The sequence below is a fragment of the Zea mays genome, chromosome 2, assembly GCF_902167145.1.
Source record: "Zea mays cultivar B73 chromosome 2, Zm-B73-REFERENCE-NAM-5.0, whole genome shotgun sequence".
Lineage (NCBI taxonomy): Eukaryota > Viridiplantae > Streptophyta > Magnoliopsida > Poales > Poaceae > Zea > Zea mays.
Window position 1 is genome coordinate 228435662 of NC_050097.1, and position 72089 is coordinate 228507750.

At 44.9% G+C, this 72089-nt stretch overlaps 1 protein-coding gene and 2 long non-coding RNA genes across 3 annotated transcripts; 1 reads left to right on the plus strand and 2 right to left on the minus strand.

The window, feature by feature from the left end:
- Positions 1 to 31686: 31686 nt before the first annotated feature.
- LOC103648007 (uncharacterized) lies at positions 31687 to 33883 on the minus strand. Its single transcript, XM_023301797.2, has 5 exons — positions 33666 to 33883; positions 33459 to 33587; positions 33150 to 33386; positions 33023 to 33077; positions 31687 to 31934 (listed from the first exon to the last, which is right to left on the minus strand). Exons 1-5 carry the CDS (start codon positions 33819 to 33821, stop codon positions 31918 to 31920), a joined length of 594 nt encoding a protein of 197 aa, XP_023157565.1. The 5' UTR covers positions 33822 to 33883; the 3' UTR covers positions 31687 to 31917.
- An 882-nt stretch (positions 33884 to 34765) lies between these two features.
- Positions 34766 to 35941, minus strand: LOC111590897 (uncharacterized). The gene is made up of 3 exons (XR_002750037.1): positions 35884 to 35941; positions 34992 to 35046; positions 34766 to 34881 (listed from the first exon to the last, which is right to left on the minus strand). It is a non-coding gene; the product is annotated as an uncharacterized lncRNA (long non-coding RNA).
- Positions 35942 to 62959: 27018 nt separating this feature from the next.
- LOC103648008 (uncharacterized) lies at positions 62960 to 65336 on the plus strand. Its single transcript, XR_002267742.1, has 3 exons — positions 62960 to 63038; positions 64868 to 65207; positions 65310 to 65336. It is a non-coding gene; the product is annotated as an uncharacterized lncRNA (long non-coding RNA).
- Positions 65337 to 72089: the final 6753 nt, after the last annotated feature.

Consider the following 72089-nt stretch of genomic DNA (forward strand, 5'->3'; position numbering starts at 1 on the left):
AGGTCATGAAGGACATACCTTTATCATTTCAATATGTAAAGAAATAAACATGGACATATGAAACGTAGAAAGAACATGAATAATCATATTAAATCATTAGATTATTCATATTGTCATTATATAATCATGAACAAACATCAATGATATTTAAATTACATTTGTACCTTCGACTTGATAGAAGGTAAAAAAGTGAGAGTGACGTGCGAGTGATTACAAGTCAGTGTGAACAGTACGGGGGCACTGTTCATCTATTTATAGGCACGGGACACAGCCCGGACAAAATTACATTCGTGTCCTTGATAACTAATCATAACCATGACACAAATTATCAGGGACTATATGGTCTTTTCCTCTTTAAGTCGGTGCCACCCTTCGTCTCAAGCCATCATGCCGAAGCTCTTTCAATTGTAGCTTCGGCATATATCTTCATGTCGTGCCTGTTTGCATATCATCTTGCCGAAGGTGTTTTTTCTTAGAGGACCTTCGGCGGAGAAGAAGGCCCCCAACATGTGCGACCTCTGAAGAGGAATGAAACTGATATATCAGTCATGCTCACGGTTATGAGCGGCCTTGGGATCCTCTTTGATTAGAGATACAGATGATCTGAGATACAATGATTCTATTGATGGTTTTAGGTTCGATGATGATAATGATGTTCCTCGATGAGGAAAGGATTCACGGGTTGGTTATTGCTAAAACTAGGCTTCCAGTAATAATAAATACCAGACCAACTAAAAGCAACTGCTTTGATCTTAACTCCACATAAAGCTAGTCCACCTCAGCCAAACAGGACATTTGTTGAGTACGTTGATGTGTACTCACCCTTGCTTTCACAAAACACCAGGTTGCCTTTGGTGCAATCTATGCTCAGGTAAAGAAGAAGGCATCGAGGCGGATCTCCAGGAGTTCCAGAACTTCGACGAGTTCGAGGATTAGGCCAGCGACCTCCCCGAGTCGGCTGCCTATGGTGGGTTGTTTACGTTGGCTACGTTTCTATTCTGGGTACTTTGATTTATGTTATGTAAATGACTCTAGCCTTAAATATTATTAATTACTCTTTATTGTAATTTGAAGCATTATGCTATGATGTGTCGTTTATGTAATCGCTGTTTACATGAATTTCTGATCCTGGCACGTACATGGTTCGCATTCGGTTTACCTTCCAAAACCGGGTGTGACACTTTTATATCCAACCATCCTATTTATCAACCTACTATCATGAAGATCTGGCCACCCTAGTACCGAATATAACTTGGTACCTATCATCTGGAATCAAAGCTTTCGTTTCCACGGTAGGTCTTACTTTCATCCATATATTTATCCTAGTGTTCATCCATCTTATATTTTGTTTTGTCCTATAGTCCAAAGCTAGAAAAAAGCCTATAGCCCTTTGGCAGTACTGTTACCTTGTGTCGTTTGAGTTCCTCAAGTTGCTAGTTACCACCGTCGTATTCATATTATGTCTTTGCAATTGGTCTCTGCACCCCATTAGTGTTATAAAAAAGAGAGAAAGAAGTCAGAAAAAAGAGGTGAAAAAGGGGATTGTGTTGCAGTGTGTTGCTGAAAATTTCGGTGATAATCTTTCTAGCAACAATTTCATATCTTTTTAGCACATCAACACACTTGGTTGACAGTACCATAGCCACCTTGTTCAGCCTCCTATAGCTCCACTAGAAACCTGAACTGGGACGTTCGACTTGTGATCCTTTCGACCGCTCTACCACCTTCGTCGATGCTGTCACACTGGCACCATCATAGTCCTATAGATCAGGAAAGAGCTTGGGTAAGTAAGAGGTGAGATCGAGTGTTCTACAAATACTTTCATATTCTATGTTTTCTTGCTTCCCTCTAACATGGTAGGATCCAATTCGAGTGTTCACGGTTGAAACCATGGAAATGGAGAGCCCCCTGTATCTCGGGCTGAATTGCATCACATGTCCAACTCATTCGTGGAGGCCATGGAAAGGATGTTTAATGAACGTTTGCTCGTGACATGAGGTTGAAGGCTACATCATCGTGATCCAGAAGAATTTTACTGAGAAGAATCCGGAGACGAGAATTCTGGTTTCAGCCATGAATTCGATCCCTTTGGTAATGGCCGTGGAGATTATGGTGATGGTCGCCGCGCTGATTTGGAAATCCACGTGGAAGGCATCGTGCACACGGACGCCGAGTAAGATTTGAAGACGAGGAATTTGAAGACCATGATCGTGAGGATGGATCTGATGAGAATCCCTTTGCAAATGATGGAATGTTTGGTCGGCATCATCATCACCGACATGCTGACTTTGAAGATAGAGACCGTTATCATGGACGATGTCATAGAAATGACCGGGATAATATAGCCCAAGTCCAGTTGGATATTCCTAAATTTACTAGGAAAGAAAGTGCAGATGAATATCTTAACTGAGTTAAGCAGTGTGATCAAATTTTCAGAGTTCACAATTTTTGAGATCAACACCGAGTGAATTTGGCCTCAGTCGAGTTTTCTGGTTATGCTCTTACTTGGTGGAATCAAGTGCAAGAACATCAACTTAGATTGGGACTAAGACTTATTAATACATGGGAAGAAATGAAGCGAGTGATGAAGATGTGATTTGTTCTGTCCATCTATTAGCGTGACCTTCGAAACCGATTGCAATTGTTGAAGCAAGGGAAGAGATCAGTTGATGAATATTTTAAGGAGATAGAGCTGCTGTTAGTACGAACTAGAATCAGAGAAGATCCTGAGTCAACCATGATAAGATTGTTGAGTGGGCTCAATGAAGAGATTTCTGGATTTGTCCAGATATTCCCATACCATACCCTACAAGATCTAGTTGACCAAGCAATGCGTACAGAGAGGAAAATTTAGCAAGAATCACGTGGAAAGTCTTATGCAAGTCATTATAATGTTGTCCCATGGCGCAAACAACAATCCTGTGCTTCTTTTGGTGGAGGACGACCCTAAGAAAATGTAGCTATGTCTTCTCCATCCATTGGAACATCTAAGATGGCGGCTTCTATAGGGTCATTCCCTGTAAACAAGCAGCGACCTACTGCTAGTATAGCAGACCCGATTGAAGTTTCAATCGCTACTTCTTCTACCCGTACTAGGGAAATTGTGTGCCATAAGTACCATGGTCGTGGGCACATTGCTGCTCAATGTCCAAGTAGAAGAACAATGTTGTTGAATGAAAAAGGTGAATGAGAATCAGACAGTGATCCAGAAGACGATGGACCGAAGTTTGATGAAGAAATTCAATAGGAGGAGAATGAGATCCAGCCAGAAGGAGATTACAATTGTTTTATTTCTCTTCGAGTGCTAAGTGTGACTGCTGAAAGGTAAGTAAATGGACAACGCCACAATCTTTTCCATACCCAAGGTATGCTCAAAGATAAGCTATGTCACATCATTGTTGATAATGGTAGCTGCAACAACATTGCTAGTCAAGAATTGGTGGATAGATTAGAATTGAAATCAAGGCATCATCTTAGTCCATATAAGATGCAATGGCTTAATGATTGTGGAGCACTGCGTGTTAGCCATGGGGTGAATGTTCCTTTTTCTGTTGGGAAGTAAAATGATCATGTGGAATGTGACGTGGTCCCTTTGAAAGCATGTCAATTGCTGCTATGCCGACCTTGGTTATATGATCGTGATATCCTGATTTTTGGAAGAACCAACAAGTTGTATTTCTTGTACAAAAGAGAGCAAATCTCTTTACTTCCTTTGACACCAGAGGAAATTATGAAGGATGATCTAAAGAAGAAATAGCGAGATAGCGAGAACCACTTGAGAGTGATCCACAAAAATAGTAAGGAAGAGTTTCCAAAGCTAGATAAAACTCCACAGCCTCCAATGACCAAGACACCGAGAAAAGAGGGATTAGTCATGATGACTAGGAAGGGGGATCTAAAAGAATTGAGTGAGCCTAATGCCATGTTCTTTGTGCTCCTGTACAATGACACCCTTCTTTCTACTAACAACTTACCCTCTACTTTTCCAAGTATTGTCTTTGATGCATTACCGGAATACGAGGATGTGTTTCCTGATGAAGTGCCACCAGGGCTACCACCTAAGAGAGGGATTGAACATCAAATAGACCTTGTGTCTGGCGCTTCCCTCCCAAATCATGCTGCTTACCACACCAACCTAGAAGAAACAAAGGAGATTCAGCAACAAGTGGAAGAATTGATTAAAAAGGGTACGCACAAGAAATCTTTACCCTTGTGATGTCCCTGTCCTACTAGTTCCTAAGAAGGATGGATCTTGGAGAATGTATGTGGATTGTCGAGCTATCAATTACATCACCGTAAGGTATACACATCCAATTCCTAGATTAGATGATATGCTTGATGAACTTAGTGGTGCTTTTATTTTCACTTAAATTGACTTAGCAAGTGGCTTTCATCAGATTCATATGAAAGAGGGAGATGAATGGAAAACAATCTTTAAAACAAATTTTGGTTGTATGAATGGTTGGTGATGCCCTTCGGGTTAACAAATGCACCTAGTACATTTATGATATTAATGAATCATGTTCTTAGAACATTCATGGGCAAGTTTGTTATTGTCTATTTTGATGACATACTAATTTACAGTAAATCCCTTGATGAACATGTTGAACATATCCGATATGTACTTGTTGTCCTTTGAGAACAAAAATTGTATGCTAACTGTCGGAGAGGAAATTCTCCGGCCGGGTGGTGGAACGCACTCGCCCTAAATCTTAAGATGAGGAGGGGCCTAAGCGTTTTGCCTGCTAGATGGAGTCGGAAAGAACACAAGAACACACAAGAGTTTAGAGTGGTTCGGGCCACCGGAGCGTAATACCCTACTTCACTGTGTGATGTATTGAGCTTGAGAGCTTGTATGAACTTGTGAGTCTGAGAGTCTAAGTGAGCTTGAGCCTAAGTTGGGTCTGCCTTGTAACGTCACGTGCCCTCCTTTTTATAGCTCAAGGGGGGCACGTACAAGGGTGCTAAGCCCCGATATGTGGGCCCAGGGGCAAAACGGAGGGAATACATATAGAACTATCCAATGCCAGTGTCGCCCAGAAGATCTCCGAGCGCCATAATGTCTGTAGTGCATATAGTATTGATATCCTGCGCTGCTTCCTTGGTAACGCGCGGGTCATGATGAGCACAGTGTATACCGCAGCATGGGCGTACTGCCTGCCAACGGAATGGACAGGCACGTCGCCTGCAGGATGGCCTGGTCGCCGTTCGTCAGTGGAGTGGACATGGCACATTAAATGCTGAGGCGGCACATCACCCGCCAGTGGAGTGGTAGGGCACATTAAATGCTGAGGCGGCACATCACCCGCCAATGGAGTGGCAGGGCTCATTAAATGCTGAGGCGGCACGTCGCCTGCCAGTGAAATGGATAGGCGACGCGCCTTATCCGCAATAAATGCAGAGGACGCGCGGCCTAGAGGCCTTACGTCAGGCTCCACCCACTGACTTACGTCACGGGCAGACGGCCACATGGCAGCATCGGGTCTGCACCTGAGCGGGGAGCGGAAGCGTATGCGGTATGGTTCGGACACGTGTCGGCTCCGGACCCCCGCATGACCTTGATTAAGGCCTGGGTATTCTTTGTCCCGGAATCCTGGGATCTTGCTGTGAGTGGTCCGGACCCCACACGGAGAGGTCCGGGACCCGTCCCAGGGGTCCGAGAACGCCCGTGGAGGTCCTGGACCCTGCCTGGAGGTCTGGTCCGTATATGCAGGGGTCCGACACTTCCCCATGGGGTCCGGACCCACCGTTGATACCTTGGAGGATATTGTCTTCTCTGGCCACGTGGCGGCCTTGGAGCTGTCCACGTGGTGGGGTCGGGTGCTGTTCTCCACGCGGCTAGAGATAGCCGCGCGGGCACCACGTTTCCATACTGTAGTAAGGGGTACCCGTATTTCAGGGTACCGACAGTGGCCCCCGGGCCCACCTCAGGGGAGGATAGGAGCCTGCAGGTGGGGCCAAAGCTTGATTGGCGATCGGTGCGCTGCTTCCGTGCGCTTGCTGACGTAATCACTGCCAGTCCGCCTTCGGTCACGCCGACTGCCACGTCTGTCCTAGCGGCTGACTGACCCACGGCCCCCACATATGATGGTTTCGCTGGGCCACACGCGAGGTGCCTCGATACCGCTGCATTGGTTTTGAAAACTCACCTTCTATGTCTTCTGCGGCGGCCCTGAGGAGGCGCAATACTGGCGCGAGCGGCGGTTTGCCTTCTCCGCACCCAGGAGCCGGTGCCCAAGGAGTATGACTCGTGGGCCCGGGCCCCCATGCCAGAGACTGAGCCGTTTGTTTCTTGTGGCGGAGATGAAGAGGCACACTACCGCTGGCGACGGTTCGCTTTTCGGGCGCGCGTGACGGTTCGCCTTCTCCTCACCTAGGAACCGAGACCCAAGGAGTATGACTTGTGGGCCCGGGCCTCCGTGTCAGCGACTAGGCCGTTGTTTTTGGCGGAGATGAAGAGGCACACTACCGTGGGCGGCGGTTCGCTTTTCGGGCGCGCGCGGCGGTTCGCCTTCTCCGCACCCATGAACCGAGACCCAAGGAGTATGACTCGTGGGCCCGGGCCCCCGTGTTAGCGACTGGGCCGTTGTTTTTGGCGGAGATGAAGAGGCACACTCCCGCGGGCGGCGGTTCGCTTTTCGGGCGCGCGCGGCGGTTCGCCTTCTCCGCACCCAGGAAACGAGACCCAAGGAGTATGACTCGTGGGCCCGGGCCCCGTGTCAGCGACTGGGTCGTTTTTTGCGGAGATGAAGGGGCGCACTACCACGAGCGGCGGTTCGGCCCTCGTGGCGGTTCGCCTTCTCAGCACTCGGAGGCCCGCACACCATCTGTATGACTTGTGGGCCCGGGCCCCCGTGTCATAGGCTGGGCTGCTTCAGTGCGCGCCGGGCGAGATTTCCTACGGCGTCTCGGGGCGCGAGCCGGAGTGTCTTCCTTGAAAAGGGATTCACCCCGCATGCAGTAGTCACTCTTTCGCATTCTTTCCAACTACTGCGCCCTTTCGCCTTCGAGTTCTCCGCGCCCCATTGCATTTGCGCTCCTTTGCTTTTCACCGCCGTAGTTGCCATGGCTTTGCTAGTCCAACCCGGGCGCTTCTAGTCTGAGGTGGCACTCAACCTGGTGCGCAACCTGCTCGGATGGGGGGCGCCGGCGTTCGTCGGAAGGATCCGCGTCGGCGCTTCTCTCCTCGGTGGTCTCGCCGCCGGGGAGTTCGTGCTCTTCGTCTCCTGCCTCTCCTGTGGGTTGGTGTTGCCGATCTGGCCTTTCTTTCTGCTGCTGCTGGAGGAGCTCGGCCTCCAACATTAGCACCTTACGCCCCACTCCATCCTTCAGGCGGCCATTTTCGCCCCACCTCTGCGAGACGTTCATGGGGTCAACGCTTCTTCCACCAGCGCTCGAACGAAAGGGTGTTGTGCAGCGTTCTTCCGGAGATGGAAAGCGGGCTGAGCTATGGCTCCATCTTCCGCACGAACTTCATTGCCTCCTGCGGCAGCCTCGTTAGCTCCTCCCTGAGCTTCACCAGCACCTCGAGGTACGCCTCCATGAACTGGTCGAGCTCTGGCTCTGTCTCAGTGGCCAGGCCACTGAGCACCGTGTGCTACCGCGCCTCCATCTCTTTGGCTTTAATGGCCTTGACGTCGCCTCCAACGATGAGGGCTCCTTCGCCTTGACGCACACATCGAGGGGGCCGCCGCTATGTTTAGGTTGAGCGGCAGGTCTGCGCCCCGCGGTCGCGGCGGCAGCTGCGCCACGACGGCGCTGAGGGAGGATGCCCACGACCGGTGGTAGTGATTGCTGGTTCAGTTGCCGACACTGAAGACACCGCCCGGAAGGTCAAACAAGATGTCGTAGCGACGGCGGCCGCGTGCTTCCAGCGCAACCCTGCTGATGTCGAGTAGCTCATACCTGTAGAAAAGAGGCTAGGGCTCCGCTTGAAGGCAGATGTAATAACTTTTGTTTTTGTAAGATACTTTTGAGAACTATCAATAAAACAACTCTTATCTTGTATGGTATTTGTTCTTGCTGTGTGCGGCGTTACCAACTTCTCCCCCGGTACCGGTCCCCCCTGGGATGTAGGCTCGACGTGTCGAGACTAGATACCAGCATATCTAAGAAAGAGTTGGTGACCTGGCCTCCAGGAGGTAGCCTCTCCTGGTACCTGGACCTGTACACAGCTTCGGCTAGGAAGTGTTAGTAGCACACCCATAGGACCCATCGTCTGGTATCAGCCGTCCTTTGATTCACGCAACAAGACCTACAGGATTTAGCCTGGGAAGCCAAGCCATGTGTCCGGACCCCCTGAATCACAGCTCCAGGTACTAGGACACCCATCGCAGAGTAGTGGAGCATGCAGGCTTAGGGTACAGGACCAGGCTAAGCGGCTACACGGCTGCGGACCACCCCAGGAGACGTGCGTCCATTCTCTAGAACCGAACCCCAAGTTCTCGGACCCACAAGGCTACAGTTCCAAATACTAGGGTACCTGTCGCAGAGTGGTGGAGCGTGCAGGCTTAGGGTACAGAACCAAGCTAAGCGGCTACACAGCTCCGGACCACCCAGGAAACGAGTACCCATTCTCTAGAACTGGCCCCCAGGCTGCCGGACCCCCTGCTTTTATAGAGGGGTCCTAAACTACAAACTTGGCTACTCAATTCGGATGCCATCATACCAGCAAGGGTGGGAAACTGTATGGGTGGGTTAGATAAAAATAATATTCAGAATCTGTAGCAGAATAAAACCATCACAGGAGCTCATCTGAGGGGGTAAATCCTTTCTTCATAACTTGACATGCATGGGTGCAGACCAACATGCCGGGCTTATGAGGGCATACCTCACCGGACTGGCGTACACGTATGCACAACCTAGTTACAAGAAGAAAACTTAACCCCCCAGACTCGCTCCTCTGGGTAGGACTTATGGAGATGCTCTATGCTCCAGGGATTGGGAAGAGGCACTCCTTCAGTTGCGGCGAGGCGAACACACCAGGGTCGGCATGCTTCCGTCACCTTGAAGGGTCCTTCCCAACTGGCGGAGAGTTTGTGGAACCCTTCTCGGTCCAGTACTCACCGTAGGACTAGGTCCCTGACCCCGAGCTCCCTACTATGCATGAACAATTAGCGGTAGCGCCTGAGCGCCTGGTTGTATCGTGCATTTCGGGTCGTTGCTTGCCATCTGCACTCATTGATGAAATCCACGTCCTTACACCGCAGCTGTTCCTACATAAACTCATCAAAAAGACTAGGCCCGTGGGGAGCCCATAAGGGTTTCCGGGGGAAGGCAGGCTTCGGCCCCGCAGACCAGGAAGAGCGGGGTCTCCCTGGAAGCGCGATTAGCTATCATCACCGGAGTCGGAGTCTCCGGTGAAAACATCCTTTAGGACCGCCTCAGGCGACTGATACCCGAGGTCCCGTTCACCTGCGGCCACCTCGCCGCTGTCGACCCTTTCCTTGCCAGGCCAGCGACGGGGTGGGGAGCCATCCCTGGAGGTCTGCTCGCGCCGCTCGCTGATGCGCTTCGCGAGTTCGATGATCTTGCGACACTCTGTGGTGCTATGGCGACTATTGGGGTGTACAGGGCATGAGCCGCTGTTACCCCTCTGCGACCGTGGGCGCTTGTTGCGCTCGTTCCGGCCCCCAGTCGTAGCTACGACAACCTGAGAAGCAGACGACGACTTCTCGTGGCCGTGGTTCTTTTTCTTCTTCTTTTTGCTGTCCTGAGCGACGGCACCCGAGCCACCCGTCTAGGCAGCCCCGGTCTGTGGCGCTGTGTGCCATGCACGGCCCTTGGTGGCTCTGGCGCACTTGTCGACCAGAGCGAAGAGTGTGGTGATAGTCTCCACGTCATGCGTGGCTAACTTTTCCAACATCTTTTCATCGCATACTCTCTGGCGGAAAGCAGTGATGATGGAAGCATCAGAAATACGAGGTATGGTGCCTCGTACCTTGGTGAAGCGGGAGATGAACGTCAGGAGAGTTTCCCGGGGCTCCTGCCTCACTGCGTGGAGGTGGGCCTCCACGCCATGCTGCTGATAAGCGCCGGCGAAGTTTGCTATGAACCTCGCGCAGAGCTCTTCCCAGGAGTACATCGACCCCGGGGTAAGGTTCATGAGCCAAGTCCGGGCCGGCCCAGACAAGGCAACATGGAAGTATGTCGCCATTACGGTGGTGTCTCCACCGGCTGCCGTAATGGCGGTGACGTAAACCTGCAAGAATTCTGACGGATTTGTCGTACCATCGTACTTCTCCGGCAGGTGTGGCCAGAACATGGATGGCCAGGTCACCGCGCGGAGATGATCCGCCAGTGCGGCGCAGCCCACGCCGGCCAATGGGACACCCGCTTTGATCCGGGCGCCCGTTGGGGTCTGCAGTGCTACCGGAGCGAAGTCGTAGTCGAGGATGCGACCCTCGACGTTCTGTCGACGCTCACGCGTCCTCTCTAGAGAGACACGAGTATCCTCCCCACACGCCTGCGGTTGAGTCTGCCCGCAGGTCATTAGACCTTTCTAGAGAGACTGGAGCGTCTTCTACCGCACGTATGCGGTTGAGCTCCGCCCACAGGTCCTCAGTCGGCGCGACCCTCACCGAGGGGGAGCGCACTAACACCGACGCCTCATGTTGACGCCGGGACGACCGAGGCCTGGGCCTGGTTGAGCCAGAGTGCGCCATGCCGAGCAGATGGTCGACATCGTCGCGCCACTACTTCATGGCCCCCGGTGAGGCCGTGGAGCTAGGAGGGTGGTGCAACAACTCTCTGGCCACGGACAGTGCCCCAGGCACAGCCCTAGATGCCCTGGATGTCTGCGTGGGAGTGTGCTGCCGCGCAGAGTGCACAGCGGCGGCTGCACCAGGCGCCGGGAGGTTGGTGGCCCGCGGTGTGGAAGAGGCTGCCACCTCCTCCACCATAAAGTCCTCGGGCATGAAGTCATGGTGCTCGATGATGTGGACCATGGCGTTGAGCAGAAGAACAAGCAAAAACCTAAAGCCTAAGCCCCCTACCTGGTGCACCAAATGTCGGAGCGGAAATTCTCCGGCCGGGTGGTGGAACGCACCCGCCCTAAATCCTAAGATGAGGAGGGGCCTAAGCATTTTGCGTGCTAGATGGAGTCGGAAAGAACAGAAGGACACACAAGGGATTAGAGTGGTTCGGGCCGCCGGAGCATAATACCCTACTCCACTGTGTGATGTATTGAGCTTGAGAGCTTGTATGAACTTGTGAGTTTGAGAGTCTAAGTGAGCTTGAGCCTAAGTTGGGTCTGCCTTGTAATGTTGTGTGCCCTCCCTTTTATAGCTCAAGGGGGCATGTATAAGGGTGTTGAGCCCCGACATGTGGGCCCAGGGGCAAAACGGAGGGAATACATATAGAAGTATCCAATGCTAGTGTCGCCTAGAAGATCTCCAAGTGCCATAATGTCCGTAGTGCATATAGTATTGATATCCTGCGCTGCTTCCTTGGTAACGCACAAGTCATGATGAGCATAGTGTATACCGCAGCACGGGCGTACTGCCTGCCAACGGAATGGACAGGCACGCCGCCTGCAGGATGGCCTGGTCGCCGCTCGTCAGCAGAGTGGACAGGGCACATTAAATGCTGAGGCGGCACATCGCCCGCCAGTGGAGTGGCAGGGCACATTAAATGCTGAGGCGGCACATCGCCCGCCAGTGGAGTGGCAGGGCTCATTAAATGCAAGGCGGCACATCGCCTGCCAGTGGAATGGACAGGCGACGTGCCTTATCCGCAATAAATGCAGAGGACGCGCGGCCCAGAGGCCTTACGTCAGGCTCCGCCCGCTGGCTTACGTCACGGGCAGTCGACCACATGGCAGCATCGGGTCTCCGCCTGAGCTAGGAGCGGAAGCGTACGCGATATGGTCCGGACACGTGTCGGCTCCGAACCCCCACATGGCCTTGATTAAGGCCTGGGTATTCTTTGTCCCGGAATCCCAGGACCTTGCTGTGAGTGGCCTGGACCCCATACGGAGGGGTCCGGGACCCGTCCCAGGGGTCCGGGAACGCCCGTGGAGGTCCTGGACCCTGCCCGGAGGTCCGGTCCGTAGATGCAGGGGTCCGGCACTTCCCCATGGGGGTCCGGACCCACCGTTGATACCTTGGAGGATATTGTCTTCTCTAGCCACGTGGCGGCCTTGGAGCTGTCCACGTGGTGGGGTCGGGTGTTGTTCTCCACGCGACTAGAGATAGCCGCGCAGGCACCGCTTTTCCATACTGTAGTAAGGGGTACCCCTGTTTCAGGGTACCGACACTAACCTTTACAAGTGCACCTTTTGCACTGACAAGGTAGTGTTTCTTGGATTTATTGTGTTAGGACAAGGTGTGGAGGTAGATGAAGAAAAGATCAAAGTTGTACGCGACTGGATGCCTTCACATAATGTGAGGCAAGTGAGAAACTTCCTTGGACTCGCTCGGTTCTAACGACGGTTTGTAAAGGACTTCAGTACTGTTGCTGCTCCCATCAACGAATTGACCAAAAAAGAAGTACCTTTTAAATGGGGAGAAGCACAATAGAAGGCATTTGAAGAATTGAAGACAAAGTTAACAACAGCTCTAGTTCTTGCACTCTCAGACTTCGGTAAGATATTTGAAATTGAATGTGATGCCAGTGGAATTGGGATCAGATGCGTGCTCATGGAAGAACGAAGACCAATTGCCTACTTCAGTGAAAAGCTATGTGGTCCAACTCTAAATTATCCAATTTACGATAAAGAATTATATGCTCTTGTTCAGAGTTTGGAAACTTGGCAACACTATCTTTTTCCTAAGGAATTTGTGATACATTCAGACCATGAATCAATAAAATACCTTAAAGGACAACTAAAACTAAATAGAAGGCATGCAAAATGGTGTGAATTTATTGAACCATTTCCTTATATTGTCAAATACAAGAAAGGAAAAGATAATGTTGTAGCAAATGCTTTGTCTCGACGACACGCTTTGCTAACACAACTCGATGTTAAAACTCTTGGATTAGAAAGTATAAATGAATTATATCCAACTAACTCATACTTTGTTGAACCATATTCTAAGTGTTGTGATGGCAGAGGATGGGTAAAATTTCATGTTAATGTTGGTTTTTTGTTCTGAGCTAACAAACTTTGCATTCCAGAATGTTCTATTCGAATTTTACTTTTGCAGGAAGTTCATGCAGGAGGACTTGTGGATCATTTTGGCGCCAAGAAGATGGAGCAAGTGCTTGCCGATCATTTCTTTCGGCCTAAAATGAGAAGGGATGTGGAGCGACATGTCCTTTGATGTGAATTATGTCATAAAGCTAAGTCTCGTTTAAACCCTCATGGCTTATACACTCCACTACCTATTCCTAGTGTGCCTTGGGAAGACATATCCATGAATTTTGTTCTTGGTTTACCATGAACCAAGCAGGGAAGAGATTCAATTTTTGTTGTGGTTGATCAATTTAGCAAAATGGCACATATTATTCCATGTCACAAAAGTGATGATGCTTCAGATATTGCTAAATTGCTTTTCAAACAAGTTGTTCGTTTACATGGGATTCCACGAACCATTGTTTCTGACCGTGACACTAAATTTTTGAGTTACTTTTAGAAACCTTTGTGGGGAAAACTTGTGACATGACTACTGTTCTCTACAATGTGTCATCCAAAAACAGATGGACAGAATGAAGTTGTAAACCGAACATTATCAATGTTGCTGCGAGCTGTCCTCAAGAACAATTTAAAACTTTGGGAAGAAAGTCTACCACATGTCGAGTTTGCATACGACAGAGCCGTACACTCGACAACAAAATTTTGTCCATTTGAAATTGTATATGGTTTCAAACCCACTGCTTCCATAGATCGTTAGCAAGCGAGTCGAGTTAATCAAGAACCTTCATGAAAACGCTCGAGCAAACATTGAGAAGATTACCAAGAAATATGAAAAGTGTGCCAACAAGGGTCGAAGAAAGATGTTGTTCGAAACAGGAGACATGGTTTGGGTACATCTACGCAAAGAAAGATTTCCTGAACAACACAAAAGCAAATTACAGCCAAGAGTTGATGATCCATTTAAAGTGCTTCGCAAGATCAACGACAATGCTTATGAAATTGATCTGCCAGATACTTACGGTGTGAGTTCCAGTTTTAATGTGGCCGACCTCTCTCCTTTCTTTGGATTGGAAGAGTCGATGATGACTCTTTTTCAAGGGGGAGGATGATGTGACCATACCAGCATCGTCAACCTTGTCGACCATTTCTACTGGACCTATCACTCGAAGCCGAGCGAAAAAGATACAACAAGAGGTGCACACACTACTTTATGAATTTCAATTAAACACTAATTAGAACTTTATGCTACCTAAGTCGTGTATGTTGATATTGCTTAGGTTCACCAAAGAGGAAGGACAAAGCATATCAAGGGCGAATCAGAGAGAAGAGCTACGTTCGAGTCAGTCCAGCGCAACAGAACCGTCTAGAAGAAACAGTCATATCTTTTGATTCCCAAAAGCTATGAAGTCCCATAAGTACACTTTGGAAAGCTCTTGAAGTCTAGTTTCCAATGCTTATAAGGCTGACTTAATCGGATCCCCAGCTAGGCGACCGACCTACTTTAGTGCTGACTGGTTAGAAGGTCAACAGTCTGCTTGATGACCAAGTTTTAGTAATAAACTGCATCATTCTATGAAGTTTCATTAGGCATGCTATACATGGTGAGAAATATTATCAAGTCAGCTTTCCAACACATCCAGCCCCATGCCATTTGGAGACTCCTAGGAGAAGTTATTATCAAAATACTGAAGGCTACGCAGAAGTCAAACAGCCACACGAAATTCAGCTCCGGAGATCTCCCGAAGAGGCCCCTTCACATTAGAACATTAAAATACTTTCTTTCCATGTTTATACCTATCTAAGGCTAGATGTTGCTAGTATAAATACCCCCATGTCTATGATATAACGCAACTTTGATAACCTTTGATGATTTGATAATCCACGTGATTAGCGCAGCCGAGCTGCTGAGTGCTTACTCTACCCTTGTTCTTCCTTGTTCTTCCTGGACTTGTGAAGAGATTCCTCTGTGATCCACTAGTTTGTGCCTTGCGAGTTCCAATATGGCTGCCTCACATTGTGTGCATTAGCTCTGGTTGTGATTTTGTGGTCGTTCGGAGATCGAGTCAAAGTCTACACGGTTTCGATGTCTCTCTCCCCGTCACTTGGTCACCTCCGACCTTGATCAGGAAATAAAGTCACTTACCCGCTGTTATTCAGCAAATTTACCTTGTTATCTTGTTACTTTTATATCCAACCATCCTATTTATCAACCTACTGTCATGAAGATCGGGCCACCCTAGTACTGAATATAACTCGGTACCTACCATTGGGGATAGAGGGAGAAATGTTTGGTAATTACAGATTATTTTTATTAGTTGTTATGAAAGGTTGGTTTAATTATGTTTGAATTGCCAATTATTGTTAGAGATATGTTAATTTGGTATTAAATTTTTTTGTTTATTAGTTGCTAGGAAAGTTCGGCTTATGTTTCTCTTGCCAACTTTCATTGGAATGCCAGATTTCACAAAATACAAGTGGTAGGTTTCGATCTATATTTTTTGGAAGAAGGTTGCTAAGAAAGGTTGGTTTGTGGTTTATTTTGCCAATTTTTGTTTATCCATGATATATTTAGTTGTTAGGAAATGTTAGTTTATTTCTCTTGCCAATTTGTTTTCTTGTGTGTTTTATATTACTTTTTTATAGGTAATGATGGAGAGGACATCCTGGATGTATAACTTATCAAGGCTAGATCCATCATACATATCCAAGGTCCATAGGTTTATTGATGTCGCTACGAAACATGCTTGGAGAACAAAGACAAAGCACATATATTGTCCATGCATGGATTGCAAAAATGTTGCTGTATTTGATGACACATACCAAATCATATCTCATTTGGTATGCCAAAGATTTGTGAAGGGTTACACAGTTTGGACAAAGCATGGAGAGGGTAGCTCTTCACCTTATACGACTAGAAACGCTGAGAACATCGACGACATATTTCAGTTCGTTTATGGGACACAACAACCTCTTCCACAGAGCGAACATGTAGTGCCAAATGTTACCGATCATGGTGATGCTGGATGAAATGAGTGTGATAGAACTTATTAACTGTCAAATGTTATGGATGAGGAAGATGCAGAGTTGTTAGAGGCAATATTGCGTCATCATACAGATCCATCAATGTTCTTTATGAAAGGTATGGAGTCCCTGAAGAAGGCAGCAGAAGAACCTTTGTACGACAACTTTATTTCAAGACACGGAAGCCATAATGGCCCCGTACAACTTTAAGTAAGTGTGATTTTGCATAATAAAATTAATAATTTCAATACACATGCATCACAAATTTGATTCGTACAGGGACCACTGTATATGCTTCTTCATTTATCCTAAGGTTGGAAAGGTGTTGGTGTTTGACTCCTTGAACTACGACCCTTCGAACTATGCAAAATTCATCAGTATCTTAGAGCTATAAGCCTTTTTCTATTCATACATACTTATATCGATGATAATTTTAAAATAACATGGAGATTCTTTTTGAGATCACAGAGCATTTAGGTTTTATAAGTTTAAAGGTGGAAAGTACGACAAGTCCAAAAATGCGTGCCACTAGACATCCATCATAACTGGCCAGTAAGTATGTGAATTTATTAATACATATCATACACAATGTTGCAACTAAATACCCCAATCTCCCGTTATGTAGTGCCACAAGAAACCACAGGGATTAGTCCTATGTGGGTTCTATATGTACGAGTTCATGAGAATGAACAGACGATACATCACAAACCCTAGCAAGGTATTATTAGTAATAGTCGTGTTTGTATTTATGTCATTAAAGATGCAAATGTGTTATCGAGTGTGAATAGATGATGTTTATAAACTTCCTTTACAGGAATTTCAATAAGGAAATCCGGAAAACTTGACCGAAGGTGCATTGTATGGCATAATTGAAGACCTATGCACATTCATATTGAAAGAGACCATTCCCGCTAAAGGGAAGTATCACGATGCATCCAGTACATTAGCTATGCTAGAGTTTAGAATACTAACAGAAGTTAGTAGACTATCTCTTAGACGAGATAGTTATATATGGTTGTAAACAGAACACTTAGATGTATAGAATGTATGATAGAATTTAATTCCATGTTGCTTTCAATATATGTGCGTGTGTGTAAATAAATATAAAATTTGTTTTTGTTTGAAAATTCGAAAAAAGGCGGGAAAACTTACGTTAGCGGGAAAATTTTGCACTGATGGTTTTATTAAGCAACCCGCCAGTGAAAATGTCATTTCCACTTGCGGGTTGCTTAAGAACACCGCCAGTGGAAATGTCAAAGGCGGTTGCAAAACAATCGCCATGATAAGGTCAATTTCCACTGGGCCCTAGCACTAGCGGCACGGTAGCCTGCCATTCCCTATTCTGTCTTTCCCATTCCCCCCCACTCACAGCCCACACCCATTCCCATTCCCATTCCCAAAAAACACATGGCCACAAGGGGATTCGAACCCGCGCCCCCTCAAGCCAATGCAAGCAATAGCTACCGCTACACCACATGTGTGTTTCTGTCTACATCTACAACTAGAAAACATCTACTACATCTCTCTCCAAGCCCTCCTACTACCCTTGTACAATGCGTAGTAGTAGATAAGTATCACTGAGATTCTTTAATTATATTTTTGGATGGAGGGAGTAGTATTTAAAGAAGAGCCTTGCATGCAATTTCTTTTGTTTGAATAATGTTTTCAATTTAAATTCCTTTTTTTGCATGCGTGGCATTTATTCTCCCTAATATTTTTTCCATGGATCTAACTTGTGAGTCATTTTTATAAACTAGCGCCAAGGACTAATCCATGTTTCTTACTTGGAAACCCCGAATAAACACCACTAGCAGGAGGCGCTCGTGTTGGCGTCGCTCATCGATGACGAGAAGAACCTTGGCGACTGCCAGTTCGACCTCTGAAAGAAGTCCTACGTGGCCGCATGCGCCGCTGTGGATGACAAGCTTCGGCGGCCGCCGCTTGGACGCGATCCAGAGTGGCTGCACCACGTTGTCCATCGTCAAGCAAGGGGACCTCATGGTCGTCACCAACGTCGACGACTCCCGGGTTGTTCTGGGCACCACATCCGACGACGGAGCCATCTCGACCGTCCAGCTCATCGTCCACCTGAAGCACAACCTGCCACGCAAGTCGCTACTGACCGGCCATGAATTCTTGTGCGCTGGGACGATGGCCGTTGCTGACGTTGTGTGAGTGTCCTCGAACATGATGTATGCAGAGAAGTAACGTATCCGGTGGTGCAATGGCTAGGTGTACTATCTCGCTGATGAGCCTGGGGTGCACTTCATCTGCCAGTCGAGCCAAGAGCCGTCGGGATTCGTCATGTCGCGCACGTTCGACGACTACTATATCAAGGACTGTTGCATCATCTCGGCGCCGGAGGTGACACAAAGGAGGACCGACAACAATGACCAGTTCGTCATCCTCGCCACCATCGGGGTAGCTTTTGTGTCGACCTATCTTTAATTCTCTTCTTAAACACACAATTGCATTTTTGTTTAAGCAAACGCATGTGATGATGTGTGACTAATGACTGACGATGTACGAGTGAACTTCTTCCGATAGGTGTGGGACGTGCTCTTCAACGACGAGACCATGCAGATCGTGGTATATATAGAAGTATTGATGGTTGCAATGTAGCGGTGAAACAGCTAGATTAAAATAACAAAATTTATGTATAGCCGGGATCACAAATGGATTATGAAATCTTCGTAACAGTATAACATACACTTTGTATATTTTTTTTTGATAATGGAAACAAAAAATGTTCCAGCCTTTTGTAGTTTCCTACATACGGCATTACAGATTGAAAATTAATAAAACATGCATCATTAAAAAAATAACATCCTTGACAAGAACTTGTTCTCGAATCAAGCGTCCTTTAATCTGGCATTAGAACTCCAACCATGTTTTGCAAGGATCTCCATTGCCACCATCTCTAAGGATTGACATACCACAAGAATCTCTTGGTGAGCTTCTTGTTTCTGCAATAATCTCCAGAGTCTGAGCCAATACATCCCCCTGAAAAGAACCTGCAAAATTGATGGTATTGGTTTAAAATTAAAGGCCACATCATTGCGGCACAACCAAATAGACCAAAACATTGCTGCCACTCCAATTAAAAGTTTTTTCCGATGAGCTATTCCCTTGTTAGTAGCCAAATTCTCAATTATATGATTAATATTGATGGGTCTCTCTATGTTGAAAGCAAAGTAAATAATTCTCCAAATGTTCCTGATAAGGTAACAATAAAAAAAATATGTTGAATAGTCTCATTCTGATTACAAAAGCAGCATTTCATACTTCCTGTCCACCCACATTTAGCTAAATTTTCTTTAGTGAGAATAACTCCTCTCCCTAAGTACCACAAGAAAATTTTAATTTTGAGAGGGATTTTTAGTTTCCAAAGCAACATATTATGGGTTAAAGTGGGAGTATTCATTAGAAGGCGGTACAATGACTGGGCTGAGAAAACTCCATTTCGGTGAGGTCCCCATAAGAATTTGTCCTTCGAATGACCCAAAGGAATAGATGCGAGTAAAGTTGATAAATTATGCCACTCGACCCGCTTCACCCCTACAATAGCTCTGCGAAAAGAAAGGTTGGGTAAATTTCCATTCATAACATCTTTGACTAAAGCCTTTCTTTTCCGCACGATATTAAAAAGGTTTGGATAAATGACCTTAAGCGGTCTATCCAGAATCCATCTATCATCCCAGAACCTAGTTGCGTGACCGTCACCTACTCGAAACCTCCCCCACCTCAAGAATTCTTCCTTAATATTCATGAGACCAGCCCAAAAATGAGAGTCTCCTGATTTTCTCACGGCTTGAGTAAGTGATTTGGATCCTAAATATTTATTTTTTAGAAGTTGTTGCCATGTACCGTCTTGATTCACTAACTTAAAGAGCCACTTGCTGAGTAAACAACTGTTCTTAGTGGCTAGATTAGCTACCCCCAAGCCACCAATCTCCTTAGGTTGACAAATAATATTCCATTTTGCAAGTCTGTATTTCTTTTTAAATTGGCCATTTTGCCAATAGAATCGAGAGCGGATGGCATCTAGTTCTTTTAACACCCCGATAGGCACCTCAAAAAAGGACATCATGAAAATAGGGAGGCTGCTTAAGACTGAATTAATGAGCACTAGACGACCTCCGGAAGAAAGTAATTTACCTTTCCACATAGCTAATCGTTTTTCGAATCTATCAATAACACACTGCCACTCACTATTTCGTAACCTGCGATGGGTCATAGGGATTCCAAGGTATTTGAGAGGAAAAGAACCGATCCCACAACCAAAAAGACAAGAATAATCCATTTCATGATCCTTAGCTAACCCGTAGCAAAAAAGCTCACTTTTGTGAAAGTTGATTTTCAAACCTGACATCTGCTCAAAAGCGGTCAGGAGAAGTTTCACATTTCGTGCTTGATCCAAGTTATGATCCAGAAAAACAACGGTACCATCCGCATACTGGAGGATAGAAAGGCCACCATCCACTAGATGAGGAACCACACCCGTGAATTGGTTATTTACCTTTGCTCTTAAAAATAGAATTGGCAACATGTCCGCAACTATATTAAAGAGAATCGGAGAGAGAGGATCACCTTGACGGAGGCCCTTATGAGTAGAAAAGAAAGGGCCAATTTCATCATTAACTTTAACCCCCACATGTCCTCCAGAGACAATTGACTGAACCCAATCACACCATTTCTGCGAGAAACCTTTCATTCGCATAGCTTGTTGGAGGAAGGGCCATTTTACCTTATCATAAGCTTTTTCAAAATCCAACTTTAGAATCACTCCATTCATTTTTTTCCTATGAAGTTCATGAATAGTCTCGTGGAGCACAATTACGCCTTCAAGAATATTACGACCAGGCATAAAAGCAGTTTGCGAGGGATTAATAATCTTGTCTGCAACCACTCCAATTCTGTTCGTCAGGACTTTAGTAATTATCTTAAAACTAACATTAAGCAAGCAAATGGGTCGATAATCTTGTATTTTTAAGGCATTACATTTCTTAGGTAAAAGAGTAATGATCCCAAAATTAAGACTATAGACAGGGAGAGTGCCATTGTGAAATTCCATGAACAAGGCTAGTAAATCATCTTTTATTAATTCCCAAAACACCTGGTAAAACTCAGCCGGAAAACCATCTGGTCCAGGAGCTTTATTATGTTCCATGTGAAAAATAGCCTCACGGATCTCATCAGCAATGAAGGGCGCCGTCAAAATTACATTTTCGATATCTGAAACCTGGGGGATATCGTGAGTAATCGATTCCTCCAGCGATATTGAGTTTTGATTCGGCTTCCCAAACAGGCCTTTATAGAAACTAGTGATATGGCTTTTGAGGTCAACCTCTTCAATACGAGTCCCGTCATTGTCCTCAAGGCTATAAATTCTTTGTTTTTGATGTTTACTATTGGCAACTGACTGAAAGTATTTAGTGTTATTGTCCCCTTCAAGAAGATGTTTAACTTTCGCCCGCTGAAAGAAACGGATTTCCTCTTCTCTTAGAATAGTAGCAAGTCTTTCATCAATATATATTTTTAGTGCTAGCTCATTTGGCGAAAGTTGAGAAGTCTCTGCCTTTTTATCTAACTCGACAAGTTTTTGAGTGAGTCGAGACTTCTCGTTTCGACGTGATCCAGTTGTGTTCTTGGCCCAACCTCGAAGGTGTTGACGCAAGACTCTTATCTTACATTGCCACTTCTCTAATGCCGTGCTTCATGTTACAATGCACGCACTAGTACAATTTGGCTCTATACAAGCGGTAGGATTTTTACATCAGAGGCGGTTCGGTTAGAAAACCGCCTGTGATGTCCCAAGCGGTTCAGTACGCCTGTGATGTAATAGTATCACAAGCGGTTTTTGTTTAGGACCGTCTGTGGTGCTCTATCATTTTCATAAGTAGACCCTAAGACAAAACCGCCTGTGATTGTAAAAATATGAAAATACAATTTAAATATGAAAATAATTTTATTTTTTAACAGAAATATGCAAATACAATTTAAATGAATTAATATTTAATTTTTAACAATAATATGCAAATACAATTTAAATGAATTATAATAGCACACATAGATAACTAGAGAGATTTTAAATTAATTGGCAACCACAATTCATAGTCGATCATACATGATAACAAATACAATTTGATTCATACAATTTTTCATGAACTACCATTTTTCCGCATGTATGGCTTTAAGTTCTTATCAATTTTCTTTTCCACACGCTTGATTCTCTCTGGACCGTTAAAGACGAACATCTCTTCATACTTATTGTATTCCTCATCTTGGTCTCCCACATTCTCAACTCCAACAATTTTTTGCTTTCCAGAAATAACTACATGCATCTTCTCATCTGCTGGATCGAGTACATAGAACACTTGTGCAACACATTCGACGAGAACCCACGGGTCATCTTTATATCCTACTTTCTTTAAGTCTACCAGTGTGAGTCCGTAGTTATCCACTATCACCCCCACGGGATGTTGTACCCATTGGCACTTAAATAAGTGTATTTTCATGCTTGGGCCATAATCAAGTTCCCATATTTCCTCTATGAATCCAAAATATGTGGTCTTCTGTCCATGTAGGTCAAAAGCATCGATACGAACACCGCTATTTTGTGCAACACTTTTCATGTCTTTTGATTTAGTGTAGAATGTGTACCCATTGATGTCATATGCTTGCCATGATGTCACAAAACACGATGGCCCAGAAGCCAAATTCTTCATTGTTTTCTCATCCGAAGAGTCTCCGAATGGGATGTTTTTGTCCATTAACCATTCGCTGAAACGATGTTTGTGCTCCCTCATGATCCAGTCCTCTGTGCGGTTCTGATTTTCTTTACGAAGCTCATTCAGGTGTTCCTCTATGTAAGGCTCGGCTATCGTGAGATGTTGTAGTACACTACCATGAGCACAATGTACTAGCTTGTAATCCTCAACGTGAAAAGTTTTCTTGCCCATTCTCCCTCTCCCACATAGTTTACCCTCATGTTTAGGTACAAGCACACCTATCATTATTCCGTCACTGATGTAATCTATACAGCTCTCAATCACTTCTTCTGTAGTGTATCCCTCCATGATTGAACCCTCTGGGTGAGCGCGATTTCGCACATAACCTTTTAATACTCCCACGTATCGCTCCAACTGAAACATATGATGTAAATATAGTGGCCCTAATATTTTTATCTGATCCACGAGATGTATGATTAGGTGTACTTGCATATCAAAAAATGATGGAGGAAAACACATTTCAAGCTTGCACATAGTCTCGATGATGTATGCCTTTAGATAGTCCAAGTCTTCTAAAGCTATTACTTTTTGTGAAACCGCATTGAAAAAGTAACACAAGCGTGTGATGACAACTTTGACATGCTCTGTTTCGAGGGCTCTTACCGCAATTGGGAGGAACACCGTCATCATCACATGGCAGTCATGAGAGTTGTAGCCAAATAGAGACAAGTCCTTCATCCTGACTAGTCTGCTGATATTGGATGAGAAATCTGTGGGCACTTTGACCCCACGCAAACATTTGCAAATCTTTGTTCTCTCCTCAACTGACAAGTTGTAGCTAGCTGGGGGGGAGGTAAGGCTTCCCTTTGCCACTATCCACTGGATGAAGTTCCGGTCTGATTTGAAGATCTACTAGATCATTGCGTGATTTAAGTCCGTCTTTTTGTCTTACTCGGCATGCCCAGCAAGGTTCCAATGATGCTGTCAAAAACATTTTTTGTTACATGCATCAAATCAATGCTGTGGCAAATTTCTACCTATAGTCCCTAGCAGTGTTGGATCTGTGCAAGACTTGACCAAGTACCCTGTAGACGATATTGTTGAGGACAAGCCTTGCTTTCTTCATATTCCAATCAATCGATCTGGGACAAAAACAAAGCAAGCTGCTACTGGTTTGGTAAAACCAGGACTTGTTAACTACAAGGACAATCCTGTCCCGCCACACTATGCTGTGGTCCAAGTTCTAGAAATCACAGACAGTGGTTGTGAAGATTGGGAGACAGATTTTCCAGTTGAGGGGATCATAACTTTGCAGGAGGCAATGAACGAGTTGGTCCTTTGGCATCGACGCGACATCAAGTTTGGTGATGAGCCGAATTCAACACCAATGCAACAAAAAGCTAGTTCGATCATTCCACACCCCATGGTGCAGGAAGATATGACACCGACCTCCAAAAAAATCGTTGAAACAATCATATCGCCTCTTGCGAAGGAACTCGACGAGGGGGACGTAGACAAAATTGTTCCTCAGAATGTCGACGTCAACATAAAAAAGGAACCAAAGGTTGGCACCAATGTTGAAGGGCCAACTATTTCAAAGAAAACTCATAAGCGAATCGCCACAGACGATGTCAAGAAACCGTCAGAATCAGTGGCACGCTACCTGCATAAATTGCAGAGAGTTATGACTAATCAATCAAAAGCAGTATCAGCATCTCATGGAGTAGGCACACGGTCGACCCAAATAGACAATTTCGAAGTATGGGAAGAAGATGGAATGATTCATACTCGAGAATCATTACGTCTTAAAACCAATATCTCGGTATACAAGAAGGAGGATGTTCCTCCTAAATTTGTGAATGGGAGGCCGTTCTTAACGACGGTGCAACTTTCTAAGTTGTCGACTCCGGAGATTAGAATGCATGAGTGGTACATGGTGGCTAGCAACAATACAAACTCGAGGAATTCACATTTGTTGTGCCAGAAGATGCATTTTGGAGCAATGATCATATAAATCCTGTGCGGCATTTATTCTTTGACGATCTCTGGTCGTTGTACCACCGACAAAGGATGGAAACCAACTACTTAACCCTCTTTTGCTTGTAAGTACCTCTAAACTTTCATATTTGTTAGTTTTGTACACGCACACATAAACGAGAGTCTAACGATTAACACTATTACACGTAGGATGCAATACATGGATGATAAGAAGAAACAACTTAAGACAGGGTTTCTTGACCCGTTGATGATATCCCAAGCTCGCTACAAAGTAGTTGCTCGGAGGCAAGGAGAAGAATACAAAGACTTGGACGATGCTGAATTTGAGAAAGCCGTCAAACAGAATCAGAGAAAGAAAATGAAGGTAATGGCGGCATACATTGGACGAGCCATGTATAATCATGTACAACATGACAAAGACTTAATAATAGCTCCGCACCACTTTAAGTAAGTTATCGACATGGTTTAATTTTGAACTATAAATTATTGCAATCGTGATATTAACATGTGTTTTCGTCTATGTCTATATAGTGACCACTACATTTGTATCATGATCTGGCCAAAGGATGGTAAAGTCGTGGTCTTCGACTCACTGAGAATGGAAAAGGCTACGTATAATGACTTCTTGAAGATTTTAGAGAAGTATGATTATTATTGCACACTTGTACTTATTACAACTTAACAAATGTATTCTTAATCTCACAATGCTATTCTTATATGCAGTGCATACCGTTTTTATTGGAAAGATCTTGGCGGTGAACATCCAGAGGACAAGCCTAATTTGTCAATATCATTATTTCCATATGGTGACAAACAACCTCCGGGTACTGTCCTGTGCGGTTATTATGTATGCGAATGGTGTCGTGTCACCTTCCATTACATGGTCAATCGTGAGGATGTAAGTTCGCTATCATTGTCTATGTTGCAATTTTTATGTTATATTGTTGATCATCACATTACTCTTAGCACCGATTGCTTTTTGCTTTCATTGCAGGTTCCTAAATCTAAGATCAATGCTGAATGGTTAGAAAGAGATATGGTTTCCACCGGCGTGGCTAAGGTTGTAAGAGACTTGCTTTACTTTATGCGCCGTGAAGTTCTTCATCAACAAGGGCTATTCTACAATGTAAATGGAAATTTGCAAAAATTTCCAGAACTAAGTTTGTACACAATATCACACAGTGTTTAGGTCTTTAGTTAGGAACTTTAGATGTTTAGTTGTCTATGGAACTTTGAGATGTTGAGTTGTTATGCAACTTGATGTGTATAAATCTTGGTATGATGGAACTTGATATGTGGATGAATCTGTGTATGGAACCTGCTATAGAACTTGTTTGAATCTGTGTATGGAATCTTTGTATGATGAATATGTGTATGGAATATGTGTTTGAATCTGTGTTTGAATCTGTTATGAATTCTGTATTTGAATCTGTTATTAATTCTGTATATGAATCTGTTATGTGTGCTTACAGTCGGACTTATAATTAAAACCGCTTGTGATGTGTGCTAACACAGGCGGTTCTTTTAAACCGGACCGCCTGTGATGTGTGTCTATCACAGGCGGTTCTTTTAAACCGGACCGCCTGTGATGTGTGTCTATCACAGGCGGTTTTTGATTGACCACCTGTGATGTTGTTTTACATCACAGTCGGTGCACCACAAGCGGTTCCTGGAACCGCCTGTGTAGAGGCTAACCGGACCGCCTGTACAGAGGTTCCCTGTAGTAGTGACGGGCACTCGGTATAATATATAGGAGGCCAGGAAGTCGTTCCTTGTGAGCAAACGCTCGTGCCTCGTCACTCGTGAGACTGGAATTGGATAGCATATCTGTACCGACGGCTTAAATGGGGATGTCAGTGTACTCAACGTTGGTGTCGCGGTGGAGGGGGATGTCAGTGTACTCAACGTTGGTATCGCGAGGGGGGATGTCAGTGTACTCAACGTTGGTGTCGCGGAGGGGGATGTCAGTGTACTCAACCTTGGTGTTGCGGAGGTCAGGGATGTAGGCTTGGACGCCGGCGTGGGTAAGCATGGCCCAGATATGCGTGATGAACTCGCCGCCGTTGGCTAGCGCCAGCGCGTGCGCGTCCGGTCCCCCGGACGGCGAGCGGGACACGAAGACGAGCAGCTCAGCCCAAAGCTCCAGCAGCATCCCCCACACCCTCTCACTGTGCTCGGGCGCCGTCGCGCTGCTGCCGATCTCGCGCTCGAGCTCCTTCGCCAGCATAACGCCTTTCTCCATCGCCGTCGGCACCTTAATGTCGTCGCGGCTGAACCTCGCGGCCATCAGCCGCTTGCGACGGTCCGTAGAGCTGCAGGTGCAGCAGCCCTGAAAGAAGCCGGCGAGGTCGGCTTTGATATCACGATACGCCTTCTCCGTCCACGCCGGATCATCCGGCAGGAGCCTCGGCTCGTAGGCCACGAGATAAGCGCAGTACCTCGAAAGCATCAGGGCTGCCTCGCCGGCGGGTGGCACCGGGTGGTCCTTATTGTCGTCACTCGCCTCTAGTAGTGTCGTCGCGAGATGCCACACGAGGATCACCGTGGCGGCGCCCCCGCTTTGGTTGCACGCCCACTCGAGGTGCCGGAAGTCGCCGCAGCGCCGCAACGCGTTGCTGCCGTTGGTGAACTGGCCCTCGGCGTTGTCGTCGGCGTCGAGGACGTCCTTGAGGACCGCGGCGATGGCCTCCTTGGCCTGGACATTGACGACGACGTCGGGGAAACCGACGAGGCGCCTATTGAGCAGGCGCGAGAGCAGCATCCAGACCCCCTGCCGATAAAGCCGGTCGAGCATGAGCCCGGTGAACTGGTGCACCTTGATGACGGGTTTGGAGCGCTTCTTCATCCACAGGGCGGCCTTCACGGCTCTGCGGACGCTGGTCTGCCTCCGCAGGGCGAGCTTGCGGCCGTAGCTGCAGAGCATGGAAGCGAGGTGCCAGTCGGAAAGCAGGTACTGCACGAACTCGTACGTCTCCACGGTGAGGAGGGTGAGCGTGAGGAGGAAGGTGACGATCAGGTCGGAGGAGGAGAGCACCATGCCGATGAGCACGGACGTCTGGTGGGCGAAGCACCTGTACTGGAGCACCATGTCCGCGGACAAGCTGACGAGGCCGTGGAAGATAGACGCCAGCACGCGGAACATGTCGCCGTTGCCGGTGACGAGCATCACGGCGACGCAGTAGAGGAGGATGAACAGGATGGAAAAGATGAAATTGGCGAAGAAGATCTGCGGCCTGGGCAGCGCCAGCGGAATGATGGCCTGGTAGTACTCGTCCAGGAAGGTGAGCTCCTGCTCCACCACGTGGAACGCCCGCTCCGCGCCGAGCTCGCCGAGGAGGCCATCGCGCACCAGGGCGCGCGCTTGCTTTCTTCCGGCCGGCCCGGCCTCCACCATGTTGTGGCCCTCTATCCTTCGCCGGAGAAGCTTGTAGAGGGCAAGACCGAGGCACGTATCCTGCAGCTTCCGCTTCCGGTTGTCGTCGTACCGGAACAGAAGGTCGCTGTCAGCAAGGTGCCAGACATCGCACACCCTGATCAGCTTCGTCGTCGTCTCGGACGATGTCTCTGCCCCAGATGAGGCTGCGAGCTCGCTCCTCTGGCCGTCGAGAATGCGGTCGAGCTCTGGCAGCCGGAACCCGTAGGGCGTCTTCTCCATTTTCAGCTGGCTCTCCCCCATCACGACGTAGTTGCATGTCCTGAGAACATTTTTAGGAGCGCCGGGAGCCGGAGCGGCAGCAGGAAAAATCTGCCGGTCGGCCTGGACGAGCTGTGCCATGTAGCCGGAGACGAGGCTGGCGTTCTTGGCCAGGTCGTAGGAGCCCTTGGCTTTCTGGATGCAGATGGCCCGCTTGCAGAGCTTGACCACGCTGAAGATCCAGAGGATGATGAAGGAGGACTTGGGTGCCGCGCCGTGCACGTACGAGTAGATGAGGTAGCCGATCCACACGAAGCGCGCAGCCTCGTCGACGGCGTCGAAGAAGGAGTAGCGTCCGACTCCCAGCGCGAAGGCGTCGCCCACCGGCGCGACCATGGCGTACACCTTCTTGCGGAGGAGCTCGACTAGGAGCATCCAGAGGAGGATGAGGCTCGCGCGGGCGGAGGCGCCCTTGCTCCGCGCCTGGGAGAACATGTAGGACATGAAGGGCAGGAAGAGCGCGAAGGAGGCGCGGAAGAAGAGGCGCGTCGCCGTCGAGTGGCTGCCGCGGTGCCGGCCGGAGATGCGCCCGATGAGGCACAGCGCGAACAGCGCGGCGCCGAGGACGGTCATGAGCACCGTGGTGGTCACCATGAGCCTCTCGGTGTTACGCAGGTCGCCGGATACCGTGAAGTTGGCCACCAGCGTGGCGTCCGGCGTAGCGCACCATGACTCGTTGAACACTAGCAGGATTCCAGCCGTCCCATTGAGTTGTGCGGCGGCGGGCATTTTTGCATCAAGATCGAGCTAGCCGTGCACCCTGGTCAGATAGGCTAGCAGCTAGTTACGTGATCTATCATTTGCATACTATATATATGCTAGAAGACTAACCAAAAGCTGTGATTCTTTGCTTGCTTACGTACAGACTCACAGGTCACGCACTAAGTTCGTTGGTGCTAGGCTGCTAATAGCGCTTGCTAGGCACCAAAACATAGCTTTTTTAAGAACGTGCATTGCACTTTTTTATTAAGGGAACAAAGGAGTTTACACTGCTGGCCTGCACCCTGCAGAGCTGCGCGCGAGGCATGAGCGCTATGGGCGTAGGCTGCAGAGCAGCGTGAGTGCAGAACTGCAGAACCATCGATGGAGACTTGCGGTGCGTCTGTGACAGAGCTGAAAAGTGAGAGCTACGTGGACGGATAGGAGGTGGAGTGAGTTGGACAGGAAGCAGGTGCAGACCTTGAGCGCAAGGCAGTAAATCGACAGAACTAGAAGAGCATGAGGAAGAGCTCAGCGGATGATGCCATGGGAGAGTGAGGAGACGCACTTCATCATCGACAGCTTCGTCTCGCCGCCTCTGCCCACCACCGCCTAAGCTTGAAGCACCGGTTCCTCACGGCGGAGTAAGGTATGGCGAGCGCCATAGCTCGCCATACCGAGCGCTCCGCCACTGTTTAGGACCTCTGCTTTCTAATAACAAACTAATCCTGTTTTTTCGTTTTCCCGCTCTCGCGCATGTGTTTCCCTCTTCACATATGTCTCCTATTCCCCCCCCCCCCCCCCCCCCCCCCCCGCACATTGTTTTGGCGTTTTGCCAATGCCATTTCATTGCAAGGTGCCACCGGCATCGGAGGGACGCTTTCCTGGAAGTCTGATGGGGCTTGGGCGCCAGGTGCGACTGAGGATGAAATGATGGTTTTCCATCTATCACATGGTGCATGAAAAGCACATAAGACAGGTAAACCTCACTAAACAAAAGTCCTAAGCGATGGTCTAACTAACCTAAGCACTTGCAAAACACCTACACAATTAATTATCAAGTATTCTACTAAGCACTTTTGTGGCTAGAACTACTAGAGATGAGCCTGAACTCACACAAGTCTTCCTTGAACTCCACACACAATCTTGGCTAGTTGGGGTCATATTTGTGGGCCCCAAGGTTAGATATAGGGGTGTTGGGTATGGCTCCAAAGCAAAACTCCAAGGGGGAGCTCGCTAGAGTCAGCCAAACACTCCAACTCTAGAGTCGCAAAACTCCGCTAAGTTTTGAGATCTATGATACATATTTTTGTAGTACCTCTTTTGTTGCTCTGAAATCCTTAAACAGAAACCTGGATATGAAGTTTGAAGGTAACTACCCACCACTACCACTGGTTATGAGAAAGCAACCTAGAGTCTGAAGCACAACTACTCCATCTTGAAATTTTGGAGCAGATCTGCTCTGGGGTGGAGAGGAGCCATGCCAAACACCCCCATAGCCGTTGGAACTTCAATAACCATCTATGTGCACCATCAGACCATTTGAGGAATGGTTGTTAGTCTATTGTGTTATGGTCCAAAGACACAAAGCATCCACTATGTCATGCCACCTCTCGCTATATATGTTATAGGCCACGATCGTCGAGTATACCCTTAATGGACTACCTCAAGCCTATCATGTTGCCTTTGTCTATGTTGTCGATAATGATCATTGACTATGACCTCAACAATCTACCACAAGTTGGGAATGCATCCTATGGCTACAACATCGGCTATGACCGATAAAGTATGCACATGATGGGCTACCTCAAGTTAGTCACGTTATCAAAGACTACATCCTTGGTAACACTAATTGAGGATGCCCTCAATTGGCTATCTCAATCCAGTCATACCGCTCATGACTACATCATCAATAACTACCACTAGAATATTTGTTTGAAAGGCTATCTTGAGTTGCTCACACTGACATTGCACTATACCACGGAACATTATTTGCAACTTATGGTCTGTCGGTAAAATCAGTTTTACCGACGAACTATAGGTCGGTAAAGACCTTTACCGACGGACCACGAACGTCGTTGCAAGCTGTGTCGGTAAAACTTTTACCGACCGACCGTTGTTTTACCGACTTATCTTCTGTCGCTAAAAGAAAAGTTTTACCGACGCTTCATCATTCGGTAATAATAGTATTACCGACTCTCTAAGAGTTGCAGCTGCCACGATTTACCAACCCATCTTCTGTCGCTAAAAGAGACATTTAACGACGCTTCATCAGTTGGTAATAATAGTATTACCGACTCTCTAAGAGTCACTAATTGTGTAGATTACCGACCAACAATTCGTTGCCGCAGATATTACCAACCAACAATCCATTGCATTCATACAAATAGATAATTATAAGGACACTTAATGCTCATACACTTCACTAATCTTTCATGAGGTAACATATTGCACATGTTGCACACAAATTAATGGTCTTTCAATATCCATCGATCATATATTAACATCATCAGTAACATAATGTTTGCAATACATCGAACTAGTCCATAGGTTGCAATATCACATTACATAACACAAAAGCTAGTATTACAATAACTCAATTCCTTCACGTTGTTGTACGCAACATACGCAACAAAAGCTCCAAAAGAAATGCAAGACCGAAGAACCATGTCCACGGTTGGTTGTAACATGATCTGATACTAACATTGTCCATTTCCTGAAAAAATATAACCATGTGTAAGAAACTTATGAATCAATTGCCGGGAACAAGAGGTACTGGTACATTGCAGTAACCAAAAAACTGAACTCCAAATGAAATAAAAAATGCAGCAACCATAGCCCATGATAATATTTGAAAGTTCATAACTATAAAATGAAATTATAGCTTGCTGCACAGCACACACACCATAACTATAAACTGAAATTATAGCTTGCAGCATAGTAGCAGTACACAGCCATAGAGGATAGAGCATGATATAATACCAAAAGTGTAGCTCATAATTCAAAAAAAACATCCAGCAGGCAGCATCAATCATCCATAAACATTATAGCTTGTTGCACAGCACACACACAGAACCATAAGGGCTAGTTTGGGAGCTATAAACCCGGAGAGGATTGGAGGGGTTAAATTCCCATCCTTATTCAAAATTGAATAAGAAGGGGAATTTAGCCCCTCCAATCCTCTCCGGGTTTATAGCTCCCAAACTAGCCCTAAGTCCATAACTCCATAAGACCATAGCCATAAGAGTATAAAGACCATAAGCTTGCTGTCTTGCTGCACACACACACTCGGCACTTCAGTTCAGTCTGCACTCAGCAATCAGACCTTCAGAAGTTCAGATCACCTGTCCTGTCCACACTCACACGCCATTCTGCATAACACACACACACTCACAGTCTCACACTGCATAACACACACGTACACACACACACTCACACGCCAGATCACCTGTCTTGTCCACCAGACAGCACACCAGATCACCAATTCACTATTTGCTAACTTATTTGCATGACTTATGGTTAAACAGATATGGTTAAAAGCAGATATGGTTATTTGCTAACTTATTTGCATGACTGAACTACTATTTTGAAAACGCCAAACCATATCTGCCTATATCTGTTTGGCGTTCAAATAAGCTTAGCAAATAAGTCAGCAAAGAAAACACCATGGAGATATGGTTAGTAGTAGTAGAGTCAAAGATCCGGTTCTACACTATATCAGGAAAGAAAATGCCAAACAGATATGATTAAAAACAGCAAATAAGTCACCAAGCTAGGGCCATTAAGAGTAGTAGAGTCAAATACCTGAAATGTTAGGTGATGTGTTAGGTGTTGCTGATGCCTTGTTGATGACCTTCAGCTGTCAAAGTTAGGATCCGTCAGCAGCTACTCATTAATCAAAAAAGAAAGATATCAAAGTTTCGTTTATTACTTTCTTGTATGGCCATGCAAGCGACATCATGTGAGCAGTAGCCATAGTTTGCATATCATCGTAGGGACGAGCCAACACTGCATCTCTTTTCAGGACACAAGTCACAACAACTTCACAAAATTGCCTTCCAATGGGCAGATCTGCAACTATGGTACTCGGATTAGTTGAAACTATTATTCCTTTGGCCACAGGTTGATCCGATCTCAACAAAGCATATAATATGGCTTCTCTTCCAACCTGATACAAGCGATAAACACAAAATTAGAAGCATGATAAGGATAATACTGGTTAGAAGGATGAAAGTATTACCAAAGAATTATGTTTAGAATGAGAAGCATCATTAGTGCCTGGTGCAGTGCTTGGTGCAATTGTGTCCTCATCATTACAATCGTCATCTCCATATGCATTATCTTCATCACCATGTTCTAACCTTGAATTCTGTTACAAACATTTGGTGAATTATGAGTAAATCGGAAGATAAACATTACTTTGTGTAACAACAAAGAAAATTTATACCACATTTTGACGTGATGTGGAACCATGCTGTGACATGGGCTCTTCACTTGCCCTGTCTAGTTGTGCCCTTTCCTCAATTTCTGCCTGCAATTGAAGTATGCGTTTTTCTAGAGCAGCCTTGTCCTTTTCAGCTTTGGTACGAGCCAGAATCTCCATTTGTAGTCTTGTTGGTGCATAACCCTTCAACCCAGGGGTGCCAATATCTTGAGGAGTTGGGCCTAAACCTACAACACGGATATATCCTTTTGGCTCTTTCTCTCCACAAACAAGAGCAAATACATCACCTTCCTGAATTGTTCTCTCCTTTAACTCTAGATATACTTGGACAATATCTTTAAGTTTATTCTAGGAAGTGCTGAACCCTTAGGCAACGCATCAACAAGTAGATCAACCAACAAATTAAAACTTCTATCCGTCCATCCTCCAAGAAGTTTTATGTGAAGTAAACGAACTAGAAAGCGTAGCTTTGAGTACTTATTGCAACCTGGGTACAATTCTTGACTGTTGTCTGCTGCTAGCCTACGAATGGTAGCTACATCTTTATCAAATGGATCAAAAGACCCATCATCTTCCATATCTCCTCTATCATCTAAACCACATGCTAAATCCTTAATCAACTCAGATATGTCATCTTCTTCGTCATGCACCTCAATAAACTCAGGGACATCACCATTTTCATTGTTCAATATAGAGGAACTAGCTTCTCCATGTAAGGTCCATGTTCTATACCCTTTTAAAAATCCATCACAAATCAAGTGTTCTCGAACTTCAATAGCCTCCCGCCAAAATGAGTTGACACACTTCCTACAAGGGCATAAAATCTTGCTTCCTACCGCTGAATTTTTTAATGCAAAAGCTAGAAAACTATTCACCCCTTGTGTATAGGCCTTTGTCTCCCTACATGCAATTTCTATGTTAAATATCAAGATAACCACGTAGCACATTTTTTTAGTTATTGTGAAAAAAAGTTGTATTGTACCTAGCCACATTGTCGATCCACGATTTATCCATGTGTGTTATTACGGATATGATAGAGCTTCTAAGAACATATAACAAGTATAAAAACTTTGCTGCATACACTCAAAGATAATGAACAAACACACAATTGAACCGGAAACAAGGTAAATTAGTTGAACTTACCTTACACTAGAGCTCGACAATCTCCTAGTTGTTTTTGGATTTTCTGAACTACAACACCTTCCTTTCCTTGCTGCCCCTGCCGTACCAAAGATTTGTAGGATCTTGTGTTTATTATCAGCTATTCTTATGCTAACATATCAGCTACATAACAAGAAGAAGGAAAAAACAAGTTTGCAGTGAACTCACACGAATCTGTTTTGCTAGGCTTAATATTGCAAGAACCTTGAACCAACTTTTAATCCTGCATGCAAGAAAGAACAAAAATGTTGAATACATGCTAGAGAAAAAAATGTTGCAAGCTAGAGAAAAAAATGCAGCCATCATGAACTGAAGGTTATAAGCTAGAGAAAAAATGTAGTCACCAACACATACATTGATCCTGGTACCATCATGAACTGAAGGTTACAAGCTAGACTAGAGGGAAAAATACAGCCAGTAGTGCATCAGTAATCTTGCTCATGCTATCATCATTAAGCTTAAGGAAGAACATATGCAACTATCCTCATGATCCTTCAATCACTGCCTTACATTTCGTGTTGCATCAGTGGCAATCAAAACCAGTAGTGCGTGCTCAGTACTTTAACACTACCAACCAGTAGTGGCAAACATGAAACTAATAAGCATGACCTACTGGAACTTATACTCACTGCAAGAAATTACATTAATTAGTGTTCAACGTCTGGTAGTCTGGTTCATTGCCTGTCCATGCTGGTTCAGTTCTAAGACCATGAAGGCTGAAGGCCAGGACAATGTCCATCTCTCTAGGCGATATATGAAATCCTCAGGTCAGGTGGAAGTGCAACGCACAGCCTTCTTGGCTTTGGCTCAGACTAAGCTTAGAACACGTACTGCCATAAAGATGAAGCTTGTTTCTTAAGGTAGCAGTTTTGCATTTTAAAACAGATTATGCCCATAAGGCATCAAGCAAAATGTTGAATTACAAAAAGAAGAAAACTATTTAAGAAGCCTAACATTTAAGTTGTGCAGGCTCTTCCTATGTTAGTAGATCAGCAAGATAAAAGATTAGAGTAATTGCTACATAACTACAAGAAGGGAATAAAGTTTGTTGTGGACTCACACAAATCTCTGTTTTGTTGGGCTTAATCCTGCAAGGACCTAGAACAACCTTTAAATCCTGCAGATAAGAAAGAACAAAAATGTTAAATCAATGCTCCAAGATAAACACAAATTTGAGAGAGGAAATCACTAGGGAATTGCCATAGACGAGTTCAGTGATGCTCCAGCATGAATTCCCCCAAGGAAAATTTCTTCAATCACACTCAAATCCTACGAACAGAAATTCCCCCAAAGTTTACCAAAAAACAGAAAAAAACAGGAAGGGAAATCACGATTCCACAGGCAAATGACACCAAAGGGGGCAGCGTGATGGAGGGGCGCGACACGATGGAGGTGGCGGCGGGATTATTGAGGCAGGCAGATCTATGGAGGGGGTGGCAGGATGGAGGACGGCGGCGGGATTTCGTGGCGCGCAGGCGGTGCTATGGAGGGGACGCGCGGGCTGCGCTGTGGAGGGGGCGTGTGGTGAATTGGGGGGAGTTTGGAGGTGGCGGCGGTGGGAGTTAGGAGAAGGGGGCGCGCAGGCGGTGCTATGGAGGGGACGCGCGGGCGGCGCTGTGGAGGGGGCGTGCGGTGAATTGGGGGGAGTTTGGAGGTGGCGGCGGTGGGAGTTAGGAGAAGGGGGCGGGCGGCTGGATTTTGGAGGGGGCCGTAATAATTTTGGCGGCGATTTGGTTGGGAGGAACGTAATAATTTGGCGGCACGCGGGTTTGGGTTGCGCCAATATATTTACCGACCGAACGAGCGATGTCTTTACCATTTTTACCGACGGATCTCCCAACGCTAAATATAAGAGATTTACCGACCGTCCCGCCGTTGCAAAAACTGGTATTACCAACCAACCATGTGTCGGCTGTTTTTACCGACCAACCTTTGGTAGCTAACAAAGGTCGGTAAAAATCCTCCGTGGTATAGTGTTGACTTTAACGACTCAACTAAACCCTCAATGGGTTCCCTTGAGAAGGATACACCATCATCGACCATGTCACTGATTGCAAGCACTTGAACACCGTAGCATTAGGCTCTCCAAGGAAGTCACGTTGTTTCTAACTACATCATCAACTAAGACCGCTTAGGCACACCACAGTTGGAATCCTTCAAGACGACCAGATTGCCATTGGTGACATCTTGGCCATTACCGTTTGGGCATGCCATCATCAGGCTTCACCCAAATTATCACTAGGTATATTCGATGCATGCTTTGGATCAGAATAGGAAAGTGGTTTCAATCTTACCCTCCGATCGATTGTACAAATTACTTATAGGCTCGATGGCAAGACCCACTAGGCCCACTGCGTGGCCCCAGTCGATTACAACAACATGAGAGCATTCACATGCAAAAGATCTCATAGTCAAAATTCATTCAAGTCTAACCCTCTACCTAATTCTCTGAATTACAAGTAGGCTTGAGAGTTAGTGTCGGTGATAGATATCCTGCATGGAAAATAACCTAAAGGGGACTAAGTACACCATGTAGGTTGTATGAGAAGCCCAATCTTGATGGAGTACCTTATTTACTTAGAAGACAAGGCATCACAAGATGTAGTTAGAAACAAATTCGATTTGGTAGATTTTCTTTTAAGAAACTAAGAGAGCCTCACATAAACTGATCAAGACTATACTATAACCCCACCCCTTGGAAAATATAAGAAGTTGGGGAACCCTCGATTGGGAGCGTGAGATCTAATATCTGAACAGATCCAAAGACATCTGATTATGTCTATGCGAATAACCATCAATAACTTCTTCTAAACTCGTGCATATGAGATAAATAGGTTTACTATCAACCGTATGCTATCCTTTTAATTTCTTATGGATGATATGATGATCTCCATTCTTAGGGTCAAAAACTATGATAGGAAGGATAATAGTCTCTTGGAGTTGCTCTTAGCACATCAAATTAAGGCACAATGGATACACCATTATGGAGCCTCTAGAGATAGAGAACAAAGGCATGGGGTGGCTGAGGTTGGAGCAAGTTTTATTGATATGCACACTAGTGTTAAGATAGAAGATCACAAACTGAGTAAGCGATGATGAAGGCGAGAGTGGTATGGTCGTGATGTTATGCTTCACAATCTAAAAGAACAAGATATTGAAGCGATGTGGAGTCTTGGTAGGACAAAGGGTGGGATAGTTTCATTAATAGGCTTATGGATTCTAGTCGACGATGGTGGACTAAGAGTGGAGATGATTATAGGAGAGCAAGATTTTTGAGATCAAGCATGATCAAATCAAACTAAGAGAAGCATGTTTGTGATTATGAAGGAAGACATGTGAGAACAAGTACATATTCATTTGGGTAGATGTTGTATATGAGTATTGTTGCTAGAGATAGGGAGTATGGTTGGAGATGAATCTGAGCATAGTGGCTTAAAGTCATTAAAAAGAGTCATTTGTCCACAAGAGCATGGAAGAGTACATAATGAGGAACAAAATCCTAGTTACAAATTAGGGTGGGGCAGATACATGCAGAACCTAGGGATAATGCAAGGCTTTGTTTTTATTATTTGTTTTTTCTTCTTTCCTCTTTGTCTTTCTTCTTCGATATATAACATAGAAGTGGGGGACATGTTGTTGGAAAATTGAACATTTGGTTTCAATTTAGTCAAAAAAAGCATGACCATTGTGACAAACATGTAAAGAAAGAGAATAGATCTAAATGTGCATCATGCCAATTAAGACTAAAACTTGAACTAGCAAAACCAAGTATAAAAAATTAGACAGAATAGCATGGATGTACGTTTGTTCCTTGCTAATGATGGGGTAGAGAAGATGATATCAACTTTCAACATTGTCTCGTTCTTGACGATGACGTGAAACGCCCACACGATGAGCACGTAGATGAGCCATGGCCACGAGATTAAAGACGAAGATGAAGCGATCGAGCAGTTGTGTGGAGTGCTTCCCAAAAACCTTATTTGCCCTCTTTGTGTAGGATCATTAACGATGAAAGTACTAGAGACCTTCTCGCCCTTCCGCCAGTGCATGCCAACGATAGGGATAAAGTAGTGTACATGGCGGCACATCTTGCAGAAAAAGGCCAGACTAGATGTGTTGGCTAATGTTATGTTTGATGGAAGCATCTGTATGTAGGTATTTATAAGATAAAACCCGCATTTGGTACCAAAAAATCCATAACAGATACGGATCCACTGATCCGTATCAAATAAGGATTGTACAAGTTCATGACCTATTGATCCGATCAACACTTGATAAGCCTTATCAGATAAGGATTCTGGAATACGCGGTGAAACAAAACTGCAAAAGAAAAACATAGGTGCGTAAGGCTAGGACCATGAATTTGGTCAACGACCATTCACATGCATGTCATGTGTCCGCGCCCTTTGCCTCATCCAGCCCCAACCCGCTCGCGCGAGGCGAGACGAGGCCCATGTGTGTTCTTCCTTCTACCTCCCATGCAACACATGCAATATCATAGAGAGGACTTAACTATTTAAGTTGGGTTCTCTCCACCTCAACTAGCAAGGTGGGACTAATGTTTCCACACTTCTCCAAATATTGTCATGCATCTCTTCATGAGTGGGCCTTTAAAATTTTTCTAGGAATTATTCAAAAAATACAATGGGCATGTCCCAATAATTCTAACAATCACCCATCAAATCTCAAAGTCCCATTCCGACTTTGCGTCAACCCACTATTGTTTAATATAGTAGTGTTTCAATGGAGACTATTAAGTTGAGCTTCCACCTAGACCACAAGCTATGCTCATTCAAAACGTGTACAATGGACTAAGCCTTGAATTGCAAGTTTTGTGCAAATAAGTTTCACTTACATTCAACTGATACTTGACTTCTAGTAGGCTATTCACAATTTCGAGCATATAGGTTGTACTCCTTAGTCTCATCATGAGCTTAATAGAGTCACCCAAATGTCACATATTGCGACTATCCAATAGTCGGGCTCATATAGGTATATTCTTTCAAGAACGTTCTGTAGTACAACATCTTTGCTACTAAAAGCCAACAAAATATCATTAAGGCCATTGTGAAACTGCCATATAGGAATTGAGAGTATTGCATCCTTCTTAAGTGAGTTAATATGTTACTCTCATGCTAACCTCTAGCCTGTTCTTCCTAGTTCCTAAATCAAGGGATCTTCGATCATATAGGTTGGGTTACCACTAGGGAATAGCTTATATGGGTCTCAAACCCATCTCCTTGGATGTTGCATCTACCACATTACATGACAACCCCTTAGTGAACGAATCAATCATAGTTTTATTAATGTGGATATAATCCATGGTAATAACTCTAGAGTTTTTCATTTTTCTGACTAATTTTAACAGTCTCTTGATGTGTCTTGATGACTCCATATTGTCCATAGAATTGTTGACCTTAGCAACCATTGTTTGATTGTCACAGTTCATAATAATTGTCGATAATGATTTCTCGACCAATAGGTAAGTCCGTCAATAACTCACGAAGCCAATCGACCTCTACTGTAGTTTTGTCTAGTGTTGAGAGTTCCACTTCCATAGTAGATCTCGTCAATATGTTCTATTTGCATGATCTCCATGCAACAGAAGCACCTCGAAGAGTGAAAATATATCTTCTTGTGGCATACAACTCATCCACATCAGATATCCAATTAGCATCATTGTATCCTTCTGATATTGCATGATAGCTGGACTAATAAATTACGTAATCAATAGTGCATATCGACTAGTTCATTACACGCTCTAGCATACACCAATGATCATTTCCCACATTATTAGTAAACTGGTTCAATTTGCTGACAGCAAAAGAGATGCCAGGCCCCATAGCACTAACAAGATATATTAGTGATCTAATGATTTGTGAATATCTCAGTTTGTCTCTACCAATTCTCTGGTTCTCACAAAGGATCAAACTAGAACCATAGGGTGTTGGAGACAGTTTGCTACCCAAAACTACTCAACTTTTCTCCAGAAAATGAGATTGTGTCAGAGTAATCCCATACTTTCCCTTGATAAGCTTGATGTTTATAATAACATCACCCTCACCTAGATCCTTAATTTCAAAACTTCAGCACAAGAAAGATTTGACCTCATTGATCACATCAAGACTTGTATGTCATCAACATACAAGCACAATATGACTCGCTGACCCGAACCATGATGGTAGTACATACATAGATCAGCCTCATTGACACTAAAGCCTACCAATATAAGTGTTAAGTCAAATTTGTCATGCCATTGCTTAGGTGCTTTTAAGCCATACTGTAGGAAACGGGTGACGCCTAAGAGGGGGGGTGAATTAGGACTTCTAAAACTTTTACTAAACTAGGCCACAATTAAATCCCTAGAGCAAAACCTATGCAAATAATCAAAACTAGAATGTGCAAACTAGGTTTTGTCTAAGTGTTGCTATCTCTACCGCAAAGGCTAAGTTTCAATCTACACTAAATAAGTATGACTACAAGATTGAAACTTAAATGCTTAATATAAATGCGGAATGTAAAGAGCTAAGTAGAGAAGCAAACTCTCGTGGATGACGCCGGTATTTTTACCGAGGTATCCGGAACCACGCAAGGTCCCGACTAATCCTCGTTGGTGCCCCTACGCAAAGGGAAGCCCACGCGAGGGCCAAGCACCACGGTCGAGTAACTCCGTAGAGAGCCACGGGCCTTCTCCACGCGCAAGTGGTGCTCCGCTTCCGGCTCCTCTCGGACGCTCCCCACCGTCTCCACTATCGAGCTTCCGGCCGAAACGTCGCGGGCCTCGTTCCCTCCGGTACACGGTGGCGGCCGTGACACAAACGCGGTTGTCACGGTCTCGCAAGACTCTCGCCCCACTCGGTACAATTACAACGACTCACGCAAGAGCCGAGGGGTTGTGAGGTTTATCTAAACTCACTCAACAATCTAGGGTTCACCTAGAGCAAGCGCTAAAGCGGTCTAACTAACCTAAGCACTTCGCAAAGCACCTACGCTAATCACCGAGTGATTCTATTAAGCACTTGGGTGTTTGAGCTCTTGGAAATATGCACTATGTGTCTTGGTATGTTGCTTGGGCTCTCACACATAAGAATGGCCGGTTGGGGTGGTATTTATAGCCTCCACACCCCAAACTAGCCGTTGGACAGAAAGCAGCAGCTTTCTGTCGTCGGGTGCACCGGACAGTCCGGTGCACCACCGGACACTGCACAGTAGATGTCCGGTGCACGCCACGTCAGCCGACCGTTGGCGCCTGTAGCAGTCGACCGTTGGATCCGACCGTTGTCGTCTGCCCGTTGGCACACCGGACAGTCCGGTGCACACCGGACAGTCCGGTGCTACAGCCAGAGAGCGCCTGCCTGCGGCCTCTCTGCGCAGACTGTCCGGTGCCTCACCGGACAGTCCGGTGCACACCGGACACCGATGTCCGGTGCGCCACCAGGCGCTGGCTGACAGCCCTTGTCTTGGATTTCTTCGCTGATTTCTTCGGGCTTCTTTGTTCTTGAGTATTGGACTCCTATGCATCTTTTTATGTCTTCTTTTGAGGTGTTGCATCCTCATTGCCTTGGTCCAATTCTCTTCGCATCCTGTGAACTATAAACACAAACACTAGAAAACTTATTAGTTCACTGATTGTGTTGTTCATCAAACACCAAAACTCAATTAGCCAAAAAGGCCCGGGGTCCATTTTCCTTACAATCTCCCCCTTTTTGGTGATTGATGACAACACAACCAAAGCAAGCAAATAATACAAGTATTTGAGTGAAAATATGCAATCTACTTGCTAAGATGCATGATTGTCCCCACAATGTGATATTATGGACTTAAGCCTCCCCCTAACTCCATAATTCACTTACTTCCTATTTTTGGACCAAATAACCAAAGCCACTTTGAAAAGCCATTTGTAGATATAAAATTTTAAATTGGTGGTGTTTGGTGTTTGATATAGTTTTCAATGCTTTGGTCCCTAAACTTCTCCCCCTTTGGCATCAACCACCGAAAAGGAAGACATTAAAAGCATGTAGGAAGTAAATAAAAGCTTGCCCTCATCAAGAATTGTATCAAATGATATCACTAGAAGGATATTAAACTATGTGAATGATACCACTTGAAGGAGTCCTCAAAAAATTACTCCCCCTAAATGAGTTGTCTCCTTTAGAAAGAGTTTTTCTCCCCCTTTAGAGATGAAGAAATACTCCCCTTGACAGAGATCCTCTACTTAGGAAAAAGCATGTGAAAAATTAGAGGTGCAAGACATGGTTTGAAAAGACTAACTTCCCTTATGCATAGGTAACAGAATATGAGTTAACTACTTATGCATTTTTAGCAACATGGAAGCATATGATATGAAATATAGTCTAATCAAATATTGGAGAAGACATGTAAATGATACTGAATGTAGTCTCAAAAGATACCAATTGAAGATCAATGGCGAGCTTGAGAGACATGAGAGTTCTTGGAGATTTTGCAGTGGAAGATTGTTGTCTTTCTCCGGGGACTTCATTTTCCTTACAATGAGACTATCGCATGAAATAGACTTGAAAAGGTGTTAGTCTCAAAGTGTTAGATTATAGAGTAACCTCCCCCTAAAGGTGTGCATACAAGTTTTGAATACTTGTAGGAGACATGCACTTTGATTTGATATCAAGAGGGGCAAATTATCCATAATCCAAACTTTGGCACATATAAGTTAAATGATACACTTTGTAGAAATCAAAATTTTTAATTGATGCATCATTTACTATGGAGTGATATAAAAGCTATGTGTCGTGCTTTAACTAAACATTTTAAGCCATGTAGGTTTGCTTAAGTATATGAATTAAAAACAAGCAATCCTACCATATGATTTACCTAGTATGCATGATTTTGAACAAAAGTACATAACAAATGTAATACTAGGCAAGAAAGGTAAACTAGATAAAAGATAAATAGATACGCATATCTAAAAACGAGAAATACAATAAAACTAGTTACCTTAGTCATGGGTGGGAAATTTGGGTCCGAAATTTTCAATAACCCACTTGGCAATAAACTTGATCCAATATGATGTATCCCATGATATACATCCCAATTTTGCCAAGTCTCCAAATTTCCCGAAAACTTTTGGTCCACTCACTTCCCTTTTGGGATCCAAACCTTCTTGGTGCTTTTCATGGTTGAAATTATTTCCTTTGGCACCCAGATGCGTTTGGCCCCCTTTCCTTTGTTGGCTTGCTTGTTGGCCTTGATTGCTATCACCTTTCCATTCTTCTTCTTTTTGATTAAGTATGGTGTAGCAGTCTTTTTATCCACCTTTTTGATGTAGGTGTTGGAGATTTTGCTTGATGGCTTTTGCTTGAGCTTTTGCCTTTGTTTATCCCCGGTCATCGCCTTGCATTGGAAAGACTTGTGGCCTTCCTTGTGGCATAGCCTACAAATCACAGTTTCTCCCTCCATAGGCTTGTTCACTCCCGCAGTGGTGTTATCCTGTGGAGGTTGGATTTGTTTGGCTTTGCCTTTCTTGTCATACAAAGCCTTGCCAAGGCGAGCCACTTCTTGCTTTAATTGTTCATTTTCCTTTGCAACCTCATCCGAACATGTCTCTACAACAATATTCTCAACAACGACTTGGTTGCAGGGGTTAGAATCATCAATTAAATCAAAGCAGGAAGTAGAAGCATCTTTCTTAATTATTTCAGGTATTTCAACTAAAGATGCTACTGGGGTGCTACCAATGTTTTCTAGCTTAGTAGTTAGCTCATTATTGTGAATGCTGAGAATTTCCATTTTCTCTAGCAAATTTTCAATAGCTTCTTGGGAGCTAGCTAACTTAGCTTTCAGTTTTTCATTCTTTTTAATAAGGCTATCATCGGTAGCAGTGGATGGAGCACTAGATTCTAATAGCTCAATTTTAGTTAATAGCTCACTATTTAAGTTTGCAAAAGATTCAAATTTTTCTAGCAAACCTTTGTAATCATTTTGAGAGCTAACCAACTTATTTTTCAAAGTTTTAAGTTGAGCTTTTTGCTTAGTGCAAACATCCTGGAAAAATTCTACGGCTTCCGCAAGCTCATCTACAGAGGGCTTTCCCTCACCTTCATCATCGCTACTACTTTCATCACTAGAGGATGGAATGCTTATGTTACCTCTTGCCATAAGGCATTTGTGTGATGACCGTGATGAGCGTGATGAGGATCGGTGGCTGCGCGTCCTTGGAGGTTCATCTTCACTTGAAGAATCATCCCAAGTTCTAACACTTGTTAGCGCCTTGCCTTTGCTCCTCTTCTTTTTGGGTTCGGCCAAAGTTGGACAGCTGTCCCTGAAGTGGCCCTTCTCCCCACATGCGAAGCATCCTCTCTTTCTTTGCTTTTTCCTGTCAATGTTAAAGAGAAGATCCTCGACCTGCAGGGGCACACCCATTAGATTAATCTTGCGGATCATCCTCATTACCTTTCCGACGCGTCGGATTGTTTCTTCGTCCTCGGAGGATGATGTGCATGGTTGATTATCTTCATCATCATCACTTTCTTCTTCTTCCTCTTCTTCACTTGAGGAACTTGGAGTGGGAGCCTTCTTTTTGCCCTTCCTTTCATCACATGCAAAAGCATATGGTCTTGAGGAAGTTGGCTCCTCTCCCCGACTCATTTTTCGCGACATCTCGAAGGCCGCGATTTTCCCAATCACAATGGTCGGGGTCATGTTGCTCAAGTCCTCCATGTTGTGAAGGATGGTGATGATGCTCCCATATCTTTGTTGTGGTAGCAGGGAGATAATCTTCCTCACAATGTCCGCATCGCCTAGCTTATTAATGCCAATAGAGTTGAGCTCATTGATTATTAGATTCAAACGAGAATACATGTCTCTAACAAGCTCATCATCTTTCATAGCAAAAGAATTATACTCATTTAAGACTAGGCAATGTTTTTGCTCACGGACATTGGATGTGCCATCATGGAGCTCATGCAATTTTAGCCAAATCTCATTAGCAGTTTTCAAGGTAAATACTTGGTTAAAAATATCCAAGCTAAGAGATTCATACAAGCAATTTTTGGCTCTAGCATTTAAATGGATTTCTTTTTCCTCACTCATGGTGGGTTTCTCGGGATTCTTGAGGGGTTTCATCCCGTCACGAGTGACTCTCCAAACACCTAGATCAACGGCCTCTAGGTAACAAGCCATTTTAGCACTATAATATGGGAAGTTAGTGCCGTCGAAGTGTGGTGGCCTATGGGTATCCATCCCTTCCTCTAAAAAGCGTCGGCTCTTTTAGCGGTGAAGCTAAAGCGTTTCAAATGAGCCAAACCGGGCTCCGATACCACTTGTAGGAAACGGGTGACGCCTAAGAGGGGGGGTGAATTAGGACTTCTAAAACTTTTACTAAACTAGGCCACAATTAAATCCCTAGAGCAAAACCTATGCAGATAATCAAAACTAGAATGTGCAAACTAGGTTTTGTCTAAGTGTTGCTATCTCTACCGCAAAGGCTAAGTTTCAATCTACACTAAATAAGTATGACTACAAGATTGAAACTTAAATGCTTAATATAAATGCGGAATGTAAAGAGCTAAGTAGAGAAGCAAACTCTCGTGGATGACGCCGGTATTTTTACCGAGGTATCCGGAACCACGCAAGGTCCCGACTAATCCTCGTTGGTGCCCCTACGCAAAGGGAAGCCCACGCGAGGGCCAAGCACCACGGTCGAGTAACTCCGTAGAGAGCCACGGGCCTTCTCCACGCGCAAGTGGTGCTCCGCTTCCGGCTCCTCTCGGACGCTCCCCGCCGTCTCCACTATCGAGCTTCCGGCCGAAACGCCGCGGGCCTCGTTCCCTCCGGTACACGGTGGCGGCCGTGACACAAACGCGGTTGTCACGGTCTCGCAAGACTCTCGCCCCACTCGGTACAATTACAACGACTCACGCAAGAGCCGAGGGGTTGTGAGGTTTATCTAAACTCACTCAACAATCTAGGGTTCACCTAGAGCAAGCGCTAAAGCGGTCTAACTAACCTAAGCACTTCGCAAAGCACCTACGCTAATCACCGAGTGATTCTATTAAGCACTTGGGTGTTTGAGCTCTTGGAAATATGCACTATGTGTCTTGGTATGTTGCTTGGGCTCTCACACATGAGAATGGCCGGTTGGGGTGGTATTTATAGCCTCCACACCCCAAACTAGCCGTTGGATAGAAAGCAGCAGCTTTCTGTCGTCGGGTGCACCGGACAGTCCGGTGCACCACCGGACACTGCACAGTAGATGTCCGGTGCACGCCACGTCAGCCGACCGTTGGCGCCTGTAGCAGTCGACCGTTGGATCCGACCGTTGCCGTCTGCCCGTTGGCACACCGGACAGTCCGGTGCACACCGGACAGTCCGGTGCTACAGCTAGAGAGCGCCTGCCTGCGGCCTCTCTGCGCAGACTGTTCAGTGCCTCACCGGACAGTCCGGTGCGCCACCAGGCGCTGGCTGACAGCCCTTGTCTTGGATTTCTTCGCTGATTTCTTCGGGCTTCTTTGTTCTTGAGTATTGGACTCCTATGCATCTTTTTATGTCTTCTTTTGAGGTGTTGCATCCTCATTGCCTTGGTCCAATTCTCTTCGCATCCTATGAACTATAAACACAAACACTAGAAAACTTATTAGTTCACTGATTGTGTTGTTCATCAAACACCAAAACTCAATTAGCCAAAAAGGCCCGGGGTCCATTTTACTTACACATACAAATATTTTTATAACTTACAAACCTTGTCCTCATGACCCTTTACAATGAACCCATCATGTTGTATCATATAATTTTCCTCTTCTCTCTCTCTATTAAGGAAAGTTGTCTTAACGTCCATCTAATGAACAAGACCATGGGAGGCAACCTAGGGGAGTAGAATACGAATAGTAGTCATCTTGGAAATAGGTAAGTATCAAAGAAATATGTGTCTTCTTTCTAGGTATAACCCTTGGCCACAAGCCATGTCTTGTACTTGTTATAGTACCATCAGTCTTAAGCTTCTTCTTGAACAACCACTTGCAACCTACAAGCTTGCAACCTATGGTCGGTCATCAAGCTCCCAAGTTGTAATACCCCATCCACTCCCAGACCGATCGTACTTAGTCCTGGTAGCCCTTTATGATTATAGACCATCCCCACAGACCAACCTGAGTCTTTAGTGCGTACTTTGTCCTCACTCATGCGCATCTGAGAAGATTTCTCGGTCAGACACCCATCCCAAAATTGCTCTAGGTGAAGCATGCTTAACCTAGAGGTCCTTTCGAGGTAGGCTTCCAAAAAAGAAGATGCATCTTGTTGGTATGAGTATTCTATCAATCCTACTAAACCTTGAGCTAGGATATCATAGAATCCATTAGTCTAGGATATCACATTCCACCCCCTTAGAAGATCGACATCCTCGTCGGTCAACCCCAAGCCAGGAACGTCCCCACTTGGCCATGTTTGTGTGTCTAGTGTCATCATATGCCATGCCATGTGACCACTTCGGGCCCACATGTGCCATGAGACATATGCTCGAACCCCTAGTCCACACGCCCATGAAACCGTGAGTGTCGGCTCTAATACCATTTGTAATACCCCATCCACTCCCGAATCGATGTTACTTACTCCTGGCAGCCCTTTAGGATCATAGACCATCCCCACAGACCAACACGAGTCTTTTTTGCGTACTTTGTCCTCACTCATGCATAGCCGAGAAGACTTCCTGGTCAGTCACCCATCCCAAAATTGCCCTAGGCCAAGCACGCTTAACCTTGAGGTCCTTTCGAGGTAGGCTTCCGAAAAAGAAGATGCATCTTGTAGGTATGAGTATTCTATCAATCCTATTAAACCTTGAGCTAGGATATCACATAAACCATCAGGCCAGGATATCACAATCTTCTATCACACCTGTATTTAAGGACAAATCCAGGCGCGTATCAAATGTGTGCTAGGATCAAGTCTCACACATATGATGACTCATGGTACAAAAATCAATGTCACATCTTGATTATATAATAGGGGTTTTGTACAAAATAGCTAAATATTACATCATATGACGACAACGATCCTCCTGAACCATAGTTGACTCAGAGACGACAACCTAGACCTCTATGAACTCATCACAACATCCTTCATACTCCTCATCTTGCGGTACTTGTTCTTGACCTAATGTGAGTTTAGCAAGAGTGAGCTCAGATACGTTCATCGCTCAACAAGTTGTGAGGAAAATGTGCATGAGCTCAATTACGGTGGGGGCTCATGTGAAGTATAAGGCTTACCAAAGAGAATGGTTAAGGATGAGCTTTGCTTTTAACAAGTTGGTCAAATTTTTATTAGCAATTACTAAATGTAAGTAGATACCAACCCAATTAAATAATGGATCACAATTGATAATAAATCCCACAATGCAATGCAAATGACAGATTAAGTTTAATTCTATAAATTACTCATGTGAGTGTCTGAGCCGCTCTTGACCATGAGTATGGCTGGTATACTAGTTTACACTTTGTAGAGGTTGCATCTTTACCCATAAGTCATGTATCCCATCTAGCCAGGGTTTGCAAGACCCTTAGACACTCCCAAGATGAATCGCTAGGGATCCACTATAAGGCCTTTACAAAGTTCCACTTGCTTCTGAAAACCCGCTACGATTTCTTGAGAAGGGGGCGATATAGGAATCCCTCGTCCGAAAAGCCATCGCAACATGATTGACCCGAGAATCTCCCTATACCAGCAGCTCCTCATACTGCCCTTGCCCCTTTCGGGTAAGGTGGTCCTCCACTAGATTTTCTAATTAGTCAGCTAAGGACATCCCATACCACCCTTGTGGTAGCACTGTTTTCCTAGGTGGTTCTCCATGTTCCGATTAACAAAACAATCTTATCATGAACAAAAAATAATCCAACAATAATGATAAGGCATGACCATAATTCATGTGTAACATTGCTCTCAAAACCAGACAGAGCAATAGCAAGACTACCCAATAGTTCATTTGTTTGCAAGGTGTACGGTGAATAGAACTAGGGTAACCTATTAGGTCCCATCAAGTTAACTTGAGCATGTCATGGTGATTATCGAGAACATTATTTGGTAAAGAAAAGTGATCAAGGGCACAACTTAACTTTTTGTTGCAACTCTAGGTACTTCTCCGATTGGATCTAGGTGCCTCGCAACCTCGCTTCTATCGTAGCAATATATATAGGGTTTATGGTTTAGGGTTTAAAGTTTACGGTTTAGGGTTTAGGGTGAAAATACATTACACCAAAGATGGAAACAAACCACACAATAATATTCTACGTGTTGCTACAAGAGTGTAGGTTCGAGAATCACTAAATTCGTAGTGAAAATGTACAATTTATGAATTTTCTAAGTTTACTAAGAATTTTATAATAACTTTACACTTAAAAACAATTATAAAAGGATTTTTTGTAATTTCTTGATTTATTTTACTTATTCATTTAGGGAAGAGGACGACAAACACTATTTCTATAGAAATCAAGGTCTGATTCAAAAGAACTAGGACCTATCTGCTATATTCTATACACTGGTGTGGATGGCGGGTCTAATAATTAGAACTCTGAGGGCTCTTTTAAAAAACGATCACAGAGAAGGGGTAAGTTCTGTTCTGAGCCGTTGGATGACAATCGGATGGCCCAGAAAAGATCTCATTCCCACCAATCTGGTACACAACTGAGGTCGTTGAAAGCGAGATATGCGACGATGATTTAATTATAATGAGATCCACTCCCAACCCTCCGATTCAAATCTCACGACCCACAAACCGACCCTGAACCGGTATTCCATGTTCTTATCACAGTCGTTCATTTATGGATCTACGATCCATGGCCATAACCCCCATCCCTGGCGGTCGAACGCGGCGGTGCGTCCATCAGTCGCAGAGGCGCCATGACCGGACATCCTTAACATTGCACCCGATTGCTCAAACTTCAATTCGAAAGTTGTTGAATGTATAGGAGACTATGTGGAGTAAGATTAGGGGCACATTACCGAGATGTGGAGTGCGGAGACCTCAATCTGTGGTGGCGTGTGGCTTTGCGGCGAAGGCGAAGCGCCGATGCCGGTGTAGAGAAGACGACGCCAGTGTAGGGATTAGACAGAACAAAATGAAAGACATGACGATATGGGTAGAGAAGACGACGCTGGTGTTCAACACCGTGTCGTTCTTGACGATGATGTGAAACGCCCACGCTACGAGCAGGCAGATGAGCTGTGATGACAAGGTTGAAGACGACGAGTAGTCATAGAGCGCTTTCCAAAAACCTTATTCACCCTCTCCCGGCACAAGGTTGTTGAGGGTGACAATTCCGAAGACATGCTCTCTCGTTTGTCTATGCACGCTGACGGTAAGGATGAAGTCGGCGCAGCAGGCACGAAGATGCGAGACTAGGCCCAATAATTCTAACACATACTAGGCATTAGCTCCTCAAGACTTTGAGAATAATGTACACACAACATACTATATAGTATCTCTCATGTAGGCTCTGGTACTATATGAATATCACTGATGACCAGTTTGGAAGAAGGGGGACAAACTCAGGGACGGAAAACCTCCCATAAGGGTTTGTTTGGGAGAAGATTGGAGGGGATTGAACTAGCTAAAATCCCCATACTATTCAATTGAACACTGAATGACACCCCTTGACATTGCTACCCTAAGAAATAACAGGGGTCTCAAGGGGATTTGAGTTCCCAAACTAGCGCTGAGAGATAACTCATGGGATGTTGAGATTGTTAAAGTTCACGTAGATATCTTGTTGTCAATAGGTACAACACTAAACACTGAATGAATATCATCGTTTCTTTAGTAAATCCAGTAAATAACACTAGTACACTGAAGCTCTATAGTGGCGGTTCTAAACCTATTTACACTGGCGTTTTTCAGTACCGCCAGTGCTAGGGGCCAGTGGAAATCAATATTTCCACTGGCGGTTATTTTGGAACCGCCAGTGAAAAGTGCATTTTCACTGGCGGTTTTCTTTATAAAACCGCCAGTGGAAATGCACTTTTCATTGGCGGTTTTCTTTATTTAGCCGCCAGTGGAAGTTTTCCCGCCTTTTTTCAAAATTTCAAACAATACTGAATTATATATATATTTATTTACACACACACAAACATATATATATATATATATAGATCTATATTGATATTGAAAGCAACATGAAATTAAATTCTATCATACATTTATATACATCAAAGTATTCTGTTTACAACCATATATGCTTCATGCATTCTATACATCATAAGTTTTCACCTAAGCTCTAATAACTATCTCGGCTAAGAGATAATCTACTAATTTCTGTTAGTATTCTAAACTCTGGCAAAGCTAATGTTCCGCAAGCATCGTGATATTTTCCTTCTGCGGGAATGACCTCTTTCAATATGAATGTGCAGAGGTCCTCGACTATGCCATACAATGCAGCTTCGGTCAAGTTCTCTAGGTTTCCTCGTTGAAATTGCTGTAAAGGAATTTTATAAACATCATCTATTTATACTCAATAATAACACATTTGCATCTTTAATGACATAAATACATACTTGACTATTACTAATAATACCTTGTCAGGGTTCGTGATGTATCGTCCGTTCACTCTCATGAACTCGCACGCATAGAATCCACATAGGACCGATCCTTGTGGTTGCTTGTGGCACTACATAACGGGAGATTGGTTATTTAGTTGCAACATTGTGTATGATATGTATTCATAAAATCACATACTTACCGGCCAGTGATGATGGATGTCTAGTGGCACGCGTTGTTTCGACAGGTCGTACTTTCCACCTCTCATCTTATAGAATCTATAAGCCCTGTGATCTCAAATAGAATCACCATGTTATTATCAAATTTTAATCGATAAAAGTATGCATGCATAGAAAAGGCTTACAGCTCTAAGATGCTGAGGAATTCTGCATATGTCGAAGGGTCGAAGTTCAAGGAGTCGAGCACCAGCACCTTTCCAACCTTAGGATAAATGAGGAAGCATATCCAGTGGTCCCTATACGAATCAAATTTGTGATGCATGTGTATTGAAATTATTAATTTTATTTATGCAAAATCACACTTACTTAAAGTTGTACGGGGCCATTATGGCTTCCCTGTCTTGAAATTGAAGCATTGCATGTCCTATGTAGGTGGCGTATCGAGCTTCAAAATCCTTCTTCATATCCTTTATACGCTTCTCAACTTCTTCGTCCGTCTTTCCCCGTATTTCATCGTTGTCTTTCCCGATTCTAAAAGTGTGGCTTTCCTCGGATATAAGTATTGGGTTGAGATACCCAACCCTTTTACTGGCACTAGCATTGGGCTTGGTACCGTAAAGGATCTCCTGCTGATCATGTTGCATTCTGCAAGTCACACGTGCATGTCAGATATTGAAATTTTATACAGCTCACTAATAATAACACACATATGTGGAAGTATGAGCGACACTTACAATGCAAACATCGTTACAAGTTGCACGTCGAGTCTCTGAAGGTTCATCATTAACCACATGTCCTCGAATGTAACAACGGCCTTTTGGTCCGAACCAATAAAAGCATGGTCTGGTATATGCACACTGATGGTGTCGATGCCAACCGATGATGCCCGCATGTACCAGTCATGCAACCTTTTAACACCAGCCGGGACCTTTCTTAGTTTCTCAAGAGGTAGCAGAGGTCTGCCCGGCACATATTTTTTAGGCACGTTTTTGTAATCTGCCTTAGTTGGCTTCTTTATCTTTGCGGCCATTGCCTCAGCCTTTTTTGCAGACTCCTCGTGCTCGGCTAAATCAACAGTTTGTGACGTGAGGCTCCGTCCAATCCCTTTCAAAAACCGAGCTGTGCCAGCAGTACTAGCTTTACTCTTCTTTTTCTGATACGGGGACACCAATTTTGGTATAGGAAGTTTAGATTTCTTTGATGGCCGTGGATCCTTTGATGGCTGTGGAGAAGGTGGATCCCTTGATGGTGGCGTAGACAGTGGGTCACCAAGAGGATGGGGAGGAGAAGGTGGTGGAGCCCTGAATGGTGATGCTTGTGGCGGAGACGGTGGGTCAGAAAAAGGATGAGGAGCAGCATGTGAAGTTTGAGGAGGTGATGATGGATGTACAATAGGAACAGCAATTTGAGAAGGCGGAGACGGTTGGGCCTGCGACGCCTGCGACGAATTCGACCAATCAAGCAATTCGACATCCCTTCGAGGCCAAAGGATAAAATTCTTGATAGCTTGTCCAAGTTTCTCGATACCTTCGGGCCCAGGGATGTCTAGCATGTCGTCCTCGGATCCTTGGACGACCGTCGTCACTTCTACTTTGCAATAATCATCTGGAATATCGTTTCCATGGAACTTGCGTCCTGGGATCGCAAGGCCTTTGGCTACTTTCTTTGTACGTTTATTGTTAATACCATATCTTATAACCAGTGTGCACGCCACAGGCCTTGTGATGTCATCAACTGGATAACGGACCTTATTTCCCGTTGAAGCAACAGAGCTTGGGAATGTCGTACAATCGGTGGAAGCCGGCGGTTGAGCTGCTGGAATTATTTGTATCTGTGGAGTGGTCATCTGTTGAACAGTCATCGCACTCGCCAACTGTTGCATCAATTCTGGAGGAGGATTCGATAACATTTGAGACATCATGGCTTTGAACTCTTTCTTGGCCTCCTCCTTAAAATAATCCGCCATCTCTTCCTTGTATCGATCACGTTTCTTGTACAGACCTTCCCACTGTGGTCCGAATCCTTCCTTCCATCCTTCCTTAGACGAGATTCCTCGTACACGACCAGGATGCTCAGGGTTACCGAGACCAGCCGTTAGGATGTCTCTTTCCCTTTGTGGCTTAAAAGTTCCTTGGCTCTGCTTAGCTGCCATTGTATATATGTTTTTGCCGCTTCTTCGACAATGGGATCATCAAAAGATACACCGGTCTCGGTTTCCCTTGGTTTTCTAGCACGGAGCCAATTTGCCGCCCTTTCACCAAGTTGCTCGGACAGCGTCGGCAACCCTGCGGCCTTCTTCTCGGCGTCTTCTTGTGTCCATTTAGGAACCTGACGCTTGTAACCACTTGTGCCTAGGAGGTGGCGGTACTTGTTCTTCTTTGATAGTTCCGAATTTGCCTCACTTAGAGATATGAAATCAGGGCTGCTCCTCTGCTCTAGAAATACTGCCCACTGACCTGCTGAGATTTTATATTTTTTGGTCGGGTCCAGACCTTTCTTTGCAAACTTTGTGTTCATCTCAGACCTCCAGTTTCGGAAATTGATTGCAAGCTGCTTCATCGTGTATTCCTTCACGAGTTCTTCTGAACCCCGAGGCAGAACGAACCTCATTAATAGCTTATTCCATATTTGATTCTTGACATCATCTAACACATCTCTCCACTGTCGTATTGTTATGTCAAGATTATCTATAACTAAAAACCCAAGTGCATTCCGGAACTTAGGTAGTGCCTCTTCTGGAGCTAGGGGCTGACCTTTCGGGCTCACGTCTGAGATTTTGTATGTTTTGTCGGGAAACTTGTTCAGCCCCCTGTCACCTCTTTTTCGATCGCTTTGCTTCCTTTTCCTTGACGTCTCGGTTGTTGTCTTGGTCTGTTCCGGTGCGTCTTGGGTCGGCTCCGGTACGTCTTCGTATCGTGCCACGGCTTCTTCGAGTACCGCACGAAATTCAGACACGACCTCCTATTCATGTAATAAAATGCACAAGAGATCATGCATGTGAAATCAGTAGGGTACACATACGAAGCTAAAGATGCGTACTTTTACCTCAGCTTCTCGTGGATCATAAGTAGGGTCACGTTGCAACTCACGGAGAGCGGCCCTATCTATGCTAGTGGTAGGAAAAGGGTCGCTAGGCGTTTCATATCCTTCACTGCTGGATTGTTCTTGAGCAACACTCTTGTCCATGTGGTCGGGCACTAATCCTTGGTCCTTGATCGGACAACTCATTGAGCTATATATATACAAATAGATAAGCAATAATTAAATACATATTAACACATATTAACGTAAGCAATAATTAAATTCATATTAACAAATACCCTAAACCCTAAACCCTAAACCCTAACCCAAAACCACAACCCTTAACCCTAACCCTAAACCCTAACCCTAACCCTAACCCTAACTATAACCCTTAACCCTAACCCTAACCCTAACCCTTAACCATAACCCTAACCCTAACCCTAACCCTAAACCCTAACCATATAGTATCGTATAGTCGTATAGTATCGTGTTACGGATATTATCGAGTTACGTATATTATCGAGTTACGTATAGAGAGGGAGAGAGGGAGAGTCGTATAGGACGGGGAGAGAGGGAGAGAGGGAGAGTCGCATAGGACGTATAGAGAGGGAGAGAGGGAGAATCGTATGGATATTATCGAGTTACGTATAGAGAGGGAGAGTCGTATAGGACGAGGAGAGGGAGAGAGGGAGAGTCGCATAGGACGTATAGAGAGGGAGAGAGGGAGAGTCGTACGGAAATTATCGAGTTCAGATCGAATTCGGATCGGATCGGATACGTATATTATCGAGTTGTGACGGATAAAATTACAATGTATATATTCAACCCGATGATTTTTATCGAGTTTAGCTCTTGATTTTTATGTATATATTCAACTAGATGAACACACATATATATATATATTAAACACATACATTTGAACACATATGAACACACATATATATATTGAACACATACATTTGAACACATATGAACACACATATATATATTGAACACATACATTTGAACACATATGAACACACATATATATATTGAACACATATATTTGAACAGATATGAACACACATATATATATTGAACACATATGAACACACATATGAATAAAAATAAGTATTGTATGAATACTCTCATCTCCTCTCCTCTCTCTCCCTCTCCCTCCTCTCTCTATCTCTCTCCCTCTCCCTCTCTCTATCTCTCTCCTCTCCCTCCTCTCTCTCTCTCACCCTCCTCTCCCTCCCTCTATCTCTCTCCTCTCCCTCTATCTCTCTCCCTCTCCCTCTCTCTATCTCTCTCCTCTCCCTCCTCTCTCTCTCTCACCCTCCTCTCCCTCCCTCTATCTCTCTCCCTCTCCCTCCTCTCTCTTCCCTCTCCCTCTCCTTCCTCTCTCTTCCTCCCTCTCGGCGGCGGCGGCGCGTGCCCTCCTCTCTCTTCCCTCTCCCTCTCCCTCCTCTCTCTTTCCTCTCCCTCTCCTTCCTCTCTCTTCCTCCCTCTCGACGGCGGCGCGTGCCCTAGGGTTTACTAAACGCGGCGGCGGCGGCTGCCGGCGCGGTAGACGGCGGCGGCTGCCGGCGCGGTAGACGGCGGCGGTACGGCGGCAGAGGGGAAATAGAAAGAGAAAGAAACCTGACGGCGGTGCGGGGGCGCGGGGCGGGGATGGCGGCGTGGGGACGGGCGCGGGGACGATCGCCGGCGAAACCCTCGGGGTCGAAATCCAGCAGCCTGACGGCGTCTTGAAGTGAACTGGCGCCAGGGGACTTGTAAATTTTTCGGCTCCCGCGCGCCACCCTTTATATAGGCGCCATTTCTACTGGCGGTTGATAACGAGAACCGCCAGTAGAAATAATTTCTACTGGCGGTTGACAACGAGAACCGCCAGTAGAAATTATTTCTATTGGCGGTTGTCATAGAGAACCGCCAGTAGAAATGGCTTCTACAGCCTGTGGAAGCCATTTCTACTGGCGGTTCTCTATGACAACCGCCAGTAGAAATTGTTTTTTATTATTATTTAACATAGTTTTTTATAGATTGTTTTACTTCACTTTTTATATATTATATTAAGTATACTTTTATATATTGTTTAGTATAGTTTTTATATATTTAATTAGTATAGTTTTTATATATTACATTAAGTATACGTTTTATATATTACATTTACCTCTCTCCATCCCCTCTCTCTCTCTCCTCTCTCTCTCCATCCTCTCTCTCCCTCTACCTCTCCTCTCTTTCCATCCTCTCTCTCCTCTCCACTCTCTCTCCCCTCTCCCTCTCCATCCTCTCTCTCCATCCCCTCTCTCTCCTCTCTCTCCATCCTCTCTCTCTCCTCTCTCTCCATCCTCTCTCTCCTCTTCCTCTCCTCTCTCTCCTCTCTCTCTCCCTCTCCTCTCTCTCCATTTACCTCACTCCTCTCTATAAAGTCAATAGAAAGTCATGTAAAATTATAAATGGTAGCCACGAAAATTGAATGAAGACAATTACATGCTTCGGTTTGTCGCTAACAATAATCAATTACATGACAAGTCCTAACAATAATCAATTACATGACAAGTATATAATCTAGGAAGCTATTGTTCTGCCTTGTCCATCGTGGCGTACCCAGGGCAACGAATTGCGTGGGATGCTTCGCTCAACGTTCCTTATCTTGGTTGGATGGTCTCTGAAAAGAGACATGTCGTTGAACTGGTTAAAATCCTCTAAATCAGATACACCATCAACTCCTATAGCTTGTTGTTTTCCAGGAAAAACTACATGCTTTGGTTTGTCGGTGCTTTTCTTCTCATTGTTAGAAATGATCTGTTCAGCATAGAAGACCTGTGCAGCACGATTAGCAAGGATCCATGGGTCATCTTTGTAACCTACCTTACTTAGATCAAGAACTCTGACCCCATAGTTGTCTACCGTGACATGTTTGTCTTCAACCCATTGACATCGGAAAACCAAGATCTGAAATGTACCATAGTCTAGTTCCCATATGTCCTCAATAAAGCCAAAATATGTAATAATCTCACCAGTTTCATCATCTATGGCCTCGCATCGAACACCACTGTTTTGTGACATGCTCTTTTTGTCCTTGGACTTGGTACAAAATGTGAATCCACTAATGTCATAGGTTTGCCATGTTGTGACCTGGCGTGATGGTCCAGATGCCAAGCCCTTGATGGTTTGTTCTTCTATTGTTTCTCCACGTGGAATGTCCTTCACCATTAGCCATGTGTTGAACCGCTGCTTATGTTGCTTCATTACCCAATCATCCGTATGCCCAGGATTTTGCTCGCGAAGCTCATTGATGTGTTGTTGGATAAATGGCTCCATTATCGTTAGCTGATGTAGGATGCTCTGATGTGCCTCAAGTACTATATCATAATCCGGTGGGATGAAAGATTTCCGTCCCATCCTCCCGCTTCCATACAGTCTACCCTCGTGTCGTGACGGAGGCAGACCTATTGCAACCTGGTCTTTTAGGATACTATTGCAGAATGGACCTCCGGACTCAATGGCCTCTTCGGTACAGTACCCCTCTATCATGGATGCCTCGGGACGAGCACAGGTTGATACATAGCCATTCAGTATTGACATGAAACGCTCATACGTCCACATTTCATGCAAGTACATAGGACCCAATGCCTCTATTTGTGGCACCAAGTGCACCACAAGGTGCACCATAATATCAAAGAACGATGGAGGGAAACACATCTCAAACTGTGATATTGTCTCCACTGCGAATTCCTGAAGAGATGCCAACTCATCACGGCCAATTACCTTTTGTGAAATCCTGTTGAAAAAGTAGCACAACCGTGTGATTGCCATCTTTAAAAACAAAGGATTTATAGCCCTGATGGCAATAGGTAGGAATGTAGTCAGCATGACATGGCAATCATGTGAGTTGTAGTTGGTGATTGTCAGGTCTTTCATTGACACAATACTCCATATGCTAGAGCAGAATCCGGATGGGACTTTCAAATTCTTGAGCCAAACACACATCGCATGTTTCTCATCTACATTGAGATTGTAGCTTGCTGCTGGGAGATGGTACTTCCCATTTTCTTGAAGAACGGGATGTAGTTCCTTTTTTATGCCTAAATCTACCAAGTCCATGCGTGAATTGAGCCCTTCTTTTGTTTTGCCCTTTATGTCTAGCAAGGTGCCCATTATGCTTTCAAACATGTTCTTCTGAACGTGCATACCATCGATCGCATGCCGCACATCTAACTCTTTCCAGTAAGGCAAGTACTCGAAGAAAATAGACTTCTTCTTGAATATAGCCCCCGGAGCTGGTTTGGCATCCTTCCTTGTTTTTCTGTCTTTTGTCTTCTTCCCGAAAACAAACTTGATATTCCTGACTATTTCAAAAACTCTATGACCTCTATTGTTACCCGATGGAGCAGTAGAATGTAGTTCACCATTATTGTCGAAGTACTTATCCATCTTTCGCATGCGGTACCTGTGTCCTTCCAATAAAAAGCGTCTGTGCCTCATGTAAACTATCTTCTTAGATGCAGCAAGGGATACGTAAGCAATTCCATCAATACATACTGTGCAACCAACCTTTCCCTTAAACTGGCCTAATAATGTGAAGAGAGCAGGGTAATCGTTGATCGTAACAAAAAGAATTGCTCTCAGCGTGAATGAACCTTTACGATACTCATCCAACATTTGAACACCCGTTTCCCACAATATTTTCATATCCTCCATTAAGGGCTCCAAAAATACATCCATATCAACTCCAGGTTGTGTAGGTCCAGAAATAAGGATGGTTAGCAAAATGTACTTCCGTTTTTGCATCAACCATGGAGGAAGGTTGTATATGGTGAGGATCACCGGCCATGTGCTATGCTTGCTGCTCCTCTCAGCAAATGGGTTCATTCCATCAGTACTCAGTGCGAACCTAACATTTCTTGGTTCATCGGCAAAGTCTCGGTGGTTGTCATTGAAATCTTGCCACTGCTTCCCATCGGCTGGATGTCGAAGCTTCCCATCGTTTTTGTGCTCATCAGAAGCATGCCAGCTCATAAGTCTGGCATCCTCAGGATTAGCGAACAAACACCTCAATCGATCGACGACGGAGAGGTACCACATCACCAAAGCAGGAATCTTTTTGAGCGCATAATAGTCTACTTCTTTTTCTTTGCTCGTGGATTTTGAAGTCTTTTTTTGGGCTTTCTTTCGCTTCTTCCCTTTAGACACGGATGCAACACACTCTTCCTCTCGATAGTCTTTATTCGTCTTGTACCTACTTGCACCGCACTTTGGGTAGCTCTCCAAGTCTTTATAATCATCACCTCGATAAAGGATACAATGATTTCTACACGCGTGGATCTTCTCCACACCCATAGTGAGCGGACTGATTAGTTTCTTTGCATAGTACGTGTTAGCAGGCACTTTGTTCTCCTTTGGAAGCATGTCTACGATAATACTTAAGAACGCATCGAAGCCAGCATCAGACACACCATATCTAGCTTTTAACATCAACAGCTTTAGCACAGACCGGAGCGTCGTGAACTCTTTGGTACAACCCTTAGACTCGTCGTACAAAGGCTCTTCTGCTGCCTTCTTCAGGGACTCCATACCTTTCATTAAGAACATCGATTGATCTGTATGACGACGCAACATTGCCTCTAGCAACTCTGCATCTTCCTCATCCATAACACTTGGCAGAACATGAGGTCTATCATGTTCATTTCCTCCAGCGTAACCATGATCAGTAACATTTTGCACTACATGTTCGCTCTGTGGAAGAGGTTGGTGTGTCTCGTGAACGAACTGAAATCTGTCGTCGATGTTCTCAGGGTTTCCAGTCGTATAAGGCGAAGAGCTACCCTCTCCATGCTTTGTCCAAATTGTGTAATCCTTCATAAATCCTCGGCATACCAGATGAGATATGATTTGTTCTGTGTCATTAAATACAGCAGCATTTTTCCAGTCCATGCATGGACAATATATGTGTTTTGTCTTTGTTCTCCAAGCATGGTTCGTAGCGACATCAATAAACCTATGGACCTCGGATATGTATGATGGATCTAGCCTTGATAAGTTATACATCCAGGATGTCCTCTCCATCACCACCTGTAAAAAAGTAACATAAACACACAAGAACCAACCTTTCTTAGCAACCTTCTTCCAAAAAATAAAGATAAAAACCTCCCCCCTTGTATTTTGTGAAATCTGGCCCTCCAATGGAAGTTGGGCTACAAGCTATAGTTCTTGTCGGGAAGGATGAAGGGGTGAAACCCTATATCCAAAATGTGGCTAAATTTAAGGAAAATGAACAAAAATTGGCAAGAGGAACATAAAACCAAACTTTCCTAGCCATACTCTTCTCTCTAACACATGGTGAAGGCCTAGTTCCAAAATTGAGCAAAGATGAACAATAATTGGCAATTAAAACATAATTAAACCAACCTTTCATAGCAACTAATAAAAACAATCTTAATTACCAAACCTATCTTCTTCTCTCTCCACACAACACATGAACCATTCATTAAACAACTTAATATGTCATGGATAAACTGATTTGAGAACTAAACATGAAAAAGGAGAGAGGATAGACAAAATCTAACCATATTAAACAACTTTATTTGAGGGAATAGAGAAAATAACCTAGCTATACACTTTCTCTCAAATGGTGAAACCCTAGATCCAAAATGTGGCTAAAATTGAGCAAAAATGAATAAAAATTGACATTAGCAACATAAACCAACCTTTCTTAGCAATCTTCCAAAAAATGAAGATCAAAACCTCTCCCCATGTATTTTGTGAAATCTGGACCTCCAAAATCGCCTCCAATGGAAGTTGGCTGCGAGCATACAGTTCACTGTCGGGGGAAGAAGAGGGGTATTTATAACAGACAGTTCACTGGCGGTTGGCTTTAAAAACCGCCAGTGGAAATTGATTTCCACTGGCGGTTATCTTAACACAACCGCCAGTGGAAATAGGATGTTTCCACTGGCGGTTAAGTTAAGATAACCGCCAGTGGAAATCAATTTTCACTGGCGGTTGGTGTTACACAACCGCCAGTGGAAACATCCCATTTCCACTGGCGGTTGTGTTAAGATAACCGCCAGTGGAAATAGGTTTCCACTGGCGGTTTTTAAAGCCGGACCCACCTGTTTCTTTCACTGACGTTTGATAACGGAAACCGCCAGTGAAAAGTTGAACGTGCCGCAGGCTTTGAGCTCTTTTCTACTACACTACGTTTGGATGTTAGAATTGGGAGCTGGAATCAGGAAACAGAATTTGTCAGAGCCAATACCAGCGTTTGGACATAGTCAGAATTGGCTCCACGGAATCATGAGTGAATACTGCACGGTATTCGCTTCCGCCTACGCGCACGCGCCCACAATTCCGAGCTCGCTCGCTTTGTTTTCGCAAGAATTGAGTCGTACGCCTCCCTAATAAGTGCTTTGCGTACCCCTTCGACGCGCGGGAGAAAGGTCCAGGCTGCGGGAAAAATCCAGAGCGGCACGCGGGAGGCGACTTCTCCTAGGCCGCGTCTCCCGCGACTTCTCCTAGGCCACGCGACGCTAGCAGGTACCTCACTCCCTCTCAGCTTCCTCTCCGGCCGCCATTCGCGTGCTTCCCCTCCGACCTCTATTCCTTAGCCCTCCAACCACCACTCACGGCTTCCCCTCCCATTCGTGACTGGTGATTTCCCCGCCAGGAAGCTGAGGTGGAGGGAACGAGATGGGGTTCATCGGTGACACCCTGGAGTAGATCTGCTCCATGCACTAGATTTGCATTGTGTGTTAACAATCAAACAATATTGTGCCTCGTAGTTGAATCATGTCAGAACAAGCACTAGATTTGCATTCATACGTAACTCAAGAAAATGAAAGAAGGAAGAGAAGAAGGCTTGCGTTGGCAGAAATTTATTTCAAAACCATTGTTGCTACGCTAGCATACATGCATACCGGGAGGAGACCAAGGGAGCTACACTGTTTTAGTAATGATGAGCATCGCCATATACTTAGAAGATATTTACTCAAAGAATTATATGATGCATCCGAGGTAACATGCTATGATGAGTTGCGTCTAACTAAAAGGAATTTCCATGACTTGTGCGCCATGTTACGTGAGAAGTGTGGCCTTTGTGATAGTGTGCACAGTAAAGTTGAAGAAAGGGTTGCAATGTTCTTGCTTATTGTTGGCCATGGTCTGAAAATGAGGCTGCTTCGTGGAACTTACAAGCGGTCTCTAGAGACTATTAGTAGGTTCTTTGCTGATGTATTGACAGCTATTCTATCTCTATCTAAAGAGTTCATCAAGCTTCCTGATTCTTCGGTTCAGCCCCCCGAAGATTATAAATGGAAGTGGTTTGATAATACTCTTGGGGCACTAGATGGTTGCCATGTCGATGTGTGTGTTAACATACCTGACCAAGGAAGGTACATAAATAGAAAGGAGCAAATCACAACTAACATGTTAGGTGTGTGTGATTGGAATATGAAATTTTTATATGTGCTGCCTGGTTGGGAGGGTTCAGCTTCTGACTCAAGAGTTTTACGTGATGCAATGAGAATTGGTCGTCAAGATGCTTTTGTTGTACCAAAGGGTACGACTCTTTTTTCTAGAATTTTTTCTTCTTGTTTTTTGTTTGTCTTAGCTAATGATTTGCCTTAATATTAGGCAAATATTATTTAGTTGATGCTGGATATACAAATGGTCCTGGTTTTCTAGCTCCGTATAGATCAACCCGCTATCATTTGAATGAGTGGGCTACAAGTCAACAGCAGCCCCAAACTCCAAAAGAGCTATTTAACTTGCGTCATGCTCGTGCTAGAAATGTGGTAGAGAGAACCTTTGGCTTGTGGAAGAAAAAATGGGCTATTTTGCGTGAACAAAGTTTCTTTGACATAAAGGACCAGGTATAAAATACTCATATGATGTGTCTTTACTAGTTTAATTCAGAACTTACCTAGTTTAATTTGACATCATATTAATCTTTGCACAGATTCGCATTATTAATGCCTGTTGTGTCTTACACAACTTCGCAAGAGATAGGCAACATGAGATGGATGATCTATTATTGCAAGAAGTGGACAGTGAGATAGCTGCTTTGCCAACCGAGGTGATAGATGATGCTAACTTGATAAGAACAGTCCAAGTCGCTACTGAATGGAACATCTTTAGAGACCATCTAGCTAATGATATGTTTGCTGACTACCAAGCTTCTTAGTTGGGGTCTTTTGCGTAATACCTTGTTGTCCCTAACTTTTGTGGTCATAAGATGCAACCTGCTGCCCCTTCTTTTGTACATGCATCAGATATTAGGGGTTGGAATTGATATATAATATTATCTACCTTTTTATATATTCATGCATCACATCAATCTCATTCTACAATTTATCTCGTTATTTTAGCGCCATGGCTGAACTGAAAGCAAAGAGGGGTAGTCGTACTTACCTCACATGGACAGATGCGATGGATCTAGCTCTTTTGGAAGTTCTTGTGGAGCATCACAATAATGGAGACCGTGGTCAAAATGGTTGGAAGCCACATGTCTACAATGCTGCCATAAGAAATGTGAAGGATAAGTGCAATGTGGATATCACAAAGGATAATATTTCGGCAAGGTGCAAGACCTTTGATAAGCACTATGAAATCATTAGCAAGATACTATCGCAGAGTGGCTTTGGGTGGGATTGGGAGAACAATAGACTTTCTATGGACAGCGAAGATGTTTGGTTTAGATATGTGGAGGTATGTGTACATATGTCTCTCTTTTTTATACCTTCTATTTTGTCTTTACATGATAACATTTTTTTATTTTTGTAGTTGTGTGATTATTTGTCCATTGTACAGGCTAACAAAGGAGCAGCATGCTACAAGTGGTGAAGAACTGGGATGCAATCTGCACTATATACTCCAAAGACCATGCCAATGGTGAAGGTGCCAAGACAGGGACTGAAAGTGGTCAAGATGTGGTGAATGACAGTCCTACAAATGCCAATGAAAACTCTCCGGTGTTAGCTCCAAAGAAGCAGCGAACTGGTGATGCAATTATGGGTGTACTTACTGATATGAAAGCTTCATTTCAGGAGGCTATGCAGTCCAATGCACCTTTAGAATTGCCAAAGAAGACGGCTCCGTCTAAGATCCTTGCAGCGCTTCAAGAAATTCCTGATTTACCTCGTGAAGACATGCTACGATCTTATGGTATGCTGCTAAGCCGTGATGATCGCATATTTGAAGCTCTTATGGAGCTCCCAATGGAAATGAGGAAAGATTGGCTGCTGTTTGAGAATGAGAGGAAGTGAAGTATGTGGAGACAACATAGTCTTTTGCTACTCCAGGATGCTAGTTAAAACTTGTTCTCCTAGTTAGTTAGTGGAGAAAGACTTTGCTTTTGCTACAATGTAGTAGTTAAGAACTTGTTAAAATATTAACTAGTTATCGTCATGTTGTATTGTCACAGGTATTGTAGTATTTATTTGTGATCTGAGTGATCTGAATGTTCACTTGCTTTCTCCTCCATGCTATAAGATATTAGTTGCTGTAGATATTTATTTTTAGAATATTGTTGTTGGCAAGAACTATTTTAAAAATATTAGCTGCTGTTGTCATGGTAATTCCCAAATAACATGTCATGTACAATCATTTTTGTGCTGCTCACTGTCAATCGGAAGATTTTTTTCTCACTGTGTTTTGTACATTTCAATCAACTGCACACCCAAACAAGAATTGGAATTGGACGCTACATTATGATTCCAACTGCCGTTACATGCTCATCCAAACACCAACAATGGAATTGCAGACCATTTCCATTTCCCCTCAGCTTTGGAATTCCTCCACCATTTCAATTCCTGCACCTGAATACTTACATCCAAACAGAGCACTAGTGTAATCAAGCATCCATACCAAATATCGAACCTCAAACCATTCTTCAAAAGTTGTCACGGACCCAAACCAATCTCATACATAATTGGTACTAGCAAAGTGCTTTATGGTTTCCATTTATATTTGAGTATAGAGTATTAAATAGGTAGATGTGAATATTGGTTTGGAGCTAACAATTATGGTTTGAATCCTTATTTATTATCATTTCAATATGGGGAGCAGGAATTCATGAGAAGTGCCCGATTGCCCAGAAAAGAGAAGGCACGTGCAGTTGCCGGTTGTATGGTTCAGTGATGCGCAAGTAAAGATAAAGAAACCGTAGGCTGTTGCTTTCTGAACTTTTTCTTATTCTTCCTCATACGTCATCCCCACCCTGCTCCCTATTGGCCAGGCAACATAAATTATTACACATGCGTCACAATCGAACACTGATGAGTGCATGAGGCAAAAGACTAGGACGACAAGCAAAGACATACGCCGACCGGTGTGCTTGCAACTTTCCCAGGTACTAACCTTTGCTTGTGACTTGCAGACAGCATCTTATTGTCACATAGGCACATCTTCATCAACACCACAAGAACTGCCGCCCACAAGTTTGCAGCAGAATGGTACTTAGCATGAGGTAAATGTGAAACACATTAAAGAAATCAAGATTACAATAATATGATAATAAACTAATGAGATTAAAGAAATCAAACACCCTCATAGAACGGTGGAGGAACGAGGAGGGAGAGCAGGGCGTGAAGCTGGACAAGGATGGCGCAAAATCAAATATTCGAGATGGAATTGACTGATGTGGATTTCAGGAGCTGTCTACATTGTTGCCAGATGTATTGAGGTTTTAAGAGAATTTAGGTTGTTTGTAAGTTTAGGATGGTTTTTGCATCACTGTTGGAGAAGCATTTTTTTAAAACTCCTTAAATCAATATTTAAGAGTGATATTAGTGTATATCTTTTTATAACTAAAAGGACTGTTTACTAGGGAAACTTAACATGAAGGGTATGGTTTTTTTAATGAGGCATTACATTGGAGAACTGTATCGTGTCTAATACATCATGACATTATTTACACATTTTCTTGTCGCCCCTAAAAAAAGTAAAATATGCCTATTTGGCGCCGATTTGGTACCAAAGATTAGAATGAACCACTGACGGTGCTCTCTGCAAGAGCACAGATGGTTTGTGGCCTATGGCCAGACGATCCACGACCTTGCTGCAGGAGCGAGTCTCCTTTGCTCACGTGCCCAATGGTCAACGCTCTGGGCCGACGGTCCATGCGTGCGCAGTGGGTCTTCTTCTTCGCGAAGAACCATAAAACTCGTCCTCCAGGAGGGACCGATCAGGGAGAAGAACTTTAGGGGTGCTTTGAGATTGATAGGCCATCCGGGGCATCCGTAGACGGCGTAGAGTCGCCTAGTGATAAAGTTATAAGTCGAGGAAAACTAATATTAAGGCTAGATTACTCCTATTTCTGATGCATAGGAAGAACAATGCAAATAAGGTTAATTTGATAAATAGTTTTAATTGGATCCATTGTGGGTGCGTCAATCGGTCGTAATATAAGGGGGGTATGGATCCGTTATAAGTTGGCTCCCAAACAAATCTCGCGATAAATCAGGAACCCTAACTGATTCTGTTCACTCGCAGACCGTCCGTTCCGCTACCGTGAACCGTTTAGATTCCTATTTTGGTGCTCAACACATGCCCCTGCCTTTTTGTGGAGGTGGACAAACCAAAAGGACATGCACTATCAACATCCTTCGAGAAGCAATAAATCTCACAAATTATTTTGTTCCCGAAGTAAGAACTAAGCCCGATGCAAGTCACCGACTTTTTCAATCTAATAGGGTGATCACTTAATAGAGTCCTATTGCATAAAGGTCGTTTAAGATTGCATCTTTCTCGACCATGACCACTTGATCAATGGGTCAATAAGTACAAAATTGTGGTCCACCCAAGCCTGAATAAGCATACGGATGATGCATGTAATACGGGTTCATCGTTGCACTACCCCATGTTTGGACTATATATAAGTGATCAATAAGTTGTTGAAAAGTACCATGGCATCACTGGATGAACAAGCGACACTTGTGACATCATTTTTTGGACTATTTTATTCAACGGTGTTGCCTTTGCGAGTGACTGGTGTTGTTTCGTTGGCTAATTGCAAGGGACAACCTTCTTACTAGCATATTTGGAGAGAAATTGATCAAAAGTAGGGTCAGCTTTAACCAGACAATCGGATGTTTTAGACGTACGATTTGTGATGTTTTTGGGTCTTATTTATGACAATTTAGAGCATCATAGATGTTATGATGAATAAATTTTCTGTCATTACATTTATGACATTTTTTTTGTCTTTCGTCACAAAAGTTCCTTTAACACGTACCTTCTGTGACGATGACCTTTTCATCATGAATTTGTCCTAACAACAAAGACTATGACAAAAAAACTTCTATTTGTCACGTAGATACATGAACTACACCCTGACATCTTTAGCTTGAGGTAGGTGTTGTTCGATACGGCCATGAACTTGGCATAGAATGGGCTCCCCAAGAAAACGTGGTAGGTACCTCAAAACCCAACCACCTCAAAGGTCAGGACCTCCCTCCTGAAGTTGGATGGGGTCTCGAAACAAACAGACATATCGATTTGTCCGAGGGGCTGAACTCGCTTGCTAGTGGTGATGTCGTGGAACGGTGCAGCGCTAGCTCAGATCGATTTGTCTGAGGGGCTGAACTCGCTTTCTAGTGGTGATGTCGTAGAATGGTGCTTCCCCTTGTCTCCATGGAAAATGGCCTCGATAGCTTCTTGCCCCGAGGCAAACTTGGTGGTGATGTCCATCAACTCGCTCGCACTCGTGGGGGTCTTACGACCCAGCTTACTGACCAGATCCTGGCAAGTGGTGCCGGCAAGAAAAGCCCCGATGATGTTCGAGTCGGTGACATTGGGAAGCCTAATGCGCTGCTTGGAGAAACGTCGTATGTACTCGTGCAAGGCTTCGTTGGGCTTCTGTCAATAGCTCCTAAGGTCCCAAGAGTTACCAGGGTGCACATATGTACCCTGGAAGTTTCCCCTGAAGACCCTAACCGAGTCGTCCTAATCATGGATTTGCGCGGGCGAAAGGTGCTCGAGCGAGGCTCAACCGACATCGGACAGGAAAAGAGGTAGGTTGCGAATGATGAGTTGGTTGTTATTGGTACCTCCCACCTGACATGCCAGACAGTAATCAGCAAGCCACAACTCAGGCTTCATTTCTCCCGATTACTTGGTGAGACTAGTCGATGCTCAAAACCGAGCCGAGAACGGTGCCCTGCGTATAGTTCGGCTAAAGACGAGTGGGCCTAGAGGCTTGGGCGAGGGGCTTCGGTCTTCCTCATTGTCGTAGCAGCCGCCCCACCGAGGGTGGTAGCTCTGTGTGGCGTGGCGGTGGTTGTCATGACGTAGTCATTCGCCGAGGTGGGCTCGGACATCGTGATTCTAGTGGTTGCCGATGGTGCAGTCTCAAATCGTGGGGGCTTTGTTTCTTGCGGGCTCAGGATGGACCGAGGCCTCTTGCTCCTGATGGGAGGGCTCCGCCTGGCGCTCTGAGGCGGGTCCTCGAAGTTAGGAGGCAGAATTCTTGGCCTGCTAGACGGTAGCGCATTCCATGAGACTCTTGATCTCTCCCTAGACACGATGCCCCTCGATGGTGTATGGCTCTAGCATCGTTCGGAGCAAGATTGCGGCTGTAGCGAGGTTCTGACTGGCTCTGTTAAAGATCGGGTGTTGCTCAGCCATCGCATCCTCGTCGCATGCGACATGCGACGGTAGACGTCGCATGTTTTGGCACGTGCCCCTCTGTCGGGGCCTCAGTCTGCATCTTCCTGCTCGAGGACGTGCCGAAGTTGTCATAGTCGTTCCTGCTCCTCTCCGAGCTTGGCATGATATTAGTGAAGTTGCTCGAGGTGTGCGTCCTGACTCCCTGTAGGGGTCTGAACCACATCCCGTTCTCTTGGGACCTTGACGTGTGGTGCCGGTTCTGGGGTGTTGTCGTCCCTAGGCATGCTAAGCTAGTTCTCTCCTTCACCTCCTTGTGCTCGACGTGGAATCATTCTCGAGTTGGGTCATAACCCTCATCGTCGGAGCTATAGTCATTGGAGCCATCGAAGAGGTAGTAGTCGCACGCGGATAAAAAGTGTCGCATGGCTTCGAGGTTGGAGTGGTTGCAAGTATGTCCAGTGTTGACCGCATGTGGTGTCCTGGAAGTTCGTTGTATGCACTTAAGCGGGTACTTACAGAAGATGGGTAGCTTGCAGTGACATCGCTCATCCCGAAAGGGAGAGGGCGTGATGTCGATCCTATTTCCAGAACTGCGGGAGGAGGGGCTCAGGGGCTTGCCGCGAGAGCAACGTATGTAGTTGTCATGGCGCGAGGTTGACGCCAGACAGGTCCCTCGCAAGGGAGTCTGCATAGTTGGCCTACCCAGAAGTGCTTGCTGGGTGGGGAGCCCTGCCCATGGTGCGGTTGCGGTTGTTCTGTCTCCGTCTCCTCCGATGAGATGGACAGCGGTGGAGGTCTGGGTGTCCCTCCTCTGGCCAAGGGAGCAGGAGCGGTCGTGCTCCTGGCTGGGAGAAACGCTAACTGTTGTCAGTGGGTTGTCTAGTTGGGAGGAGCGCCATGTCATAGTCGTAGCTAAGGGACATGAACTCAAGGCTCCCGAACCAGATCACCTTGCCAAGCGGCAATGGATGTTCAGGATTTGCCATCCGGAACCTTGATGGGAATGTGTTGTCAACACGTAGCGACCCCTACCTTGCATGCCAACTGTCGGCGTTTTGGGAACCGAGGGTCCTAATCGACTAGTAAATTTGTGCTATGTGCCCCTGTTCTGGATGGTGGTGCAAGAAGACACAAGAGATTTATCTTGGTTTGGTCAAGAGAAGCCCCTACTTCCAGCGGGGGTGGAGGGTTTGTATTATCTTGCACCTAAGTGCTCATAATAGGGGTTACAAGCAATCGACCGAGGGAGTATGTCCCAAGTCTTTTGAGTATGATTAAGGCAGAGTGCCAATATCGGGGGTGAGGAGAGTTATGAGCTGTGAAGTGTGTCATCTATGTCTCCCGTAGAAGGCCCTAAGTTCCTCCTTTTATAGTCGCAAGGAGGAGCCCTAGTAGCACAAGGGTGTTTGTGCTGCTTGTTGTGATCAGAGGAGGCGTGTCCGAGCCCTATAGAGGCATGGTTGCTGGGTTGGCCCATGTCCTTACGTCGTCTTTTGGTGAGGAGGTCGTCTAATCCCTGTAGTCTATTCTATTGACAGGACAGAGAGCCGAGGCTAGGCTTGGGAGTATAACCACGTACTCGAGCCCTAGCATGTATAGAGGCACGGGTGTCGAGTTGGAGTGGTTGTAAGAGTGCTCGGCGTGGTCTCATGTGAGATTCGCGGGAGAGTAGGTGGCATTTACTGCCCTACTACAGGAGCAGTTGGCCGAGGCTGAGCTCGGGCGAGGAGGAGATTTCTCCTGAGGCTGAGGCCTTGACCAGATGTTACATGTGGTTCCATTCTGAGTGGTTGAAACAATGGCCGGAGTGGGGGCAGTGCCCAGTATTCGCGCCCTGTGCATCGTCGTGGGCGATGAGAGTAGATTAGACCATAGTCGTGTCGTCCTTTGTTGACTTTGGCGCCCTCAGTGGGTCAGATGAACGTACGAACGAATGTTCTTGAACGGAACTGGTTGGCCGAAGCGGGTAGCTCATGAGCATCG

Bases quoted from the DNA above. Each gene is read 5' to 3' on its own strand.
- LOC103648007 (XM_023301797.2), bottom strand. From the start codon at position 33,821: ATGGAGATTCTGGCTCGTACCAAAGCTGAAAAGGACAAGGCTGCTCTA. The intron at 33,588-33,665 runs GTATAAATTTTC...TGTTTGTAACAG, and splicing joins CCACATCACGTCAAAATGTG to AATTCAAGGTTAGAACATGG. The intron at 33,078-33,149 runs GTAATAAACGAA...TAACTTTGACAG, and splicing joins TTGCATGGCCATACAAGAAA to CTGAAGGTCATCAACAAGGC.